At 50.6% G+C, this 70137-nt stretch overlaps 4 protein-coding genes across 9 annotated transcripts; 2 read left to right on the forward strand and 2 right to left on the reverse strand.

Annotated features, from left to right (window-relative positions):
• The first annotated feature begins 501 nt into the window (after window positions 1–501).
• On the forward strand, window positions 502–7303 carry LOC122384395. Of its 2 annotated transcripts, none has more exons than XM_043371776.1 (7): window positions 502–880; window positions 2299–2443; window positions 2680–2809; window positions 3416–3531; window positions 3876–4024; window positions 4460–4635; window positions 5401–7303. In XM_043371776.1, exons 1-7 carry the CDS (start codon window positions 781–783, stop codon window positions 5482–5484), a joined length of 900 nt encoding a protein of 299 aa, XP_043227711.1. In that variant the 5' UTR covers window positions 502–780; the 3' UTR covers window positions 5485–7303. The 2 variants fall into 2 exon arrangements, with proteins under 2 accessions (XP_043227711.1, XP_043227712.1); XM_043371777.1 differs by having other exon boundaries at window positions 525–554.
• LOC122384391 (membrane-associated protein Hem-like) lies at window positions 7231–14126 on the reverse strand. The gene is made up of 2 exons (XM_043371768.1): window positions 13953–14126; window positions 7231–11571 (listed from the first exon to the last, which is right to left on the reverse strand). Exon 2 carries the CDS (start codon window positions 11549–11551, stop codon window positions 8162–8164), a length of 3390 nt encoding a protein of 1129 aa, XP_043227703.1. The 5' UTR covers window positions 11552–11571; window positions 13953–14126; the 3' UTR covers window positions 7231–8161.
• A 290-nt stretch (window positions 14127–14416) lies between these two features.
• LOC122384394 (crooked neck-like protein 1) lies at window positions 14417–28258 on the forward strand. Of its 4 annotated transcripts, none has more exons than XM_043371775.1 (15): window positions 14417–14438; window positions 16781–16862; window positions 17252–17341; window positions 17651–17805; window positions 18098–18300; window positions 18609–18777; window positions 20414–20546; window positions 20687–20848; window positions 21209–21337; window positions 21833–22045; window positions 22551–22697; window positions 23480–23674; window positions 25185–25322; window positions 25929–26039; window positions 27767–28258. In XM_043371775.1, exons 2-15 carry the CDS (start codon window positions 16812–16814, stop codon window positions 28142–28144), a joined length of 2274 nt encoding a protein of 757 aa, XP_043227710.1. In that variant the 5' UTR covers window positions 14417–14438; window positions 16781–16811; the 3' UTR covers window positions 28145–28258. The 4 variants fall into 4 exon arrangements, with proteins under 4 accessions (XP_043227710.1, XP_043227707.1, XP_043227709.1 ...); XM_043371772.1 differs by lacking the exon at window positions 14417–14438 and adding an exon at window positions 14587–14623; XM_043371774.1 differs by lacking the exon at window positions 14417–14438 and adding an exon at window positions 14600–14756.
• Window positions 28254–41840, reverse strand: LOC122384393 (proteoglycan 4-like). 2 transcript variants are annotated; one of them, XM_043371770.1, is made up of 2 exons: window positions 41607–41840; window positions 28254–31207 (listed from the first exon to the last, which is right to left on the reverse strand). In XM_043371770.1, exon 2 carries the CDS (start codon window positions 31194–31196, stop codon window positions 28782–28784), a length of 2415 nt encoding a protein of 804 aa, XP_043227705.1. In that variant the 5' UTR covers window positions 31197–31207; window positions 41607–41840; the 3' UTR covers window positions 28254–28781. The 2 variants fall into 2 exon arrangements, with proteins under 2 accessions (XP_043227705.1, XP_043227704.1); XM_043371769.1 differs by lacking the exon at window positions 41607–41840 and adding an exon at window positions 39567–39816.
• Window positions 41841–70137: the final 28297 nt, after the last annotated feature.

Raw genomic sequence — 70137 nt, forward strand, 5'->3', positions numbered from 1 at the left:
CTCGCAAAAGCGTCCGCACGGCCGGCCGGCCCACGGTTCGTCATCGTCGGAAGGTCATCTCAGGCTCAAAAGAAACGGTATATACCATTCGAAAGCTGACGGTGAGCTGAATCCCAAAAATGTAATTTTTATCAAAATCGATCGATGGCCTTTTTTGAAAATTGCGTTTTTGTAAAAACTTATATCATTTTTATTTTTATTCAACGGGCTGCCCCGGTCATTCTTGAAAACAATGGATCCATTTGGACGCCCGTCCGTAATTTGCTGCTGCTGTCCGAGGCGATAATACCCAAGTAACTTTTTTTCTCAAAGTTTTGGGCTTTCTACATATATTTAAATGACTCCCAGTTACATAAAAATGATAACCTTCATGTTACGATGGCTTGAAGTTACCCGTCCGATAATACCCAATTTCCCCTACTTTACGAATAAAGGCATATAAAAATATGAAGGAATTTGGCAGCACTCGTCTCCATAGTAACAAAAGCGGGAAGTGTAAACAAAACAAAATACTTCTTGATCATCGATGAATCGAACGCGGATTGCAGTTGCTGGTATTGGGGGGTGGAATATTGTTATTTAACTTGAAGTATACGAGTCAAGTGCATGTCAAATTAATCGTTACTTCCCTAAAAACAAGACTTCCATAAGAGCAGGCTGTGGGTGCGATTACGATAGGAAGGATTCTCAATTCTGACTGATCGCATTGGCATTGTGGCGCCCGCCGCCCGGCTTTGAAGCTGGTTGGGAAATAAGTGTATTTCTGTCAATCATAAGAATATGTCGAATTTCGAATCTAAAAAGCAACAAGTGAGAAGGGAGCTCGAGAAAATTGGCTACAGGAACATACCTGAACATCAGCTGGATGAATTCACTGCAGGTTTGTTTCCAGTGGCAGAGAAAAGAGTTTTTGGGGCTGCTCATGCTTTATGCATCCCTTGAATTTCAAAGGTCTTTGCATAATAATGTTAAAGTGAATGCTTACATTTCATCTCAGACAGTCACACAAACAACGTAAATTAAGCTGCAAGGACAGTGATGGGGAAGTGCGTGTATTTATGTATGCTTCACTGCACAATAATATCACATTGCCACTTGCCTTTTGCTGCAACAGTAAAAACTATCCCTGATGGCAATGCTACACCTCTGTTTGTTTCTACAGCCTGGGTAGTGGGTTCAGGTCAAGGTTGTGTCCGGGGTTGGTATAACAGCCAGGTAGAGGTATGCATGGGGCATGAACTCAACTTCATGGGACTTCTCTGGCCAGAACAAGTATAAATAATTTTCAAGTAGTTTTCAGCCTAAATGAATGCAAGAAACAATTTAACTGTTTCCTTAGTACCCCACACTTTAACTAGCCTCTCCCCATCCCTGGCACATTTCTGCCCTGGCCTAGATCAAAGGGAAGGATACCTAGGTACCAGATTAGAGGATTGAGTACCTACCAAGGTAATGACAAGACTAGCCTTTTTCAAATAGACAGATCATGACCTTGTAACTACTTAACTGGCATTGGTTTCAAGTGTTTGTTAGGCTATAACTGGCACTGGGCACATATATAATTTTTAGCCTATTTTCTGTAATCTCTGGGCTATTGAAACAAGTCATAAGATTAAAGACAGTATAACAAGAATACAGAAGATCATAGAAGCTCAATTCATGTAAATAATGCTAAACCCTCACCATGGCCAGCACACCAAGTTTTTTTAATTTCCTTAGTTGTGTAGAATGGCATTGAATTCTCAATTTCATTGGAGTGTACCTTTCCATTATAAGCAGCAATGAGATCTGAAACAATGGATGAATTTTAAGTTTTCCTGATTATATCATGGCTTTGTTTGTTTTGAAATTGTCATGTTCTCTAGCTTTTTTCATCCTAATACTGATTATGAACATGTAGGTACCATAGTTACTAAGAGATAGGTACCTAAGCATCCTGTTTGTTTAGAAGATCCAAGGTGTGCCTGCAAATTAAGTGCACAAAGAAAAGAAAGAACCTAGTTGATTTTTATCCAGGAAATGTTTCTTCAGGAAAAAACGGGCATTGTGAGATAACTAAAAAGTGGTATTTGTGAATTGTGGTTGTCATTAACTTTCCCCTTGCTGCTAAATCATTAGCCATAAGACATTGATTATTTCAAATTAAGGCATTGGTGCAGATGATTCACACTAGAAGTGCAGAATAAGCTCTTCAGATCAATACTTACTTTGTATGTCTAATAAGATACTACAGTCTGGGCCATTCACATTACATTTATATTTCTATTTTTTCCACTGACTGTGTTTCCTGTGTTGCAGACCTCCGTCGGCTGATATGCCACGACCGGGCGAGTCGGGCCAGCCGCAGCCAGGCCCGCTCGGCCGCCCTGTCCTCGGTCAGCTCTCGCAGCGGGCGCGACTCTTCGTTCCGCGACTGCAGTCCGTCGAGCCGTCCCGTACGCGGGTGCGTACTAGATGATCAGTACTGCCACCAGATGTAGCCTGCCAGGGTCCCCGGGAGGCGGATCGCCGGAGGCAGAGCTGTCTGATAACACATACAAATATTTTTTTGTGTGTTTGACGCTACCCGAGTGGTGTGTACAGTTGCGGCGAAAGAATGTCATGCACCACGGTGTAGCTGTGAGATACGTTGGCCTTAGTTTGTATCTGGTGCTGACCTGGTCTGCTCTGTTGGGACAGTGTGTCGGCGCGCAGCAGTCAGTACTACCGTCCGGACCCGGACTCTGGTCTCACCAGCACCAGCTACCGGGGCTCGCCGCGCGACTGTGGCGCCTCCCAGCGCTCCACCGGCGGACGGCCCAGGCGCAAGGTTCGTACCCTGTACCGCCGGTAGGGGCAAGTCCTATCTCACGATCGGAATTATCGGAAAATCACGGGTGTACGGCGAACTTTAGAGTCGAACGATCGTGCCCACGTGAACGGACACGGCCCTTCCCGCTCCACAGTGACTTTATTTGTTCTGTACTGCGACTATTACCGTTGACCGCGATATAATCCCCTAAGAGGATCATAAGAGTAACGCAAGATCGCGCGGCTTGTCGACTTCACCTAAATAGAGGTGGTTGTGTGTCCAGTTATGTCAGTGGTTATAATTATGACTGTCTCGCTCTCCCCAGGTGTACCGCTGTGTGGGGTAGGTTATGACGGCCTCTCTGCCCAGGTGTACCGCTGTGTGGGGTAGGACAGGTTATAACGGTCGTACCCTGCCCAGGTGTACCGCTGTGGGGGGTAGGACAGGTTATAACGGTCGTACATTGCCCAGGTGTACCGCTGTGTGGGGTAGGACAGGTTGTAACGGTCGTACCCTGCCCAGGTGTACCGCTGTGTGGGGTAGGACAGGTTGTAACGGTCGTACCCTGCCCAGGTGTACCGCTGTGGGGGGTAGGACAGGTTATAACGGTCGTACCCCGTTCAGGTGTACCGCTGTGTGGGCGGCCGGCGCGTCGTTACCGACGAGACCACCAGCGGCTACTCTGATGGCTCTCCCGGCTCAGAGTTCGTCAACCTGCGACCGGAGATGGACTCGGACGGGTAAATGACGGCAGTGGGACAGTCAAGAGCCTGGGGAGATGACGCACACAATTCAGTTATACTAATCATAGATACCAAATGCTCATGACTGGTGTTGCGTCCTAAAATGTCATTGGTACCAGCAATTACCATGCATAGACTGAATTGATTGTATTTTTGTAAGTTCAGCATGCCAGCATCTAATTTGTTAAATTTAGACAACATGCTATATCATCGCCGAATATCCTTTTGCCAGTACATTATGTGTGCATCGCGAATTGATTGGTGCTTGTGTACCGTACCTATTCGCCCGATATCATGCGTGACCGCTGTATAATCTAACGAATCGCCCCCTACGCCTTCAGCACGCCCGACTGCAGCGACGACTATGACGAGGACGAGTACGACTGCGCCGACGGCCCCCAGCCGGCCATGTGTGCCCGTCCGTTCCCGCGGCTGCACGTGAACCCGGTGGTGCCGACCGAGCTGCTGCCCAACCGGCCGCTCGCCAGGCGTGAGTGGGGCGTGGGAGGCAGCTGCTGAGCTCAGCTGCAGCCGTGAGCCGGGCCGGGTAGTGATTTTTTTTGCACGAGCTTATTTGTGGTTAGGAAAGATAGCCGTTTTGCCTGGACGTGATCGAAGCGACATACGTCAGATAACTGACTGCGGTAACGCTTGACTAGTATAAATTTGACGTTTGTTATTACCATGGAGTAGAGAACCCATGGTATTACCATGAAGTATTATTTACTCCATGTTATTACAGTGCAGCCTAGCGATGTCAATTTTGCAGTCAACTGTAATGAAACGAGATTGGCGCATACGTGCGTACTGGCTACCACTTCTGCCTTTCGAGATTCCCCTTTAGCCATGGCGTCGACCTGAAGAGCCCGCGTGTGATTTCGCCGTTCGTCTCTGCCGACTGACTGTATATCTCTCCGCCCGGCAGCTGGTTTCCGTGTGACGGCCGACATGCTGGCGCACCCGATCCGTTCGGACCCGTGCACGCGCATGAAGTGGTACTCGGACTACTGGGCCACGCTGAAGATTCCCGGCATCTACCGCCATCATAACGTGATGAACGCCGTGCGAAACATGCTCGACACGTACGACTACCTGCCCAGGGTGAGTGCCGGCCGCCGCGACGCAGGCATGGCGGACATTGGATCGGGTGGGAGAAAATGACATGTTGGGAATGGATGTCAGGAACAGGGCTGCGGAGTCGATGGATTTTCGGCGACTCCGAATCCGACTCCGGCTTTCAAAAACCAGCTCCGGCTCCGACTCCCGGCAGAATTGTCGACTCCGACCGACTCCAACTCCCGACTCCGACTCCGCAGACCTAGCAGGGCCGCGGAGTCGACAGATTTTCGGTGACTCCGACTCCGACTCCGGCTCGGGTTTCTAAAATCGACTCCGACTCCGACTCCGACTCCGGTCACAACTGCCGACTCCGACCGACTCCGACTCCGACTCAGACTCCGCAGCCCTGGTCAGGAATGTCCCCTAGTGCGAACTATTGAACTTGCTTCATGGTAGACGCATTGCTGAATCGTTACAGTTATACTTATGAGATACAGGACAAAGCCGGGCACTGTCCCCTGGTCCATGTCGCTATTCTCCATTTGGGGGAGAGAAATACGAAAGTCCCTTTCGCCTTTAATTCCCTTTCGTCGTATGACATATCTTATTATCTTGCTTTTACACTTATTTTGGCGAATGCCTTTGGACGGACGTTCTTCAAATTGCGACTGTTGCTCTAAATTATCGCTAAACTTCGTCGTACTCTGTCTCATCATTTCCCCGATTTTGTACTACCCAATACCATCCGGGCGTGTCGTGTACCCACTTGTGGTGCGGTCGTGACGGTGATTTCGTGCGCTGTTTCAGCCGCTGAACAAGCCGGAGCCGGTGTGGAACGTCAGCCTGCTCCGCGAACAGCCCACCGCCATGGTGAAGCTCAACTGGTGCTGAGCGGCGGAGTGGCAGACTCGGTCTGTCTACGACCTTTGATCTCATCTGGGGGCTGGTCCACGCTCCGGCACCCCGCCGGGGACCGTGCCAGCTAAGCGCAGCGCAGCCGCTGCACGGCCAGCTCGGGGCTGAAGCACGGTGTCCCGACTGGAGCCGAGTCCTCATGGTGGAGGGCGCTGTCCCGGCCATTGGAAGGGCTCAGGGCTCTGCGGGACTGGGCGGGTGGCGGGAAGTGCAATGGCACGAACAAAGGGGAGGGATCGATAACTGGGAAGGGATCAGTGCCATAAGCTTGGATTGGGAGGGATGATAGGATTAAGTATAAGTCTTGGGAACACCCGCTTAGAGGCTACGGAGAGAAAACTCCACTTTTGACCTAACAGGAGAGTGGAAACGCAAGAATGCCATTATTGCATAGCTGAACCATCATTAGCTGTCAAACATAATTGAACGGCAGGGCTAAAGACACAATGACCAAAGACATACCTAGTGAGATTAGTATTAATAGACTAGGGTAGTGTTAAGATGTGAACGCGTGAGAAATATGTCATTCACTTCGGTGCTAACCAATATGGCCGTTGGTAACAGATGCTGCATGGACAAAGACTCATAAAAATGTGCAATTTTGCAGAAAACTGCTCATAGGGTAAGACGAGATGATAAACCAATGTAATTGCTGTTGTTGAGTGCGCGAATTGTGCGAAATGTCACCTGCAACTCGCGTCTTTACGCTGCAATACGATTGTGCAATCTCGACAATATTGTCAGACTAGGAAGACTTAAAGGGACCCTCCCACCTTCAAAAAAGTTAATGAATTGGCACGAAAGTGATGTCGCTCGGTTCAGAAAGAGCGAAAACGAATATCTACCAAATTTCATCGAAAAATATTCACCGGTTTTCAAGATATGAGACTTTTACTTTTGTTTACTTTTTGGGATCTCCGCTGTTCCTAGCGACTTTATTTGAAAGTGCGGCATTTGTTGCGCGCAAAGCAGCATATACCACCGCGTGCTACCAAACGTTTTAGTAAAAGATTAAAAAATCGTTGGATCTCCGCTGACGTCACAAATTCTAAGGGGGCATACCAATGCACTAGCCCCTTAGAATCCGAAAACTGCAAGTTTGAAATTCCATATCTCCGAATTAAAGCATTTGTCGATGTTGTGAGTGCCCAAACCGGTATTTGCAGGCCATGGCCACCAATTTGGCTATCTCAACTCAAAACTAATGTTAAGGTGGGAGTGTCCCTTTAAGGAAGCCGACGCCCCTCGCAATTTCTACGCTCAGCCGTTGGCGATCGTGCGTGACACGATGCGATTTAGGAACCGGCGGGGATAAAGTAACCAAGTGGCGAGCAGTGTGCGCTGGACACAACTAGAACCAGGCAAGATGGCGACTGGATCGGACCGGAACAGACTCCCGACTGTTCAGACGAACAGCCGGAAACATCGCTAACCGCTGATGTTATTGTGAGCTGGCTTCCTCGAGCATCGGGTGCATTAGTAATCTGGTGAGGCATTCACTGTAAGCTCCGGGGCATGATCCTAGCCGTGAGGTCGGGACCAAGGCTCGTACTCGGCGTCACTAGAGGGCACAAAATGCTGTCCAACGGTGATCGGTCCCTGTGATATCGTCGCCTTCGCAGTGTGTTACGAAACGAACGGCTTTACCATGCCGCCCTTGAGGCTCGTTGGTCGTTGTAAATTATGTTCATTACTATGTACAGCTTGGTATTTATACGTCCGTTGTATTAAGCATTTTTATTGTAGCGATGCAACAAATGTCCAGTTTGACAGTGGCAAATAAAGATTGAATTCATCCACTGTGTAACACTGTTGCATTATCAGAATCAATAACACGAGTATGACTTACCTAGATGCGTTAAACACGATAGGATGTTTATTCCTGCTGCAGGAGTCAATGGATGATACACATGTGTACAGTGAGGAGTGGCGCCTCCTACCATAGGGTACAACAGGGGGCTGCCGCGGCCCGCCAGCCATCCGGCCAGATGAAGACAAAGTGCGAGACCGTAACAAAAGCCGTAACATAATCACCACACAGGTTCCGGCACACATGTACGTATAACAGTGTGCGTTTGGCCAGAGAATAGGTCCATGCCGGGAATGGCAGAACATGGCTTCAGAGGAAGGACATCCCAAAAGCCGTCTGCGGCAGCGAATCTGGTATACAAAAACACAACTCCGCTCTGATTCCGGGAGCGCAGTTGGAGCACGAAATATATGTACACGACCGCGTCGAAAGCAGAAATAAAACGATTGGAAATCGGTGGCATATCTCAGAAAACGACCGACTAAAACACGCATTCAAGCAAGCACAAAGCTTTACACACTTCACAGCGCCGCGCTTCTACTCTTGCATTTCTTGCACGGCTACCAGTGTTCATAATGCGCCCGATGGCCGACCATCGAATAAAATAACGTCAGCAAAGCACGTTCCTATTGTACGCTTAGAACGCAAGGTGGTCCATCGCCAGCCATTCAAGGCAACACGCTGGGTGCGCAGAAAAAATCGCGTGACGCACTTGCATGAGCGAAGCTGGGCCACTGCAGCGGCACTCGCCGCACTTCACCTTAAATGCGCTCAGCTCGCGTACCGAGCCAACAGTTCACACGCTCTGAGGAACGCTACGGGCGCTCACGTTCCTGAGGCCACTCAAGACGTGTGCGCGTTGTCACCCTTGTAGACTGAGTGGTAGGACATGCGCAGCAGCGCATAGGGGAAGCACGACTCCATGAGATCCATGGAGAGGAAGGGGCTGGCCTGAACGATCTGATCCAGCAGCAGGTAGACGGAGTCGCGGTGCTTGGTCGCCTCCTTCTCCTGCTCCTGGCCCAGCCGCAGCAGGCTCGAGCTGGCCAGCGCCAGAAACTCCTTCAGACGGTCCTCGATGTCGCCGTGGCCAGTGATGCTGAACAGCGCGCCGAACACACTGTTGACGGCGTTGGCCAGGCAGTGCGTGTTGTTGGCGTGTCCCTCGAGGGCAGCGACGTAGTGCGAGTTGTCATCGCGCGCCAGTCGCGGTATCGACACGGCAACGAACACCATCAGCAGGCAGGAGAGCAGGTACTCCTCCTCGGGGTTGTCCGCCTTCTGCGCCGGCTTCAGCAGGTTCACCAGCACCGGGTCCACCTTACAGTGGAGACCGGCCGCCGAGGCCATCTCGCTGACCACTTTGAGCCGTGTGCTCTCCAGCATCGAGTCGCCGTTGACAGGCACGTGCTGCTGGAAATCCTCGACCGATGACAGCAAGAACGGGATCCTCTCCGTCAACACGTCGTGCAGTGCCTCCTGACACAAATCTCGGAAGCAGAGGATCACTCCCACGATCGTCATGCGCTGAAGCACGGTGTCGACGTTCTGCAGGCGTTTCACCAGTTCCTTCATCGTCTCTGGCTTGTCGAAGTTGGTGCGCAGAGCGATCAGTACGTCACGGTTGGCCGCCACCAGTTTCTTTAGCTCCTGCACCTGGCTACTGACCAGCCAGACGAGCGTTTCGTTGAGCGTCTTCATGCCGTACGGGCCGATCAGCTCTGCCAGTGAGCGGAGCTCAGTGACATCAGTGAACTCCTCCGCGGACGGCTGGGCCGGGTCGGCCTGCAGCGACACGAACACCCTCTGACTGGGCGAGAAGCAGATGCGGCCGGCCGACACCCGGCGCAGCAGCACCTCCGAGTACCAGGTGGTGTACAGCGCCGTGATCGTCTTGTCGCCATGACTGTCCAACTGCTGTGTCTGTTGCAGCAGGATGTGGTTGAAAACACGGGTGATGTCGACGTGCACGTAGTTCTCCACGCTCTGTAGGATGCTCATGTAGGCGCGCACGCTGGTCAGCAGCTCAGAGGGCTTGGCGATCTCGTTGGTCTCCTGGTTGTACATCACCATGCCGACGAGCGCTCGCGCGAATCGGCTTTCCAGATGTTGGTGTAGGTACTCTCGTGGCGCGAACGTGTACTCCCACACGTGGATAGTAGAGCAGTAGTTGATGGCGAAGCACAGCTCGGTCAGCGCCATGTGTAGCTTGTCCATGATGGTGAGATCTTCACGTGTTCGCCTATATGTCTCCGTGCCTGGTTTCCCATAATCCGGTGCTGACTTCTTGCTTTTGTCCTTCTTTTTCTTGTTGACTGCTTCCACAATCATTCTCGCACAGTTCTTCGGAAGCAGCTTGTCACTGAGGGTGCACTGCTCGTCACAGATGGTGGTGATGATGTTCTTCGCCTCCTTGGCCATCTCGTCCAGATACATGTTCACGATGGAAAGAGAACGCTCGCGAATGTGGTGTCGCTCTTCTGGGCACAGCTCGTGTGTGCAGTTCTGGAAGTGGCCGCAGATCAGTGGGAAGCAGACGATGTACCGGTTCTGTGCCGGGAACTCGAGACACATCTTGAAGTGGTCTTCGAACAGCCGACTGAAGAAGCAGAAGATGCTCAAGTCAGATGTTTCTACGAGGATCTCGTCGAGGAAGTCGACCATCTTGGTGTGGAAGACGACGGTGTTGAGCAGGTGCGCCAGTTCACGGTTGTCCTGCAGACTGAGCGGCGTCTTGGCGACGGACGTGTACGCCTGCAGGCGGTACCAGTCGAGACGCAGGGCACGGAAGTCGAACATGTCTGCCTCCTCCACCTGCTTGACGTTCAGGTTGGTGATGGTACTGCAGATGGACGAGAGGATCGTGTTCTCGTCCTCGGGACACATCTGCAGCTGTTGGATGGCGTGGCTCAGCGCGATCGCGTCGTATCCACACAGGTACTGTACATAGTAGCGCTGCAGCACCTGGTTGTACTTGCGCACCAGGGCGCGCAGCACCTCCACTTGGAAGAGCAGCTCTGGCAACTGGCGATCGGTGAGGTCGTCGGCCGTCTTGGCCTTACCAGTGCGGGGCGGAGGATTTTCATTGTGGCGCAGCAGCCACGTGACCTCATCTCGAGCGAAGCACAAGGCCATGAGCACGAACAGCGCCTTGGGTCCCAGAAGACCGGGCTGATCATGCAAGATCAAGCCGAGGTCGCGCAACGCAGACCGCAGGAACTTACGGCGTTCTCGGTGCATGTGGCCTGCATTAGCCACCGCGAGGTTGAAGCACTCCTTCACCTCGGCGATCCGCTTGCCGTAGCCCTTGATGGACTCGAAGAAGGACTGCACATAGGAATGAATGAAGATGGTCTCGTCGCGGAAAAGTGTCGTCACCCAGCTGGACTGAAGCGCGTTGATCCACAGGTCCATGGCGACCGGCTGCGTCAGATACTGGTGACAGAGCAGGCAGGAGAAGATGATCCACCGTTCCATCGTCTCCAGCGACAGGTACTCGCACGGCATCGTGTCCGTCTGCGCCGGGTTCAGCATCTGCGCCGGGCTCGCCGTCAGGCTCAGCATTTTCCCCGAGCGCCACTGATCGGCGGACAGGTTGCGCCTCGGGAACACGTCCTTCAGCGAATGCAGCGCCGAGTAGAGCACTTTGGCATGCGGGATGAACTCTTCGGACAGTTTCTTCAGCGGCGGGTCGTACTCGATGATCATGTTACCCAGCCGTGGGAAGCTGGGGTCACTCTGGCCGTGCGCCTGCTCATGTGCAGCGTTGAAGAGACCCAGCACTGCCTTGCGGTCGTCGACACGGGACAGCAGGATCATCAGCGAAACGTACGTGCTGACCAGGTCTAGGTACCCCTTGGCGAGATCGAAGTTGAGTGTGATGTCCAACTGTATCTGCAGTGCGTCGATGGTAGTCAGTAGCTCGCAGACGTGATCTTTGAAGTCGAGCAGGTCGACGAACGTGAAGTAGTAAAGTGACAACGACTTGATGATGTCAGTGCGGATACTCGAAATGGACTGCAGACTCTTGGCATCCACATTTGGGAATTTTCGCACGATCTGTTTCAGCGTCGACTCGAGCGACTTTTCTGACAAGAATGACGGCTTGGACTTGGCGTCGCTGCATGCCTTCTTGATGTTGTAGATTCGCGTGAGCATCCCAACGCCGCGGTCGTTGAGGATGCTCAGCTTCTCCGCCACCTTCTGCTGGCTGGGTATCATGGCGCGCGACATCGCGCCGGCCTTAGAAGATCCTGCAACACAGAACAGGACAGTCACAGTAAGGCGGCACTCCATTTCGGCTCAATCCTGTAATAAGTGGTGGCTCGTCAATTGTGTCGATGACTCGCTATGGAATCATTCATATCTATGAGCTCAGACACATTTATCTAGCCTCAAAACTAATATATTGTTCACTGTACTGATCATCATGCATGTAAGTGGACCTGCATTTTAAATGCCCTTGGTAGCTTTAGCTACCAAGGGCATTTAATGGTAGCTTTACATTGGTACTTTGGCAGCATTCTCAGAAAATTTTAGCTCTGTAACAGGTCAGGTCACCAATAAACGATGTAGTATGTAAGGTCACATTCAAGCCAATTCAGAGCTGTTTGTGACCAAGGTTCCTGCTTTCTAGGGGCTTCCTGCTTTCTAGAAAATCCAGTCACTTGTCACCAAATCTAGTCACCAGTCACTTGAGGTGATGTGAGGCCATGTTCATTTATTCATTATCATCATTTACTCTTTAAACCATCCACAAAACTTGGCTTTTTGGGATACCTAAATGTCAGTGTACAAAGTTTACTTAGATCAAACACACAAAGTACAAAACAACAATGGTATAGCTACAATAAAAATCAAGAATTAAAACTGGTAGACATTTATATTAAAAGTTACAATCAAACACAAATAGAGAGCATGGCTTGAATTAAAACAATATTAACTCAAGAGTTTGGAGCCAGAGACTGGTATTTTGGTCTCAATTTTGACCCACACTTAAGCAAGCTTGAAAATCCAATTCCACACCTCATCTGATAAAATTTACCCCATTTTGTAGGCCCCAAATCCTAACTAGATATGTATTCTGTAAGTACAGATCCCATGGGGGGGGGGGAAGCATTGGAGGCTGAGGGCAGGCTGTATGCCTGCTTCCATGCAGTGACACCCCATGGTACCCTAAATTTAGCCAGCTTGAGGTGGTTTGACAAGTACCTACAGTACCTACCCTATAAAGGTAGTAGGTACCCTTCCTCCCATCCTAAATCCCCACCAAGCCATTTGTCCTCCCCTGTAATTTGAACTACAAAATAGGTAAAAAGTAACTTGAACCTATAAAAAGTTTTGTAGGTATCGTTTAGGTAAATCTATTTCTCAGTGATAGATAACATGAAATGTGCTGTGACAACACTTCATGGAAAATTAGTAATAATTTTCTATGATTTAATATACAATCTAAAGATCATGTTTTTTAACTTAATGTTGATCAAAATCAAAGGGTTATGTACCTAACATATGATTGTTTTACAAGCTCAACGTAGCTTGGTAATAAATACTTATTCTAATACAAATTTGAGTTATTCCAGTTATTCATGCATGGTAAATATCCACTAAAGCATTAATGAGCTCACACCAGTTCGATGTTTCCACCAAAATATAGGTACCTGAAATGCAGAATTTTACTAAAACTGGGAAAACCATACAATAAGACTAATGAAAGCTTCTGAAAAATGGTTGAATCTGAAAATAGGGTGCCAAGGTCAATATGATCAAACATCTTGAAATATTCTTGACCTTATCACATGACAATCAGCCTGTTAGTGCACTAACAGGCTGATTGGTGCCATGGCACCAAGAGGGGGAGAATATCCTAAATATCACATGACTAAAAATGCCCTTCATCACCCTGTTTTCAGATTCCACCAAAAAACATGCAATACCAGAAGAAACATTTACAACCATCAATACAGAGCATGCATAGTGTGACTGTGAGTGCTTATATTTTCAGATTCCACCAAAAAACATGCAATACCAGAAGAAACATTTACAACCATCAATACAGAGCATGCATAGTGTGACTGTGAGTGCTTATCAAGGTATCCTTGGTAAGAATACCTTGATCCTGGTAAGAATACCTTGATATGCACTTCCAGGAGAAATCATGCAAAAATCAAGATCCAAATCCAGGGAAAATCATGCAATTCCAGGAGAAACATTTACAACCAGCAATACAGAGCGTGCATGATGTGACCAGTGACTCGTGTGTGCTTATCAAGGTACCTGTTCAGTCAACAAAAATAGCCAAACTCCTGATGTATTGAATGGTTGGTTTTGCCATGATCAAATAATTAAATATGGTGATGAAATTGACCAATAACATGGCAGTGAGATGTATTTTTATATAACAAATAAGGCCAAAAATATAGAACCAAGGCTTGTCAAGGCAAAAGCTTGTTCTATATTTTCGGCCTTATTTTGTTAAATAAACATACATCTCACTGCCATGTTATTGGTCAATTTCATCACCATATTTAAAATAGCCAAATAAGCAAAAAATAATATTGGAAACATGGGACCTACGCTACAAGCACTGACAGAGCAAAACTTCGACACGGATGTTTGCAAATCTCACGCTTACCTCACTGCTCCGAAATAGCTGGAATTTCAAGATCTTCCATAGCTGACGTTCAAATCAGTTTAAATTTGAGGGTAATCAAATTACCACCTAAATTGAAATGCGATAATAGAACTCGCAACTACGGACACTCCCAAGGCTATAGAATAGAATTCCCAACAAAAAAAGAAACGACTCTCAGTGGTGAGTAAACAGAGCCATGATCGTCTCATATTTGTGCTGCCATATTTCAAGAAATTTTTATGAGGGTAAAAACAAGTACTTCTTTTTATAAACCCTTTGATACTTTTCCTTGGCTAATAGAACGAGTAGTAAAGTAATCTTGAATAGAACAAATCATTTTATATTTTGAGCTATCAATCAATAAAGATTATTGATGAAATGTACCACTGTGACACAATAAAAACCCGCGTCAAAGAGATGCAACTACTGCGCAAAAAGTTCATTTCCTACGCAGGCTTCTTTTGTTCGGTGAAGCTGCTCATGCTGGTAAGTGTTTTTGCTGGCTAGTGTTTCCGGTCTGTAGCGAATGAACGAAAATATTTTGCAAGTTTCTTTCCGAGAGCTATTGTTTTGGTGTAATATGAACACTACACAATAAGTTCAAGTTCACAGAATCGTTTGTTCCATACGTATGCTATTGCGTATGCTATTCAAAAGCTATTTTCACGCCGGTCCGAATATGTTATGGTTATTCATGTTCCTGTGATCTTTAATGTTGCTTATTGATTCAAGATAGATGCCTGGAACTTTGAGACTGATTCGCAGGAAATTATTTGCTTTAGTGTAAACTGTAAAGATTTATAAGTGACTAGTGAGTACTTCTCTGGAAAGCAAAAGTTAAAGTTAGAAAAGGCTTTGAGTTGGACGCAAGAGCCAAGCTGCTACATTACGCACATTATTGCTACATTACTGCTACGCACCCTAGCCCAGAACAACAACAAAAGGCTTTGACTCGGATTTTAGTTCTAGATCCTACGTCTGTAAAGTGTAAACTGCATTTTTCGGGTTTTTGGGAAATTGGTGCGCAGGTCAAGTTCAGTTGATAGGAAATATGGTACCACTCGGACCTAATATATACTAATAAGGAATTTTACATGTTTTATTGACATTTTATTAAATGGATATTTTAGATATTAAACAGATCTAGTTCGAGTTTAAGGCAAACTTCATTGTTTAAGGTGATTGCACTCATTATTTTTATGCCTATGTCAGCATATGATAATTTATGCCTCACGGAAGTTCTGGAAAAATTCAGAAACCGATGTCAAGGAAGTCCCACAATCACAGATCTGCAAAATGTGCACGTATTTTCCTGGATGGTCACACATAGTGTAGACTGCAGCATGAGTCATGACCTTAATTAATACCTATGCTTATCAATTATATTTATTATGATTTTATTCCATTGTCTCTGACTTCACTATTGCACAAATTTCAATTGCAATTGCTCACTTTTTGTCCAAGCATCATGTGTAAACTGTAGCATTTCTTCACAATCCCATTTTTTGTCACATTTCTGCATTTCATCATGTAGGTTTGATAGGTATTGATTTCTGCTTTTTCCAGAGTTTCTGTTAACTATCATGCATATGCAAGCATGACAAATAACGAGGGCTATGCCAATGAGAAAACAGTTTTGCTGATCCTTTTCTTTTTTATTCATGACATTTATTTTGTAATACAGGGTCCAGCAAAAGCTTTGTCCTCTACCTGTGACTACACTTTTCCAGTCCCTAATCATGTTTACCCCTAAGGGTTTACATGAACGGTTACAGAAACGTGAGCAGATATGCATGTCCGCATACATTTCCAAATACAAATTCCATCCTTCCCTTCCATCATACAAAGATGGAAGGCAGGCATCAAATCAACACCTGGAACCAAGCAGGCCGCAGGGATAAAAAATGTGGTCGAGCACTTGTGTGACAAAAGAAATGTCTTGCCTGCTTTGTATTTACTATTTCTTCAGTCACTTGAACTGATTTATGCTTACATATACGCTAGCTGGTCCCGTACCGCTCAGTCGGTAGAGCGTTGGACACCGGCGTGGTGAGAGCACGCGTTCCCGGTTATAACAGTCCGGGTTTGAAGCGCGACGGGCGCTTGACGTTTGTGGGCCTCCTGACAGGTATGGTTGTGGTTGGTGGCAGGCCGAAGCCAGGCGAAGTCAGTGAGGGGACCGGCCGTGCGCAGCTATGTGCGCAAGTTTGGCTCCAAATTCTGCCATAGAGCCGGAATTGCGCGATCGGAGGGTAGAGGGCAGGGTCAACGCAACAAGGTTCGCTTAGCGGAGCTCTGTCCTTGTGAATCTTTCCAATCAATAGGTTCGGACTAAATTATAAATAATTATATGTATAGGCACATAAATCATTTTTTATCAATGCACCCAGCTCCACAAGGTGCGGTCCTCTAGTGGGGAGTGGGGACCGATCTATGACAGCTGATCTCTGGGGCCTTTCAGCGCCATTAGAAAGCCATTAGAAGGCTGTGGATAATGATTTATGTGTCCAAAGATTCAGATAAGCAAATATATGCGTACTCAGATTCACGGTGGAAGATATGCGACTATTTTCGCGTAGACGAAGATCTGCGGTAGCCAAGAATTGCGAACGAAGATATTTGCTCATGAAGAGATATGAAATGAAGCAAGATGTTATGTGGTGCCATAAATTATGGACAGCACCCTGCACGCCATTTACTCTCTACATAACTCTCTACAACTCTGTACATGCTGCTCCACTTTATTCCGGGTGTGGCTGCACCTAATCTTAAATAGTGTGATTTTAAAAGAGTGTGACAGCTTACCTGGCATTGTTCTTTCTCTGCAGGATCTGTAGCTGAATCTCTGTCAGAAGAACCATGGAAAGCCCAGCACCAGGAAAACCACAAAAGCCGCCCAAGGTGGCCAAGGTAATCAGGCAGTTAAGCTACTGCTTACTCAATTTCACTATTATACATATCTTTGTACCCTGTGAAAGGTTCATCATTCTGCATGCCAAAGGTTGTGATTTTATTGTCGCTTTTATTTCCTCTGAGTGTGGATTGTAACAGTTCATGTGTTATGTCTGTGTGTTTTTAAATACTTTTTAGCACTCTATGATACTATTCACTGTGGGTAATAATTGATTTATTGTATTAATTGTTAATGCTATCAGCTCTGTCAGTCTATTTCGAATGTATACATGTTTGCTGAATGCTGCTATCAGGGGCTGTACTGGATTATTGACGGCACGGCTCCGTGTATGTGCCCGATGGTCGATTCTCTCTCGTCTGACCTGTGCCCTCCCGCCCGTCCACAGGTGAAGAACAAGGCGCCGGCCGAGGTTCAGATCACCGCCGAACAGCTGCTCAGAGAGGCTAAGGAGCGAGAGCTCGAAATCGTCGCCAGGGTGAGTGGTAACGGGATCTGAGGCGGAGATTTATCTAAGATGAGGGGATGTCCAGGGCCAATGAGCGATAATATTGCATCAAAGATGAGAGATTAAGGAAAGCTATTATCCAGATTGCTTTTAGGATGTTGGCATTCAGTATCTTTAAGTTCGAATCAGGGACATGTTTCTTCATTGACATTGCAGCTGCTATGTGTCTAGATAGCATTTAAGCCTAGCTGCCTGGAACTGGCCGGTTATATATCGCTCGGCACGGTCAGTACTGGAGCCGAGTGGCGCCCGACTGACCGATCTGTGTCCCGCCGACAGCCACCCAAACAGAAGATCAATGACCCCGAGGAACTGGCCGAGTACCGCATGAAGAAGCGGAAACAGTTCGAGGACAACATCCGCAAGAACCGCGGCCTGATCGCCAACTGGCTCAAATACGCCCAGTGGGAGGAGAGCCAGAAGGAGATTCAGAGGTGGGTCACACGCACGACGTACCCAGGCTCGGCGGGAGAGCGCAACGAAACACGGGAAAAGTCTTACCGTTTTACGGTCTCGGGCTTTTTGCCCTTTTATTATTATTCCTCAACTTGCAGGCTCGTGTAACGGTTGCCTACCCGACAATTTTTTATAGCCTGTTTGCCGCTGCTGACCTGACCCTTCTGACATTGACCGACTCTCCTCTGCCCTGACAGCCTCCTGGCCTGTCGGCCACTGTCCGGAGTCCACCGCTGACCTGACCTCCCCTACCCGTCCCTGTGCCACCAGGGCGCGCTCTGTGTTCGAGCGAGCGCTGGATGTCGACCACCGCAACATCACGCTATGGCTGCGCTACGCCGAGACCGAGATGCGCAACAAGCAGATCAACCACGCGCGCAACCTGTGGGACCGGGCTGTGACGGTGCTGCCGCGCGCCAACCAGTTCTGGTACAAGTACACCTACATGGAGGAGATGCTGGGCAACGTGGCAGGTCAGTGGTGTCGCGGCGCGGCAAGGGGCGGGGTAGAGGTATGGGGTGGAGGGAGGTCAGCGGAGTTCGAGGGGGTCGGCCGGAACGAGAGAGCTGGAAAGGATGTGGCTGTGGTTTGTGTAGAGTGGAGATAATTTATATAGTGGTGTGAGGCCGGAGAGACTGGTCTGTTTGTAGGTGAAAATAGTCTGAGCTGTGTGGTCAAGCTGATGGTGTAATTGTCATTGGCATATGTTCTGGAGACTTCAACTACTTCGGATGAGTTGTTTGAAATCCAAGCTGCTGTGATCCTGCACGCCCGTTTGCAGGCTGCCGGGCGGTGTTTGAGCGGTGGATGGAGTGGGAACCCGAGGAGCAGGCCTGGCAGACGTACGTCAAGTTCGAGCTGCGCTACAAGGAGCTCGACAGGGCGCGACACATCTACGAGCGCTTCGTCATGGTGCACCCGGACGTCAAAAACTGGATCAAATTCGCTAAGTAAGCGGAAACAGCGGCGGCTCATGAATCGCCTCGAGATATATCTACTACTGTCTGTCGTGGTAACTAGATACATATACAGGGTGTCCCAAAAGTCTTGCAACATCCGTTTTCTGGATTGTTTACGTATTTACCGCTGATATAAATGCCATAACGGTGGTCTTTCTGTTGCCATGGGTAGAAGGCACTGTTACACACCCCGACCATTGGCGGATGCCGCCTCGGGGCGTGGCTGACCTTGACTGCGGCGACCGCTGGCCGACCCTGGGTCAGTCGCAGACATGAAGGTCGCCGGGCGGGTCTCGCGGCGAGAAGCTGTGCGCTCGCGCGCCATTGGATTACTGGAGGCAGGCGTGGCTCAGCGGGATGTCGCAGAACGGTTCGGAGTCAACCGGACTACTCTCTTTCGATGGTGGCGACGCCATTGCGAGGGTAAATCCCTGGCCGACATGGAGCGCTCCGGCCGACCAAGTACCATGTCCAAAGTCGCCAAGATCGTTTGCTCCAAAGCTGCAGGGAAAAGAGGACAGAGCGTGAGGAAATTGGCGATAAGGGTAATAAGAAAAGGTTATCCGATGTCCAAGTCAAGTGTACACCGGTTCATGACGCAAACAAAGCAATTTAGGCCATACAAGAGGCAAAAACAGCCAAAATTGAGCGAAAAACAGAAACTTGCAAGATTAGCGTTTTGTAAGAGAGTAGAAAAATGGAGTTTTGAAGAATTTAAGCATGTCATCTGGTCCGATGAGTCTGTATTCGAACTCCAGCAGAAGCCAAACCGGCAAAATGATCGAGTCTGGGCGAGGTCTGGCGATCAGGTGCCACGCGTGGAAACCGTCAAACAGCCCGCCAAGCTTATGGTATGGGGTGGAATGACCGCGCAGGGTCTTACTGAGCTCCACGTGGTGCCCCCAAAGCAGACGGTAAACACCGCGTACTACGTGACAGAAATCCTGGAGGGCTCACTTTTGCCAGCGGTCGAGCGTACAAGCAAAACTGGCGGCATTACAGAGAGGAAACTCATCGACCCAATGTCGCGGGCAATTTTTATGCAAGATGGTGCGCCAGCGCACAATGCCAAACGAAGCCAGGAATGGTGCGACGAGCATCTACCGGGGTTTTGGGCCAAAGGTGAATGGCCTGGAAACTCGCCAGACTTAAACCCAATCGAAAATCTGTGGGCGATTTTGAAGGAGAGCCTCAACCAGCAGGAGCCCTCCACAAGCCTCAGCCAGCTCGAGCGACGCCTGAAGAAGGCCTGGAGAGAAATCTCGACGGACACGCTGCGTAGCTTGGTCGCCAGCATGCCGTCACGCATCCAGAAGTGTGTCCGACGACGCGGTGATTATGTCGGCTGCTGAATACAAAAGTACATACAAAAGAACGTGTCTCAAACCAGACGACAGCGATGTTGCAAAACTTTTGGGACACCCTGTATTGTGTTCACATGCGAATAGGTATTCATTTCCTGTCCATCGTAATATCTACGAGACATTATGATCACGTGAGCCTGCGGAGCGTTGTCATGCTTTCTACAGAATTGCTGAATATCACTCAGTTGGATAAGGTGGCTGCACTTCAGTTGACGTCTAAGCCCTGTTTCTCCATTCCTCACTCCCACCCGCTCTGTTCTCAGGTTCGAGGAGCGTTACAACTATATCGCCAGCGCGCGGCGCATCTACGAGCGATCCATCGAGTTCTTCGGCGAGGAAAACATGTTCGAGGAGCTCTTCATCGCCTTCGCCAGGTTCGAGGAAAACCAGAAAGAGGTGCGTAAATCATTGATTTGCAAAATCTTCGTGATGTTTTGAAGCGATTGTTTATCATTGTTTATTTAAAGCGTGAAATTCATTTCTTGATTTGAGGCGTAGCTGACGAATTGCTGTAATGCTCCGTTGTGCGTTTTCAGCATGATCGTGTTCGCGTCATCTACAAGTACGCACTGGACCACATTCCCAAGGAGCAGTGTCAGGAGCTGTACAAGCAGTACACCATTCACGAGAAAAAGTACGGCGACCGCAAGGGCATCGAAGACGTCATCGTCAGCAAGCGCAAACACCAGTACGAAACGGTGAGTCGAGCGCGGCTGCTGATGGTTTAGTTGGTGTACTGATGTAATGATGTGCATTAAAAATGTCAATGCTTCTTGGTAATTGGTATGCATAGGTTACGCAATCACGGATCTCTATGTAATCACGGATTCCGATCACTGTAAACAATATTGTTTTCTGCTGTCGCCTAATGACTTATAACCCAGGGATCAGAAATAATGACTGAACTACATAAGTTTAAAATCGCGAAGATGGCTGACGTTTGGAAAGGAATTAGCCAGCTGCGATTTACAGCGCTCCGTTTCATGTATCGTTTCCCGTTGCTGATCACCTCGCGACTCTACACTGACTCCTCGCCCTGTAAAACCCTGTCTGTTCAGGAGCTGGAGGCGAACCCGAGCAACTACGACGCCTGGTTCGACCTGCTGCGGCTGGTCGAGTCCGAGGGAGACGTGGAAACCATCCGCGAGACGTACGAGCGGGCCATCGCCAACGTACCGCCAACCCGGGTACGTGAAATAGACGGCCCAACGTGCCGCCAACCCGGGTACGTGAAACGGTCCAACGTATTGTATTTACATTTAAGAGCGATCCACATGATACAAAGTGCGTGTCGATTACTACTTACGCAACGTGTCTCCAACGCGGGTGACACAATCGAACGTGCCGCTACACGGGTGATACAAACAGTCCAAGGTGCTGCCTAGACGGGTAAGGGAGACTGACAGTCCGCGTTCCGCTTACGCGGGTGTCACACTGACAGTCTAGCGCGAGAATGAAGTCGTGTGACTATGATATGTCCTGATGACATTTTCCCACCCATTGCCGTCATTTGGATGCGTATTTTTTAGACGTGATTTTCCACCCTTATGATGCCTTGCCGTGGCCATGCCCTCTCCTCATTATCCCATTACCCTATTTAATACCTTCTTCAGTTTCCCTCTCCATCTGCCGTACCTGCACCTCCCACGACAGCTAACGCTCTCTTCTCCCCCGGCCGGCAGGAGAAGCGTTTCTGGCGGCGCTACATCTACCTGTGGATCAACTACGCCGTTTACGAGGAGCTTGAGGCACGCGATATGGAGCGCGCCCGCCAGGTGTACCGCGCCGCGCTCGAGCTGACGCCGCACAAACACCTCACGTTCGCCAAACTGTGGCTGATGTATGCCCACTTCGAGATCCGCCAGAAGGACCTGACGGCAGCACGACGAGCCATGGTGAGGAGTGGGGTGGGGTGGATGGTAGGAGGGGAGCTGAAGAAGGCTGAGACTCGAGACTCTGTGTGATGAGTGAACGTTTTGTGTGCGCCGTCATCAGAAGGGAGCTACATTCAATGTGTATCGTTGATGTTGAGACTAATATTGGAATGTGAGGGTTCACGGTATCGCCAGTTTCTAGCCTACCATGTCACTACGTGCGGAGATATCGTAAGATAAGCGTAAGTCAAGTACGGAGCATAACATATTTGACAGCCTAAATACGTCGACTATAATTGAACTGTCACCATCTGATATTCATCCAACGTCTCTCCGTCTCTCGTTTAAATTTCATTGGACTGGACATTCCAAGGGCAGCGACTGACTCCTGATGACTTGTCGAATAGCCGGGAACTCTTCAGTGACCTGCCCTTTTCCCCTCTCCTCACGCCAGTTTCAGTACCTGCTGTATCCATCCATGCACAGCAGTAACACCCCTGCCACCCTTCTCCACTGTCCGCCGCAGGGCGCCGCCATCGGCCGCTGCGCCAAGGACAAGCTGTTCCGCGGCTACATCGAGCTGGAGATTCAGCTGCGAGAGTTCGACCGCTGCCGGCTGCTCTACGAAAAGTTCCTCGAGTTTGGCCCCCAGAACTGCACCACCTGGATCAAGGTATGGCCGCTGTGGAGAGCGGGAGAGCTGGGAAGGGGAGTAGCGGGGAGGGAGCCGGCGCCGCCCGCCGCAGCCTCGACCGCGGGCAGATCTGTGTCGCCGTTTTTCTGCCCCGGCGCGCGTTGCGCCCATTTATCACCCCGTCGCGGAGGACAGTTTTTGTGGCAGTCCGTACTGGGTACGGCGTGCGTCGTGTGGTGACTGACAAACGGAAGGACCGCGTGGCTGGCTCAGGATGGACTGTCTGCATTTGCAGGGAGCTGGTTTTATTTGCGTTTGTGTTTCTGTCTCGAACTGTCTCTGCCCGGTCGGTATGACCGCTCTGCTAAATGTCTGTCTTTCGTTCCGTTCTGGTCGGATAAGGCTTGCCTTATCCGACCAGATTATGTCTTTCGTTCCTTGCCTTCTAAACCATATAACTCGTGCTCGATTTTCTTGAAATACTGCAAGGTGCTGTCATGTGTAGAGTTTACACCGCAGCCAACTGCCCGTGTCCGTCCATTCCTCCCCTTTTCTCGGTTTCTGCCCGCATATCTATCCCTTTCGCAGAGCGGCGGATTCTTGTTAGACCCAGGTTGCCATCTGCCCCTGTATCTGCCCCTCTCCCCTACGAGCGCAGTGGTTAATCTCGTGTGCCGTGTGCCCAGCCTCTGTCCTTTCCCTGAGTAGTGCTAGTGCATTGATTAACCCTGGTACAGTCTGCTCTGTGTGCCTTTGCACAGGTAATTATCTATTCTCTCAAATTGTCGCAGTGATTGACCCGTCATGCTATGCACCGTCAGTTCGCGGAGCTGGAGACACTGCTGGGAGACGCGGAGCGGGCGCGCGCCATCTACGAGCTGGCCATCAACCAGCCGCGACTGGACATGCCGGAGATCCTGTGGAAGAGCTACATCGACTTCGAGACGGAGCAGGAGGAGTTTGACCGCACCCGGCAGCTGTACGAGCGGCTGCTGCAGCGCACGCAGCACGTCAAGGTGGGTGCCGGGCGGGGGACGAAATTATAGATCAGCGGCAGGTCAGTCAGCGTCACTCACAACTGGCTGCAACTGCCAACTTCTAGTCTGACATGGACCATCGTTTGACAGGCTGCACTATCTGCGGGTTGCATTTCTCCCACTCCATCTCCCGTCTGTCCTTTTAAGGGTGGTCTGAATATTTTCAGGCCCTCTGAGGCCTCTTGCACCAAACTACCTAGCTAGGTAAAATCGAACAACCGGTTTCAGAATAAGCTAATCTAACGGTGGTAAATTTGTTTGCAATAGCCCAATACATAATCCTACATGTGCTTGCAAAATTTTGCACGCAAATTGTTACATTTGAGACTTGGACTGGTTATACGATGCAAAATAATCCAAGCATTGGTGCAAGAGAATTTTGGTGCAAGAGGCCTCTGTTCGATCATTTCGATGTTCACTCTGTATGTTTGTGTTATTGTGCGAGTGCACTGTTTCACCCTCCCCGGGATCGCGCGGTCGTATAACTGAGGTGACTCGAAACACCCGCTACTTGGACCTTCTTCGACCGTCATCCCGGGCTTTACCCTGCACCTTTGACCGTCACCCACCCCGGAATGTACCCTGCACCTTTGACCATCCCCGGCCGATGGCCGCCGGGCCAGCGCCAGACTGTGAGTGTATACCCTCCACGTCCACCTGTCACCCGGGTCATATCCCTCCACTTGTGACCATCACCGGCCGGTGGGCGAACCTATCGCTGTGACACGTCGTCCGCTCACTGATCATTAATGCGACCGACGCTTCACTGATATTTCGCCGACTGCGGGCACTGTGAAGGTCACTGAGAACGGTATTCAAATTTATACCACCAGTACCCTGGTGCATTGAATGTAATGCAAGTTAATGTGATTTTACGCATAGGACATTCGAGCAACAACTCTTCACGACACTGCTCTTCGACCTTGCGCGGCGCGGGTCGGTCGGCCGGCGGCAGGGCTATCGGTCCATCGGAGGTGTGTCCCGGGTCCGACCCGCCCGACGGGTCCCCTGTGCACTGAGCGAGTCTGACCCGGTCGACGGGAAGGACGGCTCCTTAGCGACGGGAGCCAGGGGAGGGGGAATAAATTGAGATCGGCTGGCCACCCGGGAAGCGGCTAGGGTGAACAGTACTTGCGTGGAACGTCAGTGACCTGACCGCGGGCGCCGCTGTATCCCCCCATATCTGACCACGGGTGCCGATGTACGAGTTTCTTTTATCTTTCTATCTGATTACTATAGTTTCTCGTATCTTTTCGTATCTGACCGCTGACGCCGCTGTAATATCCCCCCATATCTGAACGCGGGCGCCGCTGTATCCCTATATCTGACCTCTGCGCCACCCACAGGTATGGATGTCGTTTGCGCAGTTCGAGCTGCGTCTGAGTGCCACTGTGTGTCTTATCTGACCGCGGTTGCCGCTGTGTACTGTATCTGACCGCGAGGTCCGCTATGTGTACCGTATCTGACCTCTGACGCCACTCGCCAACAGGTTTGGATGTCGTTCGCGCAGTTCGAGCTGCGCCTGGCGGCGGACGGCGGCGCCGCTCAGGCCCGGGCCGTGTACCAGCGGGCCAGCGGCGCGCTCCGTCAGTCCGAGGAGAAGGAGGAGAGACTCATGCTGCTAGAGGTAGGCCACACACTCTGGGTGTGCTCGTGGAAACCCCCAATGGTATCGTCCGCAGATGTAGACTTTGTGAAAACATGTGTAGAGAAAGTTACGTGTTTTACACCAAATGGCTCCCCAGTTGTGCAATGGCGAAGGATTCATATTCAAGTGCGGCGACGTTTTAGCACTCACGAGGTGACGTATAAGCACACTGCAGCACAGTGCTCATAATCCTGAGCCTACCCGCTTGGTATGCATTTATGCATAATGTGGCTAAACATGATACAATACTGAATGCCGCGGCGTGGTTCTGAAACTTGTTCGCCTGTCCCCAAAACAGTTGGCTTTCTCCACTTTCTCCACTCCACCTGGCCTTTCTCCATTCCACTCTGAGCATTTTTCAATCATTTCTTTCTCTGTTCTGGCACACTAGACTGATAATGCCTCCAGGGAAATTGCACCCAATCCAATGGTTCAACGGCCTCTTTGTGTGCTCTGCTGCCTTTCACCCTTTTGCACGCACGGACAGCTCTCGGTTTTGTTTATACCACGTCCCAGTTCTTCAGTGTGCAGCTGTAACGTTTTTCCACTGCTCGTGGCGCGTGACACGTGCCCCCGCTCGTGCAGGCCTGGAAGAACTTTGAGGAGGAGCACGGCTCCGAAGAGACGCTGCTTCAGGTGCAGAAGATGATGCCGAAGAGAGTCAAGCGCAGGAGGAAGATCGTCACAGATGACGGGGTAAGTTCGGACAGACCTTGGGGAGGGCGTTTACACCGGGCGAGCCAGAGCTTATGTTACCGGCCATGTTTTCTGGGCCGTCCTTTTTGTCCAAATGTGTATTCTGCTTGGTTGTGTAATGGGTATCCGTTGGCACATACGTGTATTCTATTGGATCATGTATCCTTTTTTGTCCAATTGTGTATTCTGTTTTGTGTGTGTCGACGCCTATTATAATAAACAGTGGGCTGTTCGTGACGGAAAAGGAGCGGTAGCTCGACTTTAAAAGGGCGCCGCTCGTCACATGTAACACGCACCGTGATATCATCTGTGTCATATTGTATCCATGTCGAGCCGAAATAATTCACCCGGCGCCATGTGGCGGATCATCAATCATAAGACATAATTTACAGTGTCTCTGTACGATTCATACATACGCGCGCCGGTCGGCTGATTTGAACGGCCATGAAATGAAATTTTTGGGTTAGGCCCTGGCAAGACCATTTCAGAGCCGGGAGGATGATAGGATAAAGGGGGAGACATTGGTCTGGGCAGGCACCCTAGTGAGTCGCCGGGGCTGAGCCCGTCCAGAGGACAGGCCACCCAGCCCCAAGGCACTCACTGCACCCGGCTACGGGGTGCGCTCCCTCGGGAGCAGCGGTGCCGCTCCAAGGGAGCAGCCCGCATGAGATAAAGTTGCCTGTCCAGCCCGGAGGGGGTTGCGGCGTGGAGGAGAAGGATTTCTGTATCCTGAGGATAGAAGCACGGAACGGTGTAACGGCCGGCCATCACCAGCCATATAGTTATAGTGCAGAGTTACAGTGTGTTTACGCTGTAGGACACTCCCGAAGTGCCCCCTGGCTTCCTCACTGTAGTTTTGATAACCAGGGTGCGTCGCTGAGGAAAGTAGTGGGTGCAGACTGTTAACTACCCTGCCCGAGGGGAGGGGCAGTGCCGAGTCATGACCAGTTTTCCGTGGAGTGAACAAGGGTGTGTGTCTGACGACACTCACCGGTTTGCCTTTGTGCCGGTGACGCCATCCATTGTGGGCTCTGAGCTCCCGAATGCAGAGCCGTCCTTTCCACACGGCTGGCGTGCCCCTGTCGGGGAGGGGAAGGGGTCCGTGGTGCTCCGACTACTGTGATGCGGGGGATAGAGCAGTGGTGCAACCTGTCCCCACCACTGGCTTTAGATTGGCTTTAGACTTACCCACTGGTGCCAGTTAAAGAGAATGTTTGTGGGAGTTATTCCAAGGAAATGCTCAACACGGCAAATAACGCGATCACATCGGTGAAGCCTTTGGGACAGACTGTTCTCTAATCACGTTCTTGTAATTCCTGTGTGATTCTCCGCCCCGCAAGGTTTTCGGACATGAGTTTCGCCCAGGCCAGTTACGCCTCATCGTGAACATTTTCGGGCGAAATTGTATATTGCTCCGGCCAGGTTCCTCGAATTCGTGTTGACCTGTGTCTGTCCCTACAAGGGAGGAATGCTGTGTAACTCAGAAACACAATCTCGACAATATGCGGCGAGCCCTAGGCATAGGCTGATAGGTACTATGACGAATCCTGTGTTAATCGAATAGTCAGTATCAAACCTTGAAAACCTCACGACTTACCGATGTGTAGTTGTCAACAGGAGCTTGAGTGGAAAAAGCTTTAGCTACCTTTGTCCCTGTCAGTTTCATTTTGCCACCCTAAATACCCTAACTATTACTGACCAGTGACCAACCCATCCCCATTCGCCAGGAGGAGACGGGCTGGGAGGAGTATTTCGACTACATCTTCCCGGAAGACGAGGCGGCGCGGCCCAACCTCAAACTCCTGCAGATGGCCAAACTGTGGCGCAAACAGCAGGAGGATAGCGACGCGCCGGGGACGGAGACGGGGGCCGGGGAGGCACAGGCAGAGACAGAGACTGGCGGTCCCGGGGAGGAGGCCGGAGGGAGCTCACCCGCCGGGGAGGGGACGGGAGGGAGCTCACCCGCCGGGGAGGAGGCGGGAGGCACCCCTCCCGGCACTCCGCCCCCGCCCCCGGGCGCGGAACTACCTGAGGATATCGACCGCGACGACCCGGGCTCGTCCAGTGACTCGAGTAGTGAGTCAGAGGAGGGCCCCGGGACGTGAGAGGTTCAGAGTCGCTGGGCGGTGACTCCCCTCGGGTGCCGCCGAGCTGTTGTTTTTATACAAGTGTCCGTGTGCCGCGCCGTCGCGTCTTCGAAATACATGCCGCCGATGTTGTTTTTGTGTATATTTTACTGAATATAGCTGTCAAAAGCGGTCGGTATTACGAAAATAAGTCATGGCATCTGTGAATATTGTAAAACATTTGATGAGTGGTCCCCCAACCAGCGGGCGCGGCGCGGTCGCTCGACGGTTACGCTGCGCGGCGCAGCGGCGTCACGCCTGGAAGCTCGGGTTCCTGAACGCCGCGGCGTAGCTAAATTTCACAGTTCACACCCACGTCGCTCGTCCAGTCCGTATCACATGCTGTTTCCGCCGTATGTTGTCGCGCTACCTCCAATCAGAGTTCAAAGCCACCAAAGCGGTGTTTTTGCCACAGCCGCTGTAGAGCACGTCAACTATCGGCGACAGTCCGCGGTCCCCGACCGCCCCCAGCCAGAGACTCGAGCACTGAACACCGGGAGGCAGCGATCGAGCCCCGGCGCCGGTCCGGGCGCGGCGTCACGCGCCGTCCTAATCTCGGTGCGCCCACCGAGCTCACATCTACACATCACCGGGCTGCCCGCCGCCGGCGCGGCGCTCAGGGTGCCCAGCAGCAGCAGCACAGGTCGAAGCACGTGCTGAGCCAGCCGTCATCCTTGATGGTGGCGCCGGGCCGCGGCTGATCGGGCAGGAACGGGTCGCGCGGGTCGGACCGGTCGTCCTCTCCGAACGGCGGCGGCTGCTCCGTCACCACGGCCGTCTTCCGGCCGAGCGGCAGCGTGCGCGCGTCGTGCACGCCCGGCTCGTAGGGCGGCGCGTCCTCGTCCACGCGCTCCGAGGTGATGATCAGCGGCCGCTTGGGCTCCGGCTCGAACAGTTCGGGCCGGTAGACGGGCGGGTCCGGTTTGGGCTGCTCGCCGCCGGTCTGCCCGCCCTCCGGCGCCGGCTCCGGCTCGGTCTCCTTCTCCGGCGTGGTGCTGGGCGTGGCCGGCTCCTCGGGCGGGACGGACCGCTCGGCGGCCAGCGCGGACAGCGGGTCCAGGTCGTCCGGTGTGCCGCGCACCGCGACCAGGACCTGCGGCGGCTGCTGCGCCGCCGGCTCCGGCGCCAGCTCCACGCGCGCTGACGGCTCCTCGGCGGGGCGCGGGGTCGCTGTCTCCTCTCTAGCCTCGGAGCGAGGACTGACCGTCTCCTCTGTGTTCTCAGAGCGCGGGCTGACCGTCTCCTCTGTGTTCTCGGAGCGCGGGCTGATCGTCTCTTCTGTGTTCCCGGAGTGTGGGGTGGCTGAGTCCTCAGCGTCCTCCGGTTCCTGACCGTCCAGGTACACCTTCTCAGGCTCGCTCGGCTCGGCGAACTTTATCACCTTGGGCACGGTCGAGGTGGCCGCGTCGCGCGGTCGCGTCGGCGCCGGCGATGCCCGAGGACTGATGCTCTCGTAGTAGCTGACCACCTTGGGCACGGACACGGGCTCCTGGCCGATCTCGGCCTCGTCGGCGCCGGGAAGGCCCTCGCGCTCCTCTGCGACCGCCGGCGTGTTGGGTGGCACGGTGCCCTTGCGGTCCTCGCCGGGCGCCGGCTTGGCGGGCCGCTCGCCGTCTCCGTCCGGCCCAGCACCCTTGGGCTCGTCCGTCTCGAGGCTGCGCAGGATCGGTGTGAGCTTGAGATGCAGGTCGCTGGTGACCTCGTCAGGGCGCGTCGCGGCGGCCGGCGTGGCGCTCTTCTCACTGGAGTCCCCAGCGGGCGCGGCGCTCTTCTCACCGGCGTCTCCGGCCGGTGAGTTGCTCTTCCCGGTGCAGTCTCCGGCCGGCGCCGCGTCCACGACAGGCACACCAACACGGACCACCACTTCGTCACCATCCTCAGTGGCCGGGTTTCCCGAGGAGGGCAGCTCGTGCTGGCGGGTCAGGTGGCGTTTCTCGTGGTGCGGCTCGGCCGGCGCCGGCGCCTCGTCCAGCGAGACCGTGGTGGCCATGAGGGCGGCTGCCTGCTCGGCCAGCTTCTCCGCGGTCGGCGGATCGGATTCAGACTCCGGCTCCTTGGCCTCAGAGACGTCTGCAGAGCTGGGCTCGTCCGATTTCCCGGCTGCAGACTCCTGGACTTGGTCACTCTGGATTTTCTCCGGAGTGTCACCAGCAGTAGAATCCTGCGAGGTCTCTGGCTCTTTCTTATCCTCATCTTTCTCCGAAGCATTCTCATTCTTTGGCTTCTCATCAGCTGTGCCATCATCTTTAGGCGACTCTTTGGAAGATTCTGGTTGCTTCTCTGCCTCGCTGTCCTTCGTCTTATCTTCCACAAACTCGAAGCTTGCGTCTGCGTTTTCGCTCGACTCCAGCGGCTCCTCGTGGGCAACCTCGTCATCCTCGTGTTCCGACTCGTCCTCTTCTTTGATCGAGTACGACTTGTTCAGCAGCCCCTTGGGCGGCGCCTTGGGCTCATCCTCGTCCTCCCCGAAGCCGCTCTCCGGGATCGAGCCCCAGAGCATCTCGCGCAGGCTGCGCCGGCCGCAGTTCACCCCCATCAGCGTGTTCTCTACGGGCGTCACGGGCACGGGCGCCTTCTCCGCCTCCTGAGCCGGTGTCGGCTCTGCGCTCGCCGCCTCCGTCTGCTGCGGGGCGGCGGGGGCGCTGTCCGTCTCAGAGGTCTTGGACTGAGCGACTGGCGCCGTCTCGGCCACCGCCGCCGTCTCCGGCGCCGGCACCGTCTCGCCCTCCGGCTGGCCGTTCGGCGTGTCCTGCTCGTCGGGCCCGGGCCCGGCGCCGGCGAAGGGTCTGGCCGGCGTCTCGGCGATGGGTGGCTCCGGCTCGCTCAGTCGGATGGTGTGCTTGATGCGCGTGGTGCCGCCGTCGGGACGTGTGACGGTGCGCTCCACGGTGATGGCCTCTCCGGCAGCGGGTGTGGGCAGCCGACTGCCGTCCGACAGCTCGAGCTGGCCGTCCCGCACCGTGACAGAGGTGCCGTCGGACATCTGGAACACGGCGCCCTCCACCAGCTCGTACTGGGCCGACTCCGACATGGCGCCGGCACCTGCCGCGAGAGAGCAGAGGGGCGTCAGACGGGAAGCCAGAGAGGAGCCAGGGGAGGGAGGTCACAAACGGGACTCAGTAGGAGGGGGGGGGGGGGGGCGTCAGAAGGGAACCAGCGAAAGAACCGGCAGATTTCGCCGGCAATAAACGGGTATGGTACGGTGGGATAAGATGCATGAGGAAACAGTTCAACGATCTCATCACTAGACGGAAAGAAAGCTTCACTTTGAGAGAGTCGGCTGAACACAGACCCTAACAAGATCGGAATGCATATTCAAGGAAAAGCTAAAAGATGGAGTGACTGGGTGCCCTGCAAAACAACGCGTCAAAAGTGCTGGTCAGTCAGTGAGAACACCAAATCACACGATGAATGCGATAAACCAGCTTTCCGAGAAGGAAAACATCGCTCATGGATAGCTCACCAGCATGGCGGGCCAAACAAAGCCGGCGGCGGGGGATATTTACATACCACGCTTTAATCGCCGTCTGCAGACTGTGCAGAGCCGATGTTAGTGAACCGGTTTGTCGGCGCCCTCGCGCCGGCAGGCTCACCCGAGTTATGACCGGGCGTGAGCCGGAGGAGCGCTCAGCAAACCGATAAACAGCACATACCCAGTACCCACCGCCCGCCGGACCGCCGCGCCCAACCGGGGAGAAATCGGGTGGGAAACCAACGCTCTCGGCCATGGGTGCTACAAGTCTATATACTCTGGCTACAAGTGCTTCGGCCTCAGCCCAAATGCTGGAATCGCCAAAGCTGGATATTTCAGTGAAGAACTACCCTCACCCCCGCACCATCAATCACTCAATCATGATGCCAAGCTTCGTCTCATGGTGCATCTATGGGATCTTCAGGTATAGGTATGTAGAGTCAGAGACCGACTGCAATGACCGACAAGCGTCCAATGTGTCTTTTGCCAGATCTACAGGTATGGAGCATAAGCGCAGCTATACGGTCACCAGACCCCAGATACGGCCAGCTGTACGGTCACCAGACCCCAGATACGGCCAGCTATACGGTCACCAGACCCCAGATACGGCCAGCTGTACGGTCACCAGACCCAGATACGGCCAGCTATACGGTCACCAGACCCAGATACGGCCAGCTGTACGGTCACCAGACCCCACATATACGGCATTCCCAGCTGATGAGACTGAGTCATTCCGCACGCGGGGTGCTCGGGTGACAGATTACAGCACCAGTCTGGTGATTGACAGGACAGTGTGGGCACATAAACAAAGGGCCGCGTGCAGCATCGCCGGGATGTTCTCTCTCTCTCTCTCTCTCTCTCTCTCTCTCTCTCTCTCTCTCTCTCTCTCTCTCTCTCTCTCTCTCTCTCTCTCTCTCTCTCTCTCTCTCTCTCTCTCTCTCTCTCTCTCTCTCTCTCTCTCTCTCTCTCTCTCTCTCTCTCTCTCTCTCTCTCTCTCTCTCTCTCTCTCTCTCTCTCTCTCTCTCTCTCTCTCTCTCTCTCTCTCTCTCTCTCTCTCTCTCTCTCTCTCTCTATCTCTCTCTCTCTCTCTCTCTCTCTCTCTCTCTCTCTCTCTCTCTCTCTCTCTCTCTCTCTCTCTCTCCCTCCCTCTCCCTCCCTCTCTCTCTCTCTCTCTCTCTCTCTCTCTCTCTCTCTCTCTCTCTCTCTCTCTCCCTCCCTCCCTCCCTCCCTCTCTCTCTCTCTCTCTCTCTCTCTCCCTCCCTTCCTCCCTCCCTCTCTCTCTCTCTCTCTCTCTCTCTCTCTCTCTCTCTCTCTCTCTCTCCACACTGTTCCTACTGTTTACTCTGTAGCTGGTTTACTGGAAGTTAACATACGAGGCACGTCTCACGACCGAGTCCGAAATCCATTGTTTGCAGTTGCCACACCGGGCCGAGACAATTTTTCAGCGCCACTTCCTTCCGTCAGTCCGCTTGTTGGCCAGTCCGTCCGTCCGTTCAACTGTCTGTCCTTCAGGCTGCCCGTCCGTCGGTCCGTCCGTCCGTCCTGCGTCCATTCATTCATTCGTCCGTCAGGGGTGAGCCTGCTCGTTCTTCTGCCCCGCTGCCTGCCTGTATATTCTCTGTACGCTGCCACGACATTCCAGCTGGTCGTTTTTCCATCCGTCCGTTAGTACGTCATTTTATCCGTCCAATCGCCAGTCCGTCTATTCATAGCCTCGCCCCTTCGCCAATGCGTCTGTCTCTCGTCCACTCGTCAGCTCGTCCATTCCTCGTCTATTCGTCCGTCCGTCTATTTTCCTCGTCCAACCGCCACTCGCCAGTCCGTCTTTCCGTCCGTTCATCCGCCTATCCGTGCGCTGCCGTGCAGGGCTTTAGGGTAAATAAGTACACTGATGTCGTGATCGGAACGGCGGCGAACCGTGCAGTGGTGCAGTGGCAGGCGGGCACGCTCGGCCCACAGTTGCGTCATCACGACTCGGTTCGAGACGGGAGCCAGGCTCGGTCAGAGACGGGAGGCAGGCTCCCCAGAACCGCGACAGAGGGGGTGACCGCAGAACGTTGACCACAAGGAGGAACACCGAACCCTGACGACAGGGAGAAGGGGCGAACCCGGGGGAGGAACCGACCGACCGGACAGGGGAGTTGAGATCAGACTGAAGGCGGAGAGCTGAGAGAATATTGAGCTATCAACTATCAGCTATCAACATAGCTGAGGGAGCTGGTGGCGCGACGGAGAAGGACCTGGCAGATCGACTTAATTACTAATGGGAGCGCTGAGGGATCAGAAAACTGACCAACTGGACGGCCGAGTGACATGATGACAAGACCTACCAACTGCTCGCGCAGCCTGTGGGACTGCACTGAGCCCAAGTCTGGGCTGAGTGTGAGCTGTCCCTGCCCATCGCCCCCTGCACCCCAGTGGCGTAACGCCCCCTCCAGTCGGTCCAGCGGGCGATGACAGCCGGCGGACGGTTCGGGCCGGGCCAGAGCGACCTCCCACTGGTGAGCAGCGGGCCTGCCCGACCAACTGACCGACCGACCGCCCGACCGCCGCCGACCGTCACCGACCGACCGACCGACCGGCCGACCGCCCGACCGACCGACCGACAGTCACCGACCGCCCGACCGACAGTCACCGACCGCCCGACCGCCCGCCCGACCGACCGACCGACCGACCGACCGGCCGACCGACCGCCCGACCGCCGCCAGTATAGGGTGAGAGCGGGGCCGGGCGACCCGCACCAGAAGCCCAGATACCATCTCGACGGAGCGGGCCGACCCCACGGCTAAATCGGACCGCATTGGTATGAGGAGCCGGGCAGCACCGACCGACCCTGGGGCGCGGCGGGACTGCGGCCGGGTGCAGAAATCCAGCAGCGCGGCCGGCCGAGCTGAGAGCGATGCCCGACCCGCTGCCACAGTTCACAGAGAGCCGGGCAGCAGCGGGGATCAGACAGGAGCTTAGCACCAACAGAGAGCCACACGGGCACAAAACAAAGCACATGAGTTTAGAGCTAGCAGAGCCGAGCAGAGCCACTCGCCGCTAACACCAGCCGATGGCGGGCGTCTCCTGAGAGCCAGTTATCCCCGAGTCCAAAAGAGGACTGTTCACTCTCGCCGCCAGCATATGCCATTGCACACCGAAAAGTGAACGCAATGTAACGTTGAGCGTCAGGGCATTCACATAATAGCTAATCTGACGATCGGCTTTGTATCTACAGCATATCGTGACAGACGGATGGGGCCATGAGTTCGCCTACATAAACATGCTCATCGCTCTCACAATATTGCAATGTAGTCTGTCTGATCATGCAATGTGTCCGTTTGCATAATCCTTCTACGGGTCAGCACCTTGAAAAGCTCGTGTGGAAAAAGGTGCGGTAGTTTGTGCACTCCGGCGGTTTATAACACACATTTTATACCCGTAAAGCATGCAAAGCTGGGCTCGGGGTCGCCTGACCTTGCTGGCCGTTTGTGAAGTGTCTGGCACTTCACAGTTCTCACAATCATGTGGAACGCGCGATCGGCTGAACAAAAGGTAAATACGAAGTGAAAACAGTGGCACAAAGGCACCTAGGGTCTTTCATAATGAATGTTACTTTTGAACATTTAGTTAGGAGCTCTTAAAGGGACCCTCCCACCTTCAAAAAAGTTAATGAATTGGCATGAAAGTGATGTCCCTTGGTTCAGAAAGAGCGAAAACGAATATCTAACAAATTTCACCGAAAAATATTCACTGGTTTTCAAGATATTAGGCTTTTACTTTTGTTTACTTTTTGGGATCTCCCCTGTTACTAGCGACTTTATTTGGAAGCAATAATTTGGCAGCCTTAAAGTGCGGCAGACGTTGCGCGCAAAGCAGCGTATACCACCACGTGTTAACGATGGTTTTAGTCTAAGATTTAAAAATCGTTAGATCTCCGCTGACGTCACAAATTCTAAGGGGGCATTCCAATGCATTAGCCCCTTAGAATCCGAAAACTGCAAGTTTGAAATTCCATATCTTCGAATTAAAGCATTTTTCGATGTTGTGAGTGCCCAAACCGGTATTTGCAGGCCATGACCACCAATTTGGCTACCTCAACTCAAAACTAATGTTAAGGTGGGAGTGTCCCTTTAATTTATCACTTCCGCGTGAATTTTATATGCGTATTGTTGCAAATTGATTAGGGTTTTGATCCAAAAAATAAAAAAATTCACACCGCCAATTTTCCTTCACGCAAAAGCAGAGTACCTATGTCGACACCACCAAAACGCATTACGGATTACGGTCGACGGACAAGTCTTCATCCATTGGCTCTCCCCTGGGTCAACACTGAACGGGGTGGCCTACCTCAGGCTGCTCAAGGAATGCTTCTGCCTCAGGTCAGGGACAAGGTTCAAAGAGACGGCCTATGGTTCCAGCAGGATGGTGCCACAGTGCACACCACGGCAGCCGTTGCGCCAGTGGCTGATCGAAAATTTCGAAGAGCGCGTTATCAGCCGCCTCACCGAGCGCGGAGCGACCATGGCCGCACGGAGTACTGACCTCTCTCCCCGCTGGACTACTGGTTTTGGGGAGTCGCATTGGCAGATCTGAGAAAAAAAAACCCTCCTGCAGCCATCCACTGCGAACCATAGTGGAGAGGTTTGCTGGAAGCCTGGACCCAGACGTTGTGGGGCGCGGGGTGCGACACCTTCGTCAGAGGGCCGAAACGTGTGCCTTAATTAACCCGCGCCCGGCTGGGGGTCCTGGATTTCCACGCCCTGCTGGGGGGGGGGGGGGTGTTTGAACACCCCCCCCCCTTGTAACTCGGCTCCTGGGCCACGTAGCGATACGCGGACGGCGGCGTTCGAAAGAGCGTCAAAAATAATGACGAAATCACTTCGGTCAATTTTTTGGTCAGGTCAAAGGTCAGGTCACCAGAGGTCATTGAAGGCAAAATTTCGCCGATTTCCAGGTCGAATGTCGAAAATTTCCAAGAAGCCAACGCATAACTCGGGAACCAATAGAGCTACAGCGCCGCGGAAAAGCGCATTCGATAGCCCTATTAACGCCCTTTCTGAGTAATTCTCTCAGATTTGACCTAACGTCAACGGTTTTGCCTGCAGGGGGCAAAAACTGCAAAAATAGCCGATTTTTTCGGAAACAGTTTTTCTGCAATAACTTTTGACCCAAGCCTTGTACGAGCTTACTTTTACCGGCATCGTGTTCCTCTCGTCAAGACGCATCGAATGAACTATAATTTGACCTTGAAAGGTCAACTTGAAAATTTGACCTCAGGTCAAGGTCATGACCTGACCGGAAAGGGTCATGTTGCATATCAGTCGATCCGTGTCGTCGAGCTGAACACATCTAAGGCGTTTTCATCGCTCTAGCATGCCTCTATCAAAAGTTATTTGCGAAAAACTGTTAGATACCATTCGTGACCTAAGATGACCTCAGGGCATAAACAAGGGTCACGGACACCATTTTCATGTTCGATGTGTCTAAAACACTTGTAATTCGGTGTTTGGGAGTGTTTATAATGTCTTTCGTCCAAAAGCGGCGCATTTCAATTTTCTCCCGTTGACTTATAATGGGGAGGTCGCAAAATTGACCTGACCTCAGGTCATCGACATCAAAATTCTGAGATATACATTTTGTACATGTTATTGCTCTTAGCATTCGCTGAAAGTTTCAAAGCGATCGGTCACTCGGTGTAGCTATGACAGACATTGAAACTTTTTATGAGGTGAGGTCACTTCAAGTGACCTGGTGACCTGACCTTGAATGACCTTGGTCTGAAATTTTCACAACATGTGTAGAATTGATGTATGATAAGGTGTACCAAAAACGGCGGCGCGCGAAAAACCACAAGGGGGGGTGTTCAAACACCCCCCCCCCCCCCCCCAGCAGGGCGCGGTGGAAAATTCCTCAGTCAGTGGAAAATTCCTGAGGAGCATTAAAATGAAAGTTGTGTGTGCAAAAACGCTAATCTGTTTCTGTTTCATGTGATGGCACATATTACATGAGGAACATATATGTCCTGAGAAATAGCTCTTTCAAAAGTAACATTCATTATGAAAGACCCTGTAGTAGTTGTGTGTGAACGAAAAACAGAGCCGAGTTCTGCAGGTACGATAGTGTAGGAAAATAACCGAGATGAATTTAATTGTTTCGCTACCTATAGCCACCGTTTACTCCAATCATGCGAGAATCAACCTTTGGCGTGAATTGGATATGTGCTCCCGCCTACCGTCTACTTTTTAGTTGTTATAAAAGATTGCCGAATATGTTAAAGTGGCTGAGGAAATATGGCACCACCGTAAGTATAAACAAAGCCTTGTTGCCAACGCAAATCGCTCCGTCTCGCTTGCATCCAAGCCTGCAGTAGCCCTCGCCATTCCTCCATTTCCTCTCCTTCCCCGAACGCACCCTGTCCCTTGCAGCCAGGAGCAGGCGCCGGCACGCCCCCGTCCCCCGCAAGGCCTGACCTGGTCACGTGACCTGCGGCTCAGGGCGTCACGGGCCGGCTGCCGGCGTCCCCGGCTGGCCGCTGATGCCACGTGACCTTGTCGCCAGCCCGGTCCGGCCGACTCGGTCCCGGCCAGTAGACCGTTATCACCGACCCGGCGGCTGGCGGCTGGTGGCTGTGTCTGGTTGGATGGGTCGGGTCGGAGCCGCGCCCAGCAAAAATGCTGGGCTGGTGGAGACTGCATCATAGTGTCAGAGAACCAAAGGCCGAACCCTGTTCAAACACTGTCCGGACCTCTAATGATTGAAAGATCGGAACGAGTTATTACAGATCAGAGTTGGGCTCGGGACGATCAGTTCGCGTCCGGCGTCCCTTCCAAACATGTTGCACGGGCTGAGTCTGCAGTGTTGTACGGGTCGGTGCCGGCGCCCGGGCCCAGGGTCGTGCGCGGTCAGCCTGCTGAATCTGCTGACTTATCAGCGGTCACCACACACACAAGCTGAGACCAGCGACTCGGACAGTGAGCGGCGTGCTGTTTGGGAGAACTGTGCTGGGCGCCGGGACCCGTTGGAATGCTGCACGACCACACCTACTGGTAAACGGCTATGAGAGACATTTTGCCCGAAAAAAGCATAGGAGATAAACAACAAAAAGGGTGATTTTCGCCGTTCGGTATAAGAACACAAACACGTGACAAACGTGTGATATCTCCCTGAATTCGAGACGGTTCGAGACTTTTAGGATGGACTAGGGCACAGACTTCGAGGCAAATGAACGGGTCACGGGACAGGACAAACGCAGACGGTTCCGTACCCACATACTGTAAAAAGCCAGGGGAAGAGCCAACAGAGGGAGGATAAATAAAGACCCAGCGACATTCGACCAGTTATGAGAGGGAACTAAAACAACAGCAGAAGCGAACAGATTTAGGATTTGGAAAGTGCAGCTTTTCATTGTTCCAATGCACGGACAGTAACCATGGACGCGGGGACGCCTCCATCACAATTTGCACGATTTGCTCATGACAAAGACGCAAACAACTTCCGCTCGCTGTTCCTCGAAACAGCGAGAACAGTCTCCTTATCGACACAAAGCGTGTTAGATTTCATAAACACTGGTTAATTTGCTCTCACGGACAAATGAGGCACGCGTGAAAACTGGAGCAGGACTGGACCAATGACAGCGAGTTTGTGGCACTGACGGTCGGCAGAGGGCCCATGGGAGTCATAACGTCACGTCACATCCGCTATTACAGCTGGGCATCCTCGGACGTCACGTCCTGTGCGGTCGGACGTGCCGGGTGATCACGTCCGCCGTGCTTATAGGGGATGTCCAACCGCGCCCCTCCCCCGGCCCGGTCCCTGTGCCCGCAGTGGAGTCACGCGCCGCGGCCCAGCCAGCCGGCCAGTGGACCCGTCAGCCACCCTCCGGTTCAGACAGGGCTGGGGCATGGATGGTGTGAGCACTGGACAGACACAGGACACTCGATTCACCTGTGTAGTGACTCCCTGGTTCACGCCGCCTCTTCCACGTCCAAGGTGACCTTGAGGCCGCACCAGATCACACCAGCCTGTCCGCACTGTATCCCCCGCCTGTCTCCCCACACAGACCGGCCAGACTAGCACCCGTTCCAGCCGCCAGCGCGTCTCACACCGCCGCCGGCGCCTCGGGGCTGAATCGCCGGCCGGCAGGGACACGTGACGTCATTGTAGGTGGCGCCACCGGCCGGCCGCGCTCGAGACTGGCTGGGGTGAGGGCCGGCCGGCCCTGCCCGCCCGCTGCAGCATAGATAGTGATGGATGGGAGGGGACGGAGCCGTTTGAGTGGATGGGTGCAATGCATGTCCTGTTCCACCGGGGAGTGCCCAAACGGGGCGTGCTCGGCGACGGCGGTCACGGGCACGGCGCACCAAGTCGGTGGTCGAGTCAATTGCTGCTCATTATCAAACTCCCTCCTACGCCGGCGGCCGCCCCGCAATGGTCTAAGACGGCCCGAAAAGGTGACAAAATCCATGATATGAGCATTGGGTATCGGGCGTCACACTCACGTCATCGTCATCTGCACACTAATTTCAAGTTGTCTCTGTTATTCCTAACCTTATAAGGTTGTGTGGATCGCCGACCGAAATGAACGCGGATGATAAGGGCCCTTCAGGTCACGGGCGTCAGATTCTATGCCGAATTAACATCGCAGCGTCCAGGCGAACCACTGTCAAGTGTCAGGCAGTTGGCATTCATTTCTCGTGAAATTAGGTCCAAGACCAAGTCTCGTCATTTCGCGCTCTCGGACGTTGTAATAACATACCTAACGAAATATACAATTCTGAACGAAGGACGTCTTAAAGGGACCCTCCCACCTTCAAAAAAGTTAATGAATTGGCATGAAAGTGATGTCGCTCGGTTCAGAAAGAGCAAAAACGAATATCTACCAAATTTCATCGAAAAATATTCACCGGTTTTCAAGATATTAGACTTTTACTTTTGTTTACTTTTTGGGATCTCCGCTGTTCCTAGCGACTTTATTTGAAAGTGCGGCATTTGTTGCGCGCAAAGCAGCATATACCACAGCGTGCTACAAAACGTTTTAGTCAAACATTTAACGGACGTTCGAAAGCCTGATGACGTCATCAGATTCCCGTAATGGTTAAGAGATAGGGACCACGCTGGTCCCACCCTGCAAGTAAAGGGAAGAAATTTCTTGAACACCATAAAGCTGCGGGGGTTGCGACCAGGATAAATGGTGGTTTCTGAGCCTGGCCGCAAACTTGGCTATCTCAACTCAAAACTAATGTTAAGGTGGGAGGGTCCCTTTAAGTCGGTCACAAATCACAACAACCCGGCATCGCGGTCCCTGAGGGAGATATGTGGTCTCGCCAAGGTCAGACCGAGTGATCACTGACATTTGATCAATGAGCCCACTGATCACCGACTAGTAACCATTGATCACTGACCACTGACCATTGATCATTTACCGCTGCCCATTGATCAAAATTCAAAGTCGCTGATTTTTGACTTATAACCACTGACCAATGACCAATGACCTTCGATCAGTGAGCACTGATCAATGGCCATGGATCACAGACAACTGACCACGAGACGCAGGTCATTGGACGCTGACTTCTGACCAATGACGAATGATCACTGGACACTAACCACTGACACTGACCACTGGTCATTGATCACTGACAACTGACCGCTGACCACTGGCAGCTGACCAATGACCAATAGTTACAAATCACTGACCATTGATCGTTGACCAATGACAATTTCTCGATTCGGGTGGGACCAGTGACCACTGATCAATTGCCATTTTCGGTTTAAATCAGATCAATATTTGACCGAGAAAGACCAATGGCCACTCCCCGATATAGCTGCCCCGCTCACCAGCAGGGACCACTGACCGTTCCCGTTGCGATTGAACTATTGTACACCACTCACTGATGGATCAATCCCACACTCCAGCTCCACTTTTGTAGACCACCCACTGACCACTCCCTGACCCCGCTGAGTGCCGTGGTGACGTCAAACACCTACCTTCCAAGCTCCAGCCGTATGTGTCTCCTCCAAACTCCTCCGAACTCCTCCGAACTCCTCCGCTCAGCGGCGAACACTCCGGTCACCGGGAGGGTCACGTGACGTTCCGACCCCGCCCTGACCGGTCACCGTCTCACACTCTGACCGGGATATCACACACAGAGTCACAGAGCCGCAGCGGACGGTGGCGTGGCGTCGCCGGCCGTCGTTCCGTCCCACTGTCAGTCAGCCAGCGCTGCCCGCTCCACCACCCGGCCCGGCCGTGCGGACAAAAACTGGTTTTCGGCCGGTGCTGCGCCCCAGACGCCACTGCAGCCTCTGTCGTGCAGAGTGCAGAATGCAGGGTGCACGGAGATGGAGAATAAACGGAGAGAGCGCAGAGAGAGAGAGAGAGAGAGAGAGAGAGGGGGGGGGGGGGGGGGTAGGAAAGAGGGAGGATGAGGGGGAGAGAAAAGATAGAGGTATCCCTCTATCTTTTCTCCCTCCCATCGATGTGTTTTGTGTGATTGTGATAATTGAGGGAGTGACGCACTCCTAATATAATAACTAGTTATTGGGAGTGCGTCATGAATTTTTTTTCGTAGGCACTATTGTGCCAGCGAAAAAAAATAGAAAAAAGGCATCTCTCTCTCTCTCTCTCTCTCTCTCTAACTCTCTCTCTCTGACTCTCTCTCTCTCTCTCTAGTCTCTCTCTCTCTCTCTCTCTCTCTCTCTCTCTCTCTCTCTCTCTCTCTCTCTCTCTCTCTCTCTCTCTCTCTCTCTCTCAATCGGTACAGGTGAACTGACTGCGATGCTAAAGCTTGTCGTACCATACTCGTAACTCGTAAGCACTATGCAGCCAGCGCTCGGCAGCTTAGGCAAAAGACGCCACACACGTGCGCTCATATGACGCGAGTAACGAGTTCCTGTGTTATGGCAGTCTCTTCGGCCCTCATTCACCTGCACTGCAGACCGGTCCACCCCGACACCTTTACTCTGGCGGCTGCAGCTGCAACCGAAGCTTTGTCAACTGCCCACCAAGACACGTAGGGGCGCTGAGCAATGACATTAACTACTCGACAGCCCCCACTCTGTACAACTACTTGCAATGGGGACGGATCGGCCGACTAAAAAACTCAAAAGTAGGCATTGTTACCGTACCTTTTCAGGCCGATGCATTATCGATCTAATTGGTCAAGTCACCAGCTCAGCTTAAAGGAAATAGTTCACTTTCACGAAATTATTTTTTTTGCAATGGATTTGTAATTTTTTATGTTCAAAATGATCAGCAAAGAAAATAAAACCTTTTTATAACAAAATATTATTTTCTATATTTTTGATATAGGAAGAACTTTTCAGTTTCTGTAAGGCACACGCGATCCAGTATGAAAAGAGCATGGGTCCCGAAAATTCTTCAGAAACTAGAGAAATTATCGCGGCCACCGGCATTTGGGCGATCTGCTCGTGCTTTTGTTACTGGAGCGCCTCACTGGAGCGAATTTCTCTAGAGTTCTCGTAGATAATTTCTCTAGTTTCTGAAGAATTTTCGGGACCCATGCTCGTTTCATACTGGATGCGAATATATGCAAGGCACTCATCCTCAACGCAAGACACATTTTTCGGGACGAGAAATAGAATATCTTTGCCTAGGGTGATCGTTGGGCTGTAAAAGCTCCTGATTTATGCTCGTCTCAGCCCAAGCTACGGAACTGCTATTCCAGTTCAAAACCCATGTTAAAATGTGAACTATTTCCTTTAAGTGACTATGCCTAAAACTTTTTTAAAGTTAAGTCACTTGACATGGCCTGGTCAGTCTTGCTTTTAGCGACTATGGTTTGCATTTTTTAGAATACGTGTAAGAGCAATGTACCAAAGGTGTGCCCCTCCTGCTCTCCCCCCCCCCCACGAAAATCGGAAGCTCGTAGTGGCACCCTTTTCCTTTTTTACCGCATGTCTGAAGAAAGGTCCTGGCGCAGCTTTGAATCAAGATAACTGGCTTGATCTCCCGCGTGACAAAAAGGTTGCAAGTGATTGACATAGGTACTAAGTTCCTGCTTAAGAAGTGTTCTTGAAATGCTGCGCCGAAGGCGCGCGAAACTTTTGAAAACAACTATTTCATCCGCTTTTTAGGTTAGGCACATCTTTAAAGGTAGTGTGCCAGCTTTCCTGGACCGTATGGAGTTAATGGCCCAGATAAGGAGAACCGGATTTTTAGAACTGATCCATACCTTCAAAACTCATGGAAACGTCTTAAATTCTTCAAATTTTGAGTACCCCAGTGCGAAATTCGCCCCGACGGGTTGTCGGTCGTACCGGCCCCCGGTCAACAGACATGGTAGCCCAAATCTAGTCGGATATGAAAATTATTCTAAATCCATAGACTTTAATGCTAAATTGACTATAATTGAGAAGGTTTTATGAAGATACATGACCAGATACAGAAAAAAGCGAGATGCTATCTTGTAAATTAAATCGTCTACTATCTGCGACTTTTGAAGTTGTTTTCAATCTGAGGTACAGAAATCGTGTTCCCAAGAGACTGAAAGTAGCCATGCTTTACATTAGACCCAATGGCAAAAATTCGGAATCTGACGAAATTGGCCATTTTTACGTCTGATTTATGAAAATTCTGGACAGGATATATAAAAACCCGAGATGCTATCAGGTGGGAAATTTCATTTTCTATTACCGCCTTTTGAAGTGTTTTTCGATCTGAGACATGCAAATCGTGTTCCCAAGAGACTGAAAGTAACCCTGTTCTACAGCAAGACAATGGCGGAATTCTAATATTTGATGGAAGATATCTTAGGTGATAATAACCTTACTACTAATTGCAATGCTTCATTGGAAAGCTCAACACTGGCACTATCATCGGTCTTTGCATTGCTATTTCACAGAACAACAACAAATAACGTTTTGAAGCCTTTGCATATTTACTTACTTTTCATCGCCGGGCTCGATCCCCATCACCACCAACAATTTTCCGGGAAGTCAGGATTTTGCAGATATTTAAGCAGAATTGCAGAGCTGTGTTAATACTACGGCACTTAAATACACATTTTAAGAAAACTGCTTTCTTTCTTAGCATGAGTTAGTTCTCAGAAACAGCAACATGTCGATATAATGAGGAAAAACAAGTGCAAATGATCACGCAAGAGAGTATCCTTAGCTCCCTAGCAACCACCTAGCAACGTAAGACAAAATAGTAAACAACTCCTGTTGATGTGAGCTACTCAGCCTTGGAAGCACACTAGACGGTCACCATACTGGGCTTCATACTGAATTTTGCATACCAGAATGGATGTTTCCAACTAAAATTATTTTTTCACGAAATTTATCTTTGTTGCCCTACTATTTTTCGTAAAACCGAGATATACAAACTTCATGATATCAAAAATAATATTGTGATAATGAAAACCGCCGTATAAAACAAAATAATTGCTGAGATCATGCCTACTAAACTTGGTCCTACCCCCTAATTCAATATACCCTGGGTCGTACCCCAACCACATTTCACACCACTGGCCGTTTTCACGACGGAATAGCAGGCATCTATTTGATACCAATATAATCCTTTGGTTCCTCAGGAATTTTAGTAGTTCTTTTTAGTAGGTTTACCAGCTTTCGAATGAATGGCGCGTTAGTTTGCTATTTTTCGATTAAATATCACATCGATTTACTTTATCTAAGGATTTATCACTAACATCAACATAAAGCGTAAGCACAATTATAAAATTATGAAATTATTAAATACTAGTACAATAGTTAAAAAAAAAGATACTGAGTTGCCACACTACAAAAGATATATTCATTTATGGCGCACGACAGACATTTAGAAAGCAGCGCCCTGTTTTATTGCACGCTGCTAGCCGCTTCCATTGGGTTTTGCAGGCCGACGTTATTGGTTGTTACACGTATGATGTCACGCGACTTGTGGCCTATCACGGCTCTTTAATGATCTTGTGAGATAAAAGGTGTGGAAGTATATAAAAAGTGCTATATTGCTCACCAATAAAAATGACAACCAGTTCAGCTACCAATCCACTCAACCCTCGCACTCGCTGCTGCCATTCTCCCAAACCATTGATTTTATTCACTGCTCTCGTGCAGTAATAACTTTACTCGTGCGCGTTAAATCGACTGATCCCCACACTCCCCCCTGACATCAAAGTCACAATTGACCTCCCCTGACTCCCCCCTGATCTCAAAGACTTAAGCGAGATCAATAAGTTAACACAGTCAGTTTCAACATCACACTCTCGTTCACAACACGCTGTCACGAGTACATCAGTCGTTGGGGTTCCCTTCGTAATCGCGCAGAGCGTCTCAGTGGTTGACCTTCTGTCTGTACCCCATCTCCAGTTGGTTCTACTGCAACAGAGCCGTCGGTCTGGCTTGGACAACCGAACCGGAGAACTAATGGCTCTTCATCTTCACTGGAATCTTGCACGTGCCGGGCTGTAAACTTACTGGTGTTCTGAAGGTTTCCGGGATCCCCTTCTGCCACTCGTGGTCTCAGGTCTCTGATGTGTCGAGGTATACCATCCACTTCTACCGCCTGCTCAGATATGATGTTTGTCACAACACCCTGTTCATAGCGCGTGTCACAGCGGACCTGCGGTGGCTTGACCCACACACACTCACCAACTTCGTATGGGCTCTCTGCTGTGTTTGGTGTCCGTGGTGCCATCATGCCCGCATCCCACTGGACGCAGCTGCTCAAGATACCAGCAGGAGTGGACTGGGCGTCGTTCAGGTGCCGTGGGGTTGCGTTATAAATGTCAACCGCCTCCAAAACACTGCATCCTTTTCTAGCAGCGATGACTTTGACCGTGCGATGGTTTCTTTCCACTATTCCATTTCCAGATGGAACATATGCACAGCGGTATCGCACTGTGACGCCCCATTGTGATGCGAACTGAGCGAAGCATCGACTGCGAAAGGCTGTCGCATTGTCTACCAGCACCTCAGCCGGTGGGCCTCGATCCACAAACAGCACATCAAGCTGCTCTGCAACAGCCTCGGCCGTCTCTGCACTCAGTGGCTGCCATATTGCGAACCGGCTTGGTCCACAGTCCACCGCCGTGAGATAGGGTCGCCCGTGGACGTGCGTTACGTCAATCGCCAATCTTGACCACGTTGTGTCCACCTCAAGTTTGCCTGACCTCCACTTTACGGGGGCGGGGTCGATAGACCGACAAATTTGACAGTCTGCGACGACCTTCTGCACCTCTTTTCTGGTGACGTTCGAATTTTCAAGGCGTGCAAAGTAATGCGTGCGACGAATGCCTGGATGGCCCCATTCGTGATGCACACGAGCGACCAGGTAGCCTATGGCATCCGTACCGGTCTCGACAGCCAGTCCGCCTGCAGGAGGCGCCTCATCTTCTCCTTCTGCCAGGGCTCGAAGCCAGCGGTGTGGTACGCGCGTCAGGACATCAGCTTTGTTCGCTTCAGATCGCACCAGTTCAACTGACAGCTGCAACTGGTATTCCTTCACAAGCGACGTAACTATCTCCACTCGGCGTCGAATCAGCATTTCGCTTGCTGCCTTCGTTCGGAGTCTTGTTTTACCACTGAGGCCGTCCGAAATCCACCGATGCACAGTTGCAGAATCCGTGTAGAGGGTGATCTTTTGAAAGCCCCAAGCCAGTGCCAAGTTAAGGCCTTTCACGACCGCGTCAAGTTCCGCCATATTGATGTGCGTCACGTCACTGGTACGAATCCACGCACCATCTTCAATGACTGAACCGCCAACTTCCAGCGCCACACCGATGGCTACTGAGCTGGCATCCACCCATAGATGGGCTTCATCATCGCCGCAAACGTCCCAGCGGCCACGAACCGGATCCGATTGCCGCACTCTCTCTGTGACATCCACCAGGAAGTTTCGCACGTGCTCACAGCGAACCTGATCATCCCAGCTCTCCGTCACTGAGTTCGCTCGGCGCTTGATGAACGCCACCGCTGGTCTCAGCCAGCTGCAGACCGGGAAGTGTCCCACGAGCTTTCCACACAGGGAGAACACAGAGCGCCGCGTTAGCTCGTCGGGGACGTCATGGCTGTCATCTCCTCTCCTCCACTGTAGCTCGCCGCCTTCTCCGTGGACAGACAGACCCAGGAGCTTGGCTCCATCACGCGCGCGCTCTGGCTCCTTTGCCACGAGGCCGAACTTTGAAAGATGTTCACAGACGCTGTCTGCCGACACAACATCCTCATTCACGAGAATGTCGTCCACGTAGCTGCTGGTCCCCTTCTTCACCTCTGGATCGAGTGACAGGACCGTGCTCAGCACCGACTTCATCACTGACGGTGATATGTTCATTCCAAACCCGAGTCGCGATAGAGCCCATCTCTTGCCCCTGAATATCACGGTCTGATACTTCCACAGGGACGGATGAACATGAATTTGCAGATAGGCTGATTTCAAATCCACAGCCGCGACATTGACTCCCATTTTCCGCCATTGTCTCATTTTCTCAGTGCATACGTCTGCATCAGCCGTGTGAGTATCTAGATGTTCATTCAGCTCTCGATAATCCAATACGGGCCTCACTTTTTTCTTGCGCTCCTGCAGCACTGCCATCAGCGGTATCAGTCCCTCTGGTTGCCCGTGCTCTGTCTGATCGTACGGAATGAGCCAGTCTTTATCCACCCATCTTTGTAGCTCCTCTTCATACTCAGCCCGACGATCTTCCGGCACAGTATAAGACGCGACTCTGTTTTTCAGTGTGTCTGGCTCTCCTCGCTCCGTCCACTTCCACTCAACCATCCAAGTCTTTGTGCCCGAATCAAAAACAATCCTGTAGTCTTTCTCGTCGATACACAATGACTCAGGTGAGTATACGGTTCTTTCGTGAAAAACAACCGGCATCACGCCTGACGGAGCAGCAAGATCCTTTCCTGCGGCTGGCTCAGACTGTTGTTCCTTTTGTTCTGACTCAGATCTCTTCTCTTCACTCGCTGTTGCACCCACAGACAACGAGTAGGTGTCACCCACCACAGCTGCTGATTCAAACCTGACAGAATCTGAACTTGTCTCCTCACTTACTGCTGCACCCACAGCATCATCCACCACCGCTGCTGGTCCAAACCTGACAGCGTCTGAACTGCTGATCTGCACCCCTCCCATTGCAGTGATCGCGTTCATGCCCAAAATGAAATGAAATCCCAGAGGCTTATCCTTTACTACGAGAGCATGAACTTCGACCTCGGTTACCTCGGGCACTCGAATCCGCACCGTGCCTTCTCCAGCACACCGCATCATCTGACCATTTATTGCCTTCAGGTATATGTTTCTTCTCCACCACTGCCGACAAACAGACTCGTGACAGATGCACAGACTGCACCCAGAATCAACCAGTGCAAGAACTCGGGTACCATCAACCGACACTTCTGTGCAAGGCAGCGCCTCTATTTTTGGACAGTCGGAGAGAAGGCTGGCGCTGACTGCTCTCCCACGGCGTTTTCCGGACACTGGCGGCGGAAGTGCGGACCACCACACCTGAAGCACTTGACATCGGTGCGCTTCTCTGTGCCCGTCCTCTTGAGGAGGCAGTCTCTGGCGAGATGGTTTGCTCCATTGCAGTTGAAGCAGCGTCTCTCATATCGCGCTCCAACTCCACCGCAGCATTCGTCGGCTACGACTGGTGGCGGTGATGTGATTGCTGCATAGGACTGCGCCTTGACAGCGAACGCATTCGTGTCCGCCAAGACAGCACGAGCACGCACCAGCAGATCATCAATTCGCATAGACTCTATGCGACAGCCGGTACGTAGAACCTGTCGCACCGATGCCGGGAGACCAGAGATGAACGCACATACTAACCCGCGCTCACTGATTCCGCCAAACAATGCGGACAGACGTTTCAGCTCAGCAAGAAAGACATCCGGTGTCTCCGATGGTAAAAGCTTCCGCGAGACGAACTTCTCGTAGGCCACGAACGAATCGTGCGCAAATGCTGCTGTGAGTGCCTCCTTTACTTTAACGACATCTTCTTTATCTCCTTCAGGGATCTGCTGATACACCGCAAATGCTCCCCCCGTCAGTCGAAGAGGTATAACTTCCTCAAGCTCGTGAATCCCTCTCAGCCTGCATACTAGCTCCACTTTTTCTATCCACTCAGTTACAGATGTTTTAGAATCACCACTAAACTCTGGTATTAAGCGCAAATCAAGATCCGACATAATTAAACTGAAAATAGGGCCGAAATAGCTTGTGAGATAAAAGGTGTGGAAGTATATAAAAAGTGCTATATTGCTCACCAATAAAAATGACAACCAGTTCAGCTACCAATCCACTCAACCCTCGCACTCGCTGCTGCCATTCTCCCAAACCATTGATTTTATTCACTGCTCTCGTGCAGTAATAACTTTACTCGTGCGCGTTAAATCGACTGATCCCCACAGATCTCCACTAAATGAATGCAACAACGGCCTTTTAAGTTGATATCTGTGGCCATCTGTCTATGGAGCGACCAATATGAAAGTTAGATGAATTTACCGGGGTTACATGACTATGAGCAAGCAAATGTGTATCAGGAATGGATTCAGGTGGAGAATTGCGCTGGACCATGAGTGCTCGAGCGCTCCCGATTCCACGCCGGTTTGGCTTTGGAGCCGAGACAGACGATGCGGGTCAAGGTCACCGCTGGGGTAACGCTGGATTGGCTGCGCCCGAGCACCCGTAACGCGGCACAATTCTCCATCTATAGATTTTCCTATTCGCTCAGCATTGTGATACCTAGGTGTTCGTAATAGCAATTACTCTGCTTATGTACTTATCCCCGGTTATTTAAAAGAAGTTAAGTTTTTGTGAGGGGATATCACGGCTATAGGTAGGTACTCAGTTGCCCTATTCACGACTTTCAAAGAATGCTCCGATATCTAAATACCGCACAGACCTACTGCATTGGCGAATCTGACAAAAGGTCTGTGGAATTACATTCCCCCTCACCACACCCCTAAAAACTCATCCAGTGTCCAAAACCACTTTTATCGACTCGCCAAAAAAAAAAAAAAACACACACACACACACAAAGCATGGGGCATGTCAGCTCTCAGTTCATTTATCATTGTCTTTACCATGGTTCAATTGCATTGCGCGATTTAAAGCACGTGAGTGCCTATATAGTATATATGTAGAAAATAATATCTACAGCAAAACATCCAAAATTACAAAGGCTACAATGCTTAAAAAGTAGGTTCATCAAGGAAGCCCATTTTTACTTGCGTTGTGTTCCCAACCATGCGATTCCAACGCGGGCTATTCGCAACGTCTGTTAAGCAGTGTTGCCAGGTCTAGAGCAGGGCCTCCTCTAAGGATTTTTCACTGGGTGGGCAGAATTTTCGCTACTCCCCTGCCCAAGGGCGAATCCAGCCACTATTTTGAGGTTCAACCAATTTCAAAACCTGTTACTGCGGGGGGGGGGGGGCGGGGGTGAGGCGAAATAAGCAGTGCCGTTATTGGAAATAAGATGATAGTTTGCAAAGTTAACTTTTGTCGTATGTTTTATGGTTAGCGATGCTCGAGCGATTCGTTCCAGAGTTACATGTACAGCCCTCCGCAAACTGCGTGGTAGGTAGGTATTCTTATTCGGTATTCTTGCTATTTTGACAATGTACCAGTTTTTGTGACCTTGTGACCTGGCCTCGGGTCACTAGAACCTAAAACTCCAAGGCCAAGTGACAAACAGATGCTCCAAGTCGTGTCTTAACCCTCGCATGTGTGCGGCGTTTGCCAGCTTCTAATGTGTAGGGGGGGGGGGGGGTCGGTTGGACCCCCCCCTTGCCGTTTGGCCCCTGATCAAGCTAGAGCTTCGCGGAAAAAAACGAGCGTGTTGCCCGTGACGAGAGGAAGCCGATGATACCCAATTTTAAGGTCCTAGGTCATTGGTTGACCTTCCAGGTCAGGTCAATGACCCAAAGTCGGGAAAATCGGGACCTATTAGAAAGTCGTAAAGTGTGGCTGCTGAGGGGTTTTTCGGGGTGCTGATCACGAATATCGTGTTAGTTTTGATCACAGATGATGTCTTTAAGCATTTGGACCAGGTCGGGTCAGGTCAGGTCAGGTCAACCAGTAGGGGTTGTGACGGGTGTTCGTAGTACCTGTCAACCGCCTCTGACAGCTTCGTAACATGTTACGAAGGCACCAAAACTACTTCGTAAATGTTCAAATGGTTGCTAAATTGGAATTCAGCTCCAAAAACTAGCCTAGAAACATGTAAAACTCGAAAAAAGTGAACCGAGGTCACCCGAGGTCACCAAAGGTCAATGACCTGACCTGACCTTCAGGTGACCTTGACACCCACCCTAATGCATGGGAGCAACATCAAATTATATGTTTGAACGTTTGAAACCGCGAAAAGCTTGCAAACGCGCGGCTAATGCGAGCCGACATACGCGGAATCGCGATTCCGGCCAAACATGGTCTCGGAAAAGAGGTCACAGGTCAAAGGTCATTTGGGTCAGGGTCATGAAATTTTCAGGGTAGGTGTAAAATTGATCAATGCGAAGGTACTGAAAGTTTCATTGCGATCGGCCGCTTTTTACGCGAGTTATTCGCGAAAAACCATGGCGGGTCCATCCGACCCCCCCTACACATGCGAGGGTTAAATTTGGTAGCGCTACGTGCTATAGAACTCACGCTATCAACGAAAAACTCTGGCATTCGGTTGCCGCTAAACTACATAGTCCAATTTTCCCCTGACCTTGTACGGGGTTTGTGACCTGGTGACCTGACCTGAAAAGACTAGAGACCTGAAATTTTCAGGACAAGTGCCAAAAGGTTGCCCCAGAGGCCCAGAAGGTATGCTAAATTTGAGCGCCGCCGTTTTTACGTTATTTGTGAAAAACCTTAGGGGGTTGCATCAACCCCCCTCACCGGGCGAGGGCTAACTAACATAATACATTGTAGTAAAGGCTACCCGAACCGGTAATGATTCTTTCTTATTTGTTTAGCTCAGCCGTATTTAGGCTGGGGGGATCCAGAGCGTCGTAAGCCTCGTCGTAACTGCGACGTGTCGCAAGTTGTGTAGTAAGTCGTTTTTGAAGGGATCAATCGATGAGTAGCGTTACTTAAGTAGTAAAGTCTATCGCAAATAGCCTGATTTGCGACACAACTTACGAATTTGAAATAGCAGTCGTAAGTTGTGTCGCAAGTTGACCTTGCCTTGAGGAAGAGGTCACAGGTCACAGGTCATTCGGGTCATGGTTACGAAATTTACATGGTAGGTGTAAAATTGTTTAAACTTTAGATCCTGAAAATTTGGTTGCAATCCGTTGACGCTAACGCGAGTTATAGAGCTTGAACTGACGGGTCGTCTATGAGGCCTCAATCCGTGCCAGCGAGTGTTGAAAATGGTGCATAATATGCTATTTTCACATTTATTGGGGTATTCGGGGATATGAAGTAGCCTAACACCATTCCAGCAACTACTGGCGAATCCAGAAAGGCGGTCTTGGACGTTGCAAGGGGCATCCCCCAAAATATTCTCCCAATTCCAAAAACGACGTGTCCCAGCTGACCCCGACGACCTCCAATGAGCTCTGTGATGACCCCAAGTTGACCTTTTTGACCTGACCTGTCCCAGATGACCTCCGTGACATCCTATTGAGCTCTCTGATGACTCCAAGCTGACCTCTGTGACCTGACGTGTCCCAGATGACCCCCATGACCTCCAATAGAGCTATGTGATGACCCCAACATGACCTTTGTGACCTGACGTGTCCCAGATGACCTCCGTGACCTCCAATTGAGCTCTCTGATGACTCCAAGCTGACCTCTGTGACCTGACGTGTCCCAGATGACCTCCATTTGAGTTCTGTGATGACCCCAACTTGACCTCTGTGACCTGGCGTGTCCCATATGACCTCTGTAACCTCTAAGTGACCTCTATGATGACCCCAAGCTAACCTCTGTGACCTGACGTGTCCCAGATGACCCTCATGACCTCCAATAGAGCTCTGTGATGATCCCAAGTTGACCTCTGTTACCTCACGTGCCCCAGATGACCTCCGTGACCTCCAATTGAGCTCTCTAATGACTCCAAGCTGACCTCTGTGACCTGACGTGTCCCAGATGACCTCCAATTGAGCTCTCTGATGACCTTTAGTTGACCTCTGTGACCTGACGTGTCCCATATGACCTCTGTGACCTCTAAGTGACCTCTCTGATGGCACCAAGCTGACCTCTGTGACCTGACGTGTCCCAGATGGCCCCAATGACCTTCAATTGAGCTCTGTGATGACCCCAAGTTGACCTCTGTGACTTGATGTGTCCCAGATGACCTCCGTGACCTCCAATTGAGCTCTGTGATGACCCTAGGTTGACCTGTGACCTGACGTGCCCCCAAGTTGCCCTCTGTGACCTGACGTGTCTCAGATTACCTCCGTGGTCTCCAATTGAGCTCTGTGATGACCCCAAGTTGACCTTTGTGACCTGACGTGTCCCAGATGACCTCTGTAACCTCCAATTGTGACCTCCATCTACAAATTTCGTACCTCTCTGTGACCTCAAACTCTCGGAACTCATTTCTTCTAAAGCATCGATTCTAGATGCCTTATAGCCACGTATCTCTTGTGATCGATCCCAAATGTTATGGCAAATCACGTGAGCGTTAGCAACCACAAGTCACCCAGTTACTACAAAGCTGCAGAATCAGAGAACATGCTTGACCTTGCTGTCTCATAAGCTCGCAAACCAGAAAGGCGAATGTTCCTTTATGCGTGATAAGAGTTTTCGACCTTACTGACGTTTACTACGGGATTAGCTGATCGTGTAGCCTTTTAAATTCTCGAGTAAAGCGGGTATTTAAGCCCCGTCGCAGCTACGTTCTGTCGTATCCTCCGACAAACCCCTCTTTCCTCAACATCCCTCCTTTTCCGCTACGACACAACTTGCGACGGCATATGTGTCGTAACTTGCGACGTGTCGTAGATGGACTTGCGACGCCCTGGATCCCCCCGGCCTTAGAGATTTAGCTGGCTTTGTCCATGAATAACAATATCGGCAGGGGCGTAGCCAAGGGGGAGGGGCCACCCTCCCTTGAGCGCAAAACGCGCCATGGGGGGAGCCCCTCAGGCCACGGGATATTTTTTTTTTCAAACACTGGATAAAACGTCTTTTACTCGGAAGAAAATTGATATCGAAGTTTCATTTCTGTGGCCCTCTGATGACCCAATGGGCCCCTGCACTCATCCGATGACCCCCGGTTTCCTGGGGCCCCTGGTCGCCTAGAGGGCCCCGGTCGCTTGGGGGCTAGTCGCCTGGGGGCCTGGTCGCCTGGCCCCTGCCCCCTGGTCGCCTGGGAGAACGCTTGTCACCTGCAGTGGCATAGCCAAGGAGGGGGCCAAAGGGACCATGCCCCCCCCCCCTGGAAGCCAGGGGTCCTTATTCTATAGGGGCCCTGACTGACACAGTGGGCCCTTGGCGACGCAAAGGCCCCTGCGGCAGATCCTTTGACACAGCTGAGTAGTTATACTTTGGCCAAGAGAGCCCCAATTTTAGAGCCTTGGGGCCCTATTGAAACCAGGGGGCCAGTTGGATGGGATGGGTCCAACTTGGGTCCAACGGTGTGTAAACAGAATCAATGCGTTCCGACTGTTGGTCTGACCCTATATCGGTTTGAGGGAGCTCGGATCGGATCCACTGTCGATCTGAGGGGCCCCTATCGGTTTGAGGAAGCCCTCAACTGCCCTGAACGGGTCCTTAGTTTGTCTGAGAGAGCCCTCCGTCGGCATGGCTGGGCATCTGCAAGTGCAAGGAGGGCTTTTGTCGGTCTTAGTGGCCCTTAGGCGGCTTATATGACCCTCAGACGGCTTACGAGGCTCTCATGCGCTGTAGGGGCCTGTGACGGTCTGAAGAACCCTTATCCGACCTACGGGCCCTCAGACCGCCCTCAAAACCGACTGGCGACTCTATGAAGCTATTCATGGGCCTATCTAACAGGGCCCATGGACTGCTTACCCCCTCAGTTCTAATATTTTTGTTAATAAATATTTTTCTATTTATTTGGGCCCCTCCAAAAAAAAAATATTGGATCCAACCAGATGGCTTTTTGGATTTTTAGGGGGTTATTTTGGGCCCCTGTGCGTTTGGCCCCCTCCTTGAGGTAATTCTGACTACGCCCCTGAATATCGGGCAACCAGAAAACTTTTTTTTTACCTTCAAACAGCCTCCAGTTTGCTTAAGACCAGAAAGGTAGTACCGGACGTCCGGCCGGACCAGAATTTTTGCATTTGCTGCAGCTTCTGGGTGGGCAAATCGACGCCACTGGGTGGGCAATTGTGGTGACTGGGTGGGCATTTGCCCACCCAGTGGGTATGTTAGAGGAGGCCCTGGTCTAGAGGTAAACCTCCAGATCTAGAGGTTTTAGGGGAGCGTTTCGGGGCTCCTGGAGGTTTTCGAAAAATGCCGGATTCTAGACGGTTTTCTAGAGGTAATCTGAAAAAAATTCGAGAAAAGACAATTAGCATCAAGGTCTCTTGAGAACTATTTAGGTACTTAATTTCATGTTATTATCTTTAAGTATTGCATGCTTTAACACACTTTTTTACAGATTGATGGAAACGATAAGCCTACTTTTGACTTGTTCACTATTGAGGCTCTGACCGCCGGCTGCAGCTAAAAGTTCTCGATATACCGTGGGCACCAAGGCTATGTAAACGTGGGCACCAAGGCTATGTAAACCTGGTGCCCACGGTGGGCACCATGTCCACCAAGTTATGCGGACAAATGCGAAGGCATGCGAAGGATGAGTGAATTATCCTGATTGGGGATACAACCGGGTGTTTCCAAGCCCGCTGCCAGCTGCTGCCAGCGCGCTGACGTCACACTTTGGGTCTGTTCCAGTCGCACTTCCTAACACATCTAAACTCCTCCAAGGGCAAGATAGAGGAGGTTGGAGCAGGGCCCTCCTTTGATTTGTAGGGGCTAGAGCTGACACTGGAACAGGGAAGCAATCTTGGAGGAGTTTAGAGGTGTTAGGAAGTGCGACTGGAACAGACCCTTTGGTAGTGTTGGAGCAATGGGCTTGATGATGTCATCACGCGCTAGCAGCGGATGGCAGCATGCTTTGAAACGGCGCCACGGTTTGTGATACGGAGCTGTAGGTATGGAGGTATATATGCTCTATAATCAGCGGCAATGGAACAGAGGTTTCTAGAGGTTTTTACAACATTTTCTGGAGGTATTGGCACCACTCGACCTGGCAACACTGATAACAGGCACGTTAACAACTGACAAGCCGCCACCGCTGCCACTTATTCATAGATGGTTGATATCGCAGCTTGGGCGTCAGCAGCGCGGCCCACAACGCGTCGGCGCCAGCGCACGCAGCTGTTGGCACTCGGCAGCCGGTGTTGCGACTTAACGGCCGGCCGGCCCCATGAAGGAGAAGCTCTTGGCGAAGCTTTGTGATCGCCTCATAGCCGCCTTGGATGTCATCTTACTTGGCAGATCCATCCGTTCAGATGGTACGGTGCAGTCTGGATAAAGGACGAAGTCCAACGCCGCTAACCCCGCGACCGCCACCCCACAACGTGGCCGCAGACCGAACGGGTGTGAGGGCCGTAAGGGCCACTCCGCCATCCGGCATATAGGGCCTTGCCATCCGGTAGGTGGCTGAGCAGCCGGGCGCAGCGGCGACTGGGCGGCGGCCGCGCTGAGATGAAGTCCCAAACCGCCATGTCGCCATCACCGCCATCACCATTGCTGCAGCTGTTCCCAACCGCCTCAATCGCCGCCGTTTTGCCAGCAGTCGCGCCGCGGAATGGCAGAAGCTCCAGAGTAGCCTCCAGCGCCCCTCTCCGCACGTGTGCAGGTGCACTGCGGCCGCCGGGTCCGACGTCCAGGCAGAACATGATATTTCCATGCTGCTCCGACGGTGGGCTGGTCTTGTTTGGGCGTTCCTCCACTGTGACGTCGGTCACGCCTGCCCCGGCCAGGGCGCAGAGGCCGACGTGTCACCATCCGGTTGCAGTCCTCAGTCGGGTCGCAACGTGTACCTCTTCCGCAGCGTGGAGCGCGCTCCCGCTGGGCAGCGATACAGCCAAAAGTAGCATAGCATGCGGGCGGCCAGCGCTGCGCCGGACAGCGGACCCATGCCGGGGGTATGCCGGTCTCGGCCATTAGCGGGGTCGTCGGGGCCGAGGCTGTACATACAGCTGGTGACCGCGTGAGCCGCCAATCGAAGCTCACGGCTTATAAGCTCGACGCGGGCATCACACGCCGTCCCGATGGGAGCTCCACGACGCCGCCGCGAACTCCAGCGCGGCTCGCAGCGCGAAGACCAGTACGGACGGCCGGGGCAAACGGCGTGCGGGAGTCGCAGGCGACGTTCTGCGGACAGAAAGGGTTGGGCATAAGCTGGTCGGCAGGACACTCTTGAGCCGAGCCTTTGATGTAATTACAGATGATCCAGAAGCATGCACAAAAATTCATGACACACTATTCTCATTTATGTATTTGCTACATATGATATGATATACCAGCTCATGATCAGTGACGCATTCTGGGCAATATGTTCTAAAGTGAAGTAACTGAAGTTACAGCTTAAAAGCTTAAAAAACAGCTTAAAAAAACACACACACATTCGATAGCTTATGAGAATAACATGCCTTGTGTGGTTAATGCAGGAAAATATTTTTTTCACTTTTTTAGAAACAGCAAAAGAGTTGTCAACAAGCCATGTCAACTATCTAAACAATTTTTATGGAAACTGCTCTAGCTAGCTTAAAGTTCCACAACGTTTCCGGAGCACCGTACCCAAACTCAGTTCATGTTACAAGAAAAAACAGTAATAATGCCTCCTAATTTTGAATGAAATATAGGTATGAGTAATTTGATTTGGAAAGCAACAAATTTCTGCACATCATTTTAGCAAAATTACTATTTTCTTCAGCCATCAGGTTACACAAAACTAAAGTAAACTTTATGATCTAGTTTACACAAAACCAAAGCCCCGATTTTAACAAATGTAGATAAAATTTAAACAATTTTAAAAAATGTATCGTGGAGAAAATGAAAAGTGTAGATTTGTAAAGCCGGGATATTTTAATTTCACGGATTAGGCACTTAAAGAAATATCTTCACCTTTCTTTGAGCCACCAGCCCTCACCCAAGTTTTACACGAATGTAGTGAAGCAGACAATGTGGCAACTCAAAATTGTGATGGTTTGAGATAATTATGACGGTAAAAGAAAACGCAACACAAGGTTCCTTACCCTCGTTTTTTTCACATGGGTTCAGATGAGGCTTCAACTGTTGCCGACCTGAGGAGCTATAGGGACTTGAGCTTTCCAAAACTCAATTTCTAAGGGCACTGAGCAGTGTTTGGCTTTCACACGAATGCGATAGTAAGTTATATGAAGTTGACAAAGCAAGCAAAGCAAAGCATGATGCCCCGCGCGTCCGCCCGCGACCACGCCCCGCGTCCGACTCCCGACCGCCGCGTGACCCGAGGCGCCCGGCGGTCACGTGACCTACCGGCCGGGACTGCAAACGGCCCTCACCACCATTCTTGTATGACGTCATATCCTACTGAGGTGCTGATTGGTCGGAATTAGATACCTGAAGGTAATTATCTGCCGTAGTTATTTTTGTTTCATTGTTTTGCGTGTTTTCTTATATGAAATGTAATTAAAAAATTTGTCATATTTTAATCACCATTAAAACATAACTGAATAGGTATAAAAGAGAACTCGGTATATACTTTCCTTGTTTTGAAGAATTCCGGAATTAGATACCCGAGGGAGCAAAGAGGGAGCAAGTTGCCACGCTGATTTAATACCTCATAGTCGAAAGGTGGGCTACTAGAACCAAAAATTGCTGTGTTTGTAAATAAATAAGTGATTTGAGGGCAAAAATGCCCGGATTTAAACTTCTAAAATTATTTTGAACATAAAATATTTCAGTTTGAGGGATGTTAAGGCCTCTAAGGGTAGGTACTTTTTAGGTATCAAATAAGTTCCTCTGCGAAAGTTCCGTCGTGAAAACGGCCACTATGAACAATAAATGCACACACTGAAATCGCTATTACCGATATGCTCATCCAATCAAGCTTCGATAAACTCGTTCATCATCATCCCCTGCGGTTTCGAATACGCCTGTTAGGTGGTGCGGTAGACCGCGCCCAAAGCCAGGGCCCCGGTAACGTGAGGTAGCCGAGTCGGGGCAGCGTGCGCTGACCCAAGCCGGGGCCGCGCGTCCTCCCGGTGTCATATGATTGCCCGGGGCTGCCCGCGGGGATGCGGTAGACCGCGCCCAAAGCTGCGGCTCCGGCTTGGGTCAGCGCACGCTGCTCCGACTCGGCTACCTCACGTTACCGGGGCCCTGGCTTTGGGCGCGGCTTCTGCTCATACTTTGTGGTGCGGTGGTGGTGCGTCGGGCCGCGCGCTCTGACTTCGGCCAAGAAAAATGCGTCAGCTGATCATTGTCATTTCTGCCACTTGCGTGTGGTCAAGGCCCTAAATACAAGGTTGCACGGACTAATTTCTACTAAACCTACCAGAATATAGTTTCACGGTTGGATATTTTAATAACTATTCAATCAAAACTTCTTTATTATTTTATCGTTATCATTTATAAGCAATTTTATAAACTGACTTTAAATTTGCTTGCCTTTTACTGGCAAAATAACTTTCTAGTATTGGGTCAACATAGTTGTGTAGCAGTAGGAACCATATCTGGCAAAACCCCAATGCCTACATACAGCAGAAAAGCAGCTACCAGGTGTCGCCACAGTCGCCACTTGGCCGCCACACAGATGTCGCGCGCGTCGCCAATCGCCACACTACCGATTTCCATAAGGACGCATATGTACGGATATGTATTGGAAAGTCGCCCTTAAGGATTACGCTTACATCCTTTGCTTATGAGGTCGGTGGTTGGAAATTGGGAGGGGCTCAGCTATTTTCGACCACGGATATGGCTTTACCACATGATGAGGAACATGATGATAAGGGTTTTATGTGCCATAACAGCACAAAAGTATTTTTTATCATTTTTTAAAAATAGCCGTTCTGTCGTATCTTTCAGTGCAAGGTGCCGTCGGTCATCCCCGACGTTACGTCACGCCGGGGATTGCCAGATTTTCCTACTAGACTTCGACGCCCCCTGCGTGTGGTGAAATGGGATCATAACTTAAGAGACAGCTTTTTCATATCAATTATTTTACATAAAATCATATTTCAAACCATAAATAATGTTCGACAGCCAAATAAAAGAAACAATACCAATACAGGCTTACAGTTTAAGGCTCGACATTGTGTTGTCTACGATTAGACAGCTGATAACTCATTCCTGTACGTCGTAACTCTATAATGACCTTTGCTTATTGTCACATGTGCGCCGCATTCGCGATTGTTGCCGACGCCTGTTTACAGGTCAGCCCACTACAATTGTTATACATATCGAAAAACCGATAAACTTTTAGGCGAAAAAGGCACTATTCCAGGCCCATTTTTGATTTTTTTGCGATATTAGGTAAAAACAGAAGCTTCTTATCCTAGGAAAAATAAAATGGGAAATCTTTTAAAGGTGGCACACTACCTTTAACGTGCTCACTGTTCAAAGCTAATCCAATAATCAATAGCTATTCAAATGTATTTACCCACATTTGTCATTTCGGCCTCTCACTTTAGCCTTGGTTTAGCCATGGGTGGAGAATTGCCGTAATCCCAGGGGTGCTTTTCCAGCACATAGCGCATGGAAGTGTCAAATTCTTGCGTAGAGAAGTACATATTTACCACATGCCGAGATATCCCTTTAACATTAGCACGTGCATTTGGGAAATGGCTTCGGCCCGCCTCGGCTAATGTTGAAGGTATTTGGGAAACGATTCGGCCCTAGGGCTTTTTGATTTTCCCAGACAAAGTTTTACTGAATATTCTGAGCGGAAGAACCAATTTCAAAGAAGATATTTACGGATTGTGTGTTCACTAACAGCAACAGCAAAAGTAAGTGACTGCGTGTTTACGTACTTTTGCTGCAGGCGCGGATCCAGGGGGGGGGGCGACGGGGGCGGCCGCCCCCCCCCCCCGCCATCCGAAAAAGGCGCCCATATCCCGCGGCAGAGAGGGCGCCCCGAGAAGAAGAGCGGCGACACAGCAAAGGTTCAGCAGAAATAGGGCGCCTCCAGCAGAAGTTGGGCTCACCAAGCAGGAGAGTGACGCCCAATTGCCTATTCCCAGCAGATGAGAGTCGCCCCAGCAGCAGATGGGCGCCCCCAGCAGAAGAGGGCGTCTCGTTACAAGAATATAAAATACCTTCTGTTCAAGAGGGGCGCCCCTGGCAGCGGAAGGGCACCCTTAGCAGGAGACGTGTCCCCCTGAAGAGGAGCGACGCCCCAGCAAAAGGAGAGAGGCGCCCCCATTCCGAGAAGAGGGGCGCCCTGACAGCAGCTGGGCGCCCCAGCAAAAAAGGAGCCCCATAATAAGAAAATGGGTGCCATTGGCAGAAGAGGGGCGCCCCAGCAGAAGAGAGGGGTTTCCAGCAGGAGACGGGCGCCCCAAGCAGAAGAGGGGCGCCCCAGCAGAAGAGAGGCGCCACAGCAAAAGTTAATCAGAAATAGGGAGCCTCCAGCAGAGGTTGGGCCCGCCAAACAGGATGTGGGCGCCCCATTGACAATATCCGGCAGAAGACAGGCGCCCCAGCAGCAGATGGGTGCCCCCGGTAGAAGGGGGGCGCCCCATTACAAAAAGAAAAGGAGTATATTCTACCAAGAGGGGCGCCCCTGACGACAGCGGAAGGGCAACCCCAGCAGAGGGGCGGTGCCCCAGTAAAAGGAGAGGTGTGCCCCGTTCCGAGCAGCAGAGGGTCGCCTCGCCCCAGAAAAAAAAAACAGGAGCCCCATAAGAAGAAAAGGGGTGCCTCTGGCAGAAGAGAGACGTTCCCCGCAGTGGAAGGGCGCCCCCACAAGAGTGGCGTCTCCAGCAAAAGAGAAGTGCCCCCTGCAAGAGAGGGGCACCCCACCAAAAGTTGGGCAGAAGTGGGGCGCCTCCAGCAGAAATTGGGGTCGCCCAACAGGAGAGGTCCGCCCTATTCACAGTAGAAAAAAGACTCCTCAGCAGCAAAGGGGCGCCCTAACAGAAAAGGTGCACTCGTAGTAGAAGTGGGACGCATCAGGAAGAAGAGGGGCACTTCTAGCAGAAGATGGGCGTCCCAGATAAGTGGGCCGCCTACAGCAAATTGGTCGTTCTTAGAAGGAAGAAATGAGGCGACTTAAGCAAAGTGGGTCTCTCCATAATGGATTAGGCGATCCAAGCAGAGGTTGGGCGCCCCCGGGAAGTGAGGCATACCAGCATAAGTGAGACGCTTCCAGAAAAAGGAGGGGGCATCACCGGTAGAAGAAGGACTGCACCAGTAAATGGAGGCCACCTTTTTGCTAATATCTTTTGCTAGGGTAGCGGTGCCCATCTACGACTTTCATCCCGTGCCGTGCTGGTGGTCTTGAGTTTTCCGTGTCCTGCTGGGGAGGGGGGGGGCACACTCCCTCGTCTAACTCGGCTCCTGGGCCGCGTAGTGACACGCGATAAGCGGCATTCGAAAGATCGTCAAAAAGCAGGACGAAAACAAAACGGTCATTTTTTAGGTCAGGTCGAATGTCAGGTCACCAGAGGTCATCAAAGGTAAAATGTTGCCTGCTTCAACATTTTTCCGTTTTGGAAGCAGCGGCACATAACTCGGAAACCAATAGAGCTATAGCGCCGCAGAAAAGCGCATTCGATAGCCCTTTTAAAGGTGTTTCTGCAAGCTGCGCTCAGATTTGACCTCAGGTCAACGGTTTAGCCTTCAGAGGGCAAAAGACTCTAAAAATAGCCTTTTTACGAACAATGTTTTCCTGCAATCACTTTTGACTTAAGAGAGTCTCGACATTACGTTTGCCAGCATTGCGTTTCTGTCGTCGAGACACGTCAAACAAACTAAAGATTGACCTTATGAAAGGTAGTTTTGAGAATTTGACCTCAGGTCAAGGTCATGACCTGACCGGGAAAGGTCATGCTGCATAGCAGTCGATGCATATCGTCGAGCTGAACACAGCTGAGGCGTTTTTATCGCTCTAGCTTGAATGTATCAAAAGTTATTAAAAAAACTGCTGCGGACCTTTCATGACATGGGATGACCTCTGGGACATAATGAGTGGTCACACTAGGTGCAATGTTCTTATTCAGTGTGTTAATTTTATATGTATCCCAATGCTTGATATTGTCTAGAATGGCGCTCGTCCAAAAGAGATGCCTTTCAGTTTTCTCCCAAAGACTTAATTATACCTACCTACCTAATGGAGACGTCGCACAACTGACCTGACCTTAGGTCACAGATATCGAAATTCCGAGATATACATTTCATGAATGCGCGCAGCCGTTTTTCAGATATTTGCGAAAACCTGAGGGGGAGCGCGATAACGCCCCCTAGCACAGCGCGGGCTTTTAGCTCCCGATTTTGACGGTTTGGCGCCCCCTTTGTATGGAGCGCCCCCGGATTGCCAGGTCGCCCCTATTTCGACTTGCCGCCCCCCCCCTCCCGAAAATTCCTGGATCCGCCCCTGTTTTGCTGTCAACGTAATTCAACTAAACAAGGTTATCGTTCCAATGCCAATGTATTTATTGCTGCAGAACATGGTCGGAATAATCATTATTTCTACATAATGCACGCAAAAAACGAACAATTTAAATGCGTGAAGCATCTTAACGTGCCACAATGAAACATTTGATATTGTTCCAGCTGGGATCCAAGACGCGTTTGATTCAGCGTTTCACCCAATTTTTAGTTTTCCTCACGGTTTCCTCACTCCTGCTGGACTCAATATCTTTATTCTAACTTCTGGCGTTTCACCATCTTCATCCTCAGCTTTTTCAAACCCTAAATAAGGGGGAAGTAGGAATTTCATCTTTCATACTCAACGCAGCCTAATAATGAAAAACACAAACAAATAATCACGGTGACTATAAATATGCACAGTGTATATAAATACAGTGGCGGCAAATGCGCTTGGTCACGTGACCAAATCTGCACGTGCGGTTGTGGCGAGGGCACTTCCCGAAACTCTGGTGCCAACGGCCTCGCGGCGCCCATAGAGAATACATGGGACCTTTTCTTTTCAGACCTATCGTGTCTAAACCAAGCCATTTAGTGCAAGGATACGACTGGTTTGAGATTCAGTAGTCTTTTGGCTACAAGTTGACATAAGAAACGTATTTTTATCGGCAAAATTCGCAAAGTACCAGGTGGTTTTCCGATACCCTGCACGCCTCCTTACCCCCGGCGGCCGACCGGAGGAGTCAGTAGCGCTCCACTCACGACTATTGGCGCTAGCTCAAAACACCTTACAGCTAGAGGGCTGCTATTTGGCACACCTTATCTTTGCTTCCATACGCATCTTTGGAAACCAATTGCATTTCCGTCTCAGGTCAGGTCACTGACTTATGACGTCACACGTGAACCTCTGCAATAGTCCCAAAATACCGAAACTTCGCAATGCCCTCGGTGCCGGAGGAGCTGTCACAGCGAGATGATACTTACAGGACCTAGTATCCTCTAGGAGTCTCAAAACTTGTATATCTCAGATTTCTCCTAGAGGTCACATGAGGTCAGGCCGATCGCGCGACATCACCATTACAAGTCAATGGGGAAAATATGAAAACTGTAATTTTGACGCCGAGAATGATCTAAACCTAGCTCAAGCACATGGAATCGCAATTTCATGCAATTCTTGCAATGTCCAATGCTTCACTTTTGCATCTTTAACTTCGCGTGACGTCATTCATGACGTCACAAATGTCACAAGTTTTTTCGTCAATAACTCCTGATAAAATTGAGCTGGCAAGTCGGAAAAGTCGCCAATAGACTCGGGAAGACCTACCGAATCGAATGATATGCGATATAACCTCCTCCGACCAAGTTCGTGACCTGAGTTTCTCTGACCTGGCTTTGATCTAATGTGAACACCTTTTGTTGACCCCACCCAAACAAAAGTGTACCATTTTGACGCACCGGAGCATGACAAACATGATGGTACTAAAATAACGACTCTGCGCCGTTTTTTGACAAAGTTATTTTTCAAAACCCGAAATCGTATTTTGGCCCTCGGGGCACTTGACCTGACCCTCAGAGGGCATCAGTTGACCTGAGACTTTTAAACCGTGCATCAATCGCTGCGTCCCCGGTCCCGTAACGGCACACATGCTCGTTTTTCCCGCGAGGCTAGCTCAATTAAGGCGAGGGAGTCGTACCCGCCCACTCTCGCGGCTGGGGCGTAGGTATGTAAAAAAAAAAACTAAGAAGTCTGGTGATGATTGATGCAAGATTCTTACAGATAATGGTAGATGAAGGTAGGGCATCAGTTATTAAAGATAGGTAAAAAACAAATTTGCAGCCCTCAGTAGCATTGATTTATGCATGAGTTATAGAACCATAGGCGGCGGAACGGGGAGGGCACCGGGGCACCGTGCCCCCTATAATTTTGGCATTTTAACGTTCTTTCCATGGGCGTTGCATGGAAAGAATCGGACCGAAAGTCGGCAGTGCCCCCCCCCCCTTGAAGGTGTTCCGCCGCTACTGTATAGAACAACTGTAAGCTGCAGGCTCAGCTTTTCAGTTTCTACCTATGCCTGCAAACACAATAAAATCAATGGAAGAGTAATAATAGATTAATTGCATTTTATTGATGCTATTCAAGTATCAATGGTAACTATGTCACCGATGATTCAATATTATTTGCACGGTATCATTTACCACCACACGCCTAAATATTTAGTATCTAAAATAATGCAGTAAAATAAGCTGCGCCACGTCTGTCGACAAAATCTGGTGCCAACTCAAGGTCACACGGAAAATGTGGTCACGTGACCAATGTCCGGCAGCTGTAAATATGAACATAGTATTAATATAATATTAACATAATATTAAGATTAAAGTGTAAATATCAAATGAATATGATATTATCTGTTGCGCCAGTACGGCATGTGGTAAATCTCTTCCCAACCTTGGGCTGTGAAAATGCAGTTTTATTCACCTCGGTTTTTTGCTACGGACCTCGTGCCTACCGGCACTCGGTCCTCCGCACAAAAACCTCGGTGAATAAAACGCATTTTCCCAGCCCCGGTCGGGAATATATAATGTCATATAGGTACGTTTTCCCAACATCAATTCATTCATCACTCTCGTCACGACTTACGCAAGGCAGTTGTGTCTAAGACGTAATTTAAGCAGCCACTGGAGCACTATTATATGGTGACCTTTGAATTCCAGGGGATGCTCGAGCTCTCCACCCCTGACTTTAGCCGTTTTAGAAGAAATTTTAGAAATAAGTGCCGCGTGCGTGCAAAGACTTCCTACCAGAAGTGCTACCATATTCTAGTTTGAATATCATTGTTGCTATACTTTCTACTATATTTAGTATATTTTCTAGTAGTTAAACTAGAAATTCCTAACCAAGCTCGTCCTGACCCTGCCCTTCACTCAGTATACCCTGGGTTGCAGGGGCCTAATCACCCCTTAAAAATGGGCTAGAAATAACTGCCTCCGAGGGCGCCATCAAATGCGAAGGGAAGGGCGGCACCAACATTTTGGGAGCCAAAGGCCACTGAGGAGTGTTTTAGGGCCGTCGTATGTCAAGTAGGTATTTTCGCTTCGGGAAATAAGAACAGTAAAATCAGCAGTCAACTGACTACACGTTATAAGGGGCAGACGCAGAGAACCCACCACGGCTCTGGTGTTCGAGATATTTATACTACATATATGGGTGCGTAAGATGGGCGGTCAGCCCGTTGGTAGTAGTTTGGCGTTGCTACTACGCACCGGATTGTTAAAGGGACTATCCCACCTTTAACATGGGGTTTGAGTTGAGATAGCCAAGTTTGCGGCGAGGTTCAGAAACCACTATCTATCTAGGTTGCAACCCCCGCGGCCTCTTGGTGTTGAAGAAATTCGTTCCCTTCATTTGAAAATGGGCCTTGTGCAAGGCCCTATCTTCAACATGGAGCGACCGTTAGTGTGACGTCACCTCGTTTAGTCATTCTGATTTAAATGGGTTTGTTCGTTGAAAAATCGCTTAAAACTTGATCTGAACTTTGTTGTGGTGCCTACAGAGTAAAAAGAATCAGCTTTATGACAGTAATGTGGCCTGGGGAAGGAGGTAATTTTGGGCTGTGACGTCACATATTTGAAAGTTTGTGTTTGGAATATGGGAAGCCTAAGATGTTTAATGAAAAACAAATGCCAGAACCGTGTTCCTGGTCATCCAATCTATAAAGTCGGGCACAATTTAACTGGTTTTAACAACATTTTAGAAGGTGGGATAGTCCCTTTAAAAGATAGCCATAGGCACTCTCTTCAATAGTTCATTCAATAATGTTTGTTCCGGCAGTTTCCGACAATCAACGAAGGCCAACGAGGCCAACGAAGGCCGAATCACCCTGGCCATATAAACCAAAATAATGTATATGTACGTGGGAGTCAGTTGAACTACGGTCAGTTGAGCTATACTCCAATATAAGGAAAAATGCAGATGAACCTTAAATATAGACATAGACATATATTAAGGCGATCCACAGCAGGGGTAGCCAGATACGTCCTTGGTAGCCAGTAACAGTTGGTAGCATTAGACCAAATGGGCGCTCAAAAACTACTACCCTATAGGGTTTGCACTTTGCATGTTAAATCGACCTTTTTCAAGCGAGCCCCACACGTAATCTAAAAGATAAAGTGCCAATATTATTGTGGGGAAACGTAGCCTCAAGCTTCCTCTACAACCTTTTTATCTAGCGTTTTTCGATGCGGAGGCCATAACAGGTCCAAAAAGCATTGGGCGCTGCCCGAGCTACGTACCAAAAGCCCCTCCATGAGAGCACTAGTTCCTGCGCATGCGCACATTACCTCAACCCTGTACTAGCGTCAGCGATACTGCTCAGTGCTCACGGACTCGATCAGCCAATGAGCGTCCCCGATTACATTAACAGATGTCGCTGGCATCACGTAAATCCTGCTTGCGAACACATTAAAAGAATGAAACAGCTGCGCCATTTCCGCCTTCCATAGATTCCTTCCATCTTAGTAGGTATCAACTATAGGCTTTTCAACTAACTTTATGCTAAGTTTTAAACTATGGTTAGTATGTTATTTCTGGTTCATATAATTTAAAAAATAACTGCTTTATGAACTCGTCAGAATGGAATACTCTATTTATTCCATATTCAAAAAATATATCACCTTCCATGTAACTCATCCAGGTAAAATGGGCGCTTTCCGTGTCGTTGGTGTACCCGTTGTTCTATACGAGTTCTATACGAGTTCTCGTATACCCTGATCCACAGTGCTTGTGGCTCTCGTCAAGGATACGAAGTCATAAGAAGTTCGGGGTGGAGCACACACGCACACTGGTGAATAGGTCAAAGCGATAAAACGTCACAGTACGGTATAAAAGTAAAGATTAGTCCGGTGGTTCAGATAGGTACCGTTGTTTCGTGTAACATTGGCCCACTTTTTCGTTTTTTTGTCAATAACTCAATAATCTTTTTGTGAACAAGCTTAAAGGAAAAGGAATATGAAGATATCGTTGTTTTTCATTTTGACATTATTATTTTTCATTTTCTTTTTAAAACTGGTGCCAGAAGTGCACAATTCGCGAAAAAGTATTTAAAACTATTTAACATATTGGTACTATGTTGATACTCTCTACGGCACCTACTGTATGATGGCATAGCGATGACGTCACACTCAAGCCAATCAGCGTTCAGAAGACAGACTCATCGGATTGTGTCAGATAAGCTGATTGGTTAAAGCTGAGCTGGTTGGAGCTGATTGGTAAAAAACCAAAGCCTCGCCGCGGGTGGCTGTATTGTCGGATAAGAACGCATTCCTGGGATAAGGACGCATTCCTGGCGTATTTTCTTTTAAAATTGCCGATAACTACGAATGGAGGCCGAAATCGGCCGTAAGGAGGTAGACAGGTAGGTTTTCGGACACGGGCTACAAGATGGCTATCTCAGTTTCAATCCCCATGTTAAAGGTGGCCCTTTTCCTTTAAGTGATTGGGTATAGAGAAATGCATCCTTCAGCTATTCAAAGCATATAAAATTATGTGTGCAGAAAATCTGCACACGCAATTTTTTTTTTGAAAATACAAGTGGACAATGTTGCATGCTATTTTGGCAACTTTGGCCAAACACCATTTTTAATGGGAAATCAATAGTTTTTGGCTTTATTTCTCATTTTAGCTACTTGTATGGCAACATTGTCCACCTGAGAGAATTTTTAAAAAATAGTAATCATCAAACACATTAACATGTATTATAACGCAAGCAAGTTTGTACTCACCACAATGGCATAGTGTGGTTTTACATCACATTTGAAATCACACCATGAAGTTTGAAACAGACCCTGGCCTGAGCAAACAGAAAGACAAAATTAAGACAAAAACGCAGTGCAACAAAGCACTATATGACATAGCAAATGCTGAGCTTAACACCGGATCGCACCACACTGTGTTGTGTTGGCCCTACTCGAATCTGTACATTCCTCGGGACCCAACAGGCACAGGTTGATTGACTTTTT

Source organism: Amphibalanus amphitrite, unplaced genomic scaffold (genome assembly GCF_019059575.1).
Source record: "Amphibalanus amphitrite isolate SeventyFive unplaced genomic scaffold, NRLGWU_Aamphi_draft 000188F_arrow, whole genome shotgun sequence".
NCBI classification, from domain to species: domain Eukaryota; kingdom Metazoa; phylum Arthropoda; class Thecostraca; order Balanomorpha; family Balanidae; genus Amphibalanus; species Amphibalanus amphitrite.

What these genes read in the sequence shown, in the direction of transcription:
- LOC122384395 (XM_043371776.1), top strand. Translation starts at nt 781, where the DNA reads ATGTCGAATTTCGAATCTAAAAAGCAACAAGTGAGAAGGGAGCTCGAG. An exon ending in GCTGGATGAATTCACTGCAG is followed by an intron (nt 881 to 2,298) that starts GTTTGTTTCCAG and finishes CCTGTGTTGCAG; the next exon opens with ACCTCCGTCGGCTGATATGC. An exon ending in CGTACGACTACCTGCCCAGG is followed by an intron (nt 4,636 to 5,400) that starts GTGAGTGCCGGC and finishes GCGCTGTTTCAG; the next exon opens with CCGCTGAACAAGCCGGAGCC.
- LOC122384391 (XM_043371768.1), bottom strand. Translation starts at nt 11,551, where the DNA reads ATGTCGCGCGCCATGATACCCAGCCAGCAGAAGGTGGCGGAGAAGCTG.
- LOC122384394 (XM_043371775.1), top strand. Translation starts at nt 16,812, where the DNA reads ATGGAAAGCCCAGCACCAGGAAAACCACAAAAGCCGCCCAAGGTGGCC. An exon ending in GCAAACACCAGTACGAAACG is followed by an intron (nt 20,849 to 21,208) that starts GTGAGTCGAGCG and finishes CTGTCTGTTCAG; the next exon opens with GAGCTGGAGGCGAACCCGAG. An exon ending in ACTGCACCACCTGGATCAAG is followed by an intron (nt 22,698 to 23,479) that starts GTATGGCCGCTG and finishes ATGCACCGTCAG; the next exon opens with TTCGCGGAGCTGGAGACACT.
- LOC122384393 (XM_043371770.1), bottom strand. Translation starts at nt 31,196, where the DNA reads ATGTCGGAGTCGGCCCAGTACGAGCTGGTGGAGGGCGCCGTGTTCCAG.